Genomic DNA, 72,089 nt, shown 5'->3' on the forward strand with positions numbered 1-72,089 from the left:
CAACGACCACACAGAGCAACGACCACACAGAGCAACGACCACACAGAGCCCCGACCACACAGAGCCGCCGACAGTCTCCCCTCCCCCACGTCCCGACTGGTAACAGCAGCAGGAGGTGAGGTCGTGTTAAGAGCAGGAAGCAGGGCTGGAGGGGGAGATTTTAAAGTCGCACAGGGAGTTTTAGTAATAGCAGCGCAGATCACAGCTGCTATTACAGTCGGACAGAAGTTCTTAGCTGCTGTGCTGCCCCCTTAGAAATGCTGTACCCTGCCGCCTGAGACACTGATCGTTTGGGTGGCCAGCAGGCGCCCCACTGTTCACCGGCCCTGATGATTGACAGTGATTGAAGCGCCGCCAGTGTTGGTAGGTTAGATACGCTCTGCTGCAGAATGTATTTCACCTGGGCCGCTCAGGGCTCTGGTTACGTATCACGTCCAATGTCTAAAGCCTGAACTGGCGGGAAGAGACAGAAGTTGGCTACACTGTGCAGCAGGGTGTATCTAACCAGCAAGCTCGGGTTCTTTACATTTCATAAGGTGAACACTGTGACGCTGTGGAGGAGCGGCCACACGTCAGTCACTGTCCAGTCCTGGAATCAGACATCAGCTTATAGAGGATCGTTTAGACTGGATACATTGTAACAAACCCTCAGATGTGAGATGTACTAGGTCAGGATGGGTTTTCAGCCTCTGGGTTTCAGGTCACTGACAGCAAGCAGAAATCCTGAAATGGTGAAGAAATGAAACATAAAATGATTATAAAGTCGCAGAACATTTCATTCTGCAATGATTAAGATTCAATTACATAAGACTGGACGCCGTCAGACATTGAGGCGCGAGGCGCACGTCACCTCCAGCATAAAGGACGATGACAAATAAAACTTTCCAGGTGTCAATCCGTTAATCTGTCAGTCCGGTCGTCATGGAGACGGATGATGAGCGCCGGATAATCCCACGCTGCATCCTCACCGCTGACACGTGTAACCAGCATGCACTGCAGCACGTAACCAGGAGTGTTAGTAAGTATGATGGGAGTTGTAGTCCGGGCAGCAGATCCTCTTCTTTAGAGTGTAAGCTCTTGTGCTTGTATGACGACCCTTGCAGCTGGATCACAGCGACAGATTCAGAACTTCATATATGGTCAGTACCACTCCAGAGTAATACGAGCGCAATTCTACACATCCCACCAGACCCCAATTATCAGCAGCGTAGCCCCCGATATCACACTCAGAGAGAAAAACTTCATCACTGTATAGAGACAAGTTCAGAAACTTTCTAACAGTGCTTAAATTCCTCACAATCTTCAAGATCTCTGCTTGCTGTCAGTGACCTGGAACATTATTTACTTCCAAAGACTAAAAACTAGAACAGCTGAGGGTTTGTTACAATGTATCAGTGCAGACCATCGTCGGTGAGCTAAACAAAGCAGCAGCACAAATGTCCCTTCTGCCCCGGCCTGCAGACTGATAATTCTTCCCTTCACTGATACACTGTAACACATCCTCAGTTGTGAGAAGGATTACATCAAAATTGTTTTTTTAGCCTATGGATGTAAACAAAAAATACAATAAAAAAATATCCCGTTCACTGACAGCAAGCAGAGATCTAACATATGAGGAATTGAACCACAAAGTCTATTAAAAAAGTTGCAGAAACTTTCCTTGCACAATGACGACACTTTATATACAAAAGTAAAATATATAATACATGTGGGACCCGCCCCAGGATGACGGAACCAGCACCGGGGGAGGGGGGCATGTCGATGTCTAGTACCCCCCCCCTCCCATCTCAGCAATTGCACAAAATGTTAATTTAAAATAAAAACAAAGAAAAAAAAATACAAAATCACCAAATTTTCGGTTTTGAGCGATCACCCCCCCCCCCCCAATCCGGAGCCCGGCACAGCGTCTATCCGAGGCGTCTCCGCGACATTCATCATCCTATAGAAATCTGCAGAAGAGCAAAAAAATCCCAACACGACTCGTCTCCGGGAGAGCTGAGTGACTCTACGGCCGCCATTACAGCTCACCAGACTTTACACTCAGCTTTCCTGGAGTCCTGAATGGTAAACTGGAGAAGCAAAACATAATGGATGAGAGGAGCAGACATGGCGGCCATCGTGGTGGTCACCCAGATCTCCTGACCGCCGGCTCCACATAACATAATCCCAGTGACGGCGGAGGGAGCGGCTGCGATCACACAGAGGAACCAGCTCAATACTTTATTACACAAATCAGTGCATAAGAACTCCCATCATCCACAGCGTCACATCAGAGACATCAGACAACGGCGATTCCAGGAAGGACACGGCACCAGACGATTTACAATGAGGAGGAGACAACAAGTTCTGCTCATGCTGCGACATTAGTGTCTTATGGGGATTTTCTCATGAATTCAGGAGAAGCGGCAACTGCTCTCCAGGGAGCCGCTCATCCTCACCATCTACTAACTGAGCAGCAGCGTAGAGCCCCGGACAGCACCTCTACTATTACAGTAATGCTCCACCACCACTTCTCATCCTGAGTGACACCGTGAATTGTACTCCAGTCACATCCAGAGCTGCATCCACAGTTGTGCTGATTTCCTGTTAGCTCTCAGGCTGCAAGACTTTAGATCTCACAGCTGCCCTCTGCTGGTTCAGTATCTACACAGAGCATAATCTGCTGTGGTGCATTGTGGTAGACATAATATTGCTGCCTGACACTGTAATCCGGGGCATTGCATTGTAGGAGATGTAGTGTTCGGTCATAGTGCAATGCAATATGGAACGTTGTCTGCAACAAAGCTCTGACATCTAAATCAGACATTAAGCAGAGTGTCAGCTAGCTGAACTGTGAATAAAGCTCTGGGGGTGACTGGAGTACAATACATGACAACAGAATTGTGAATGAAGCTCTGGGTGTAATTGGAGTATAAAACATATTATAACAAAATTGTAAATGCAGCTCTGGATGTGACTGGAGTATAATACATGATATAACAGAATTATGAATGCAGCTCTGGATGTAACTGGAGTATAGTACATGACATAACAGAATAATGAATGCAGCTCTGGATGTAACTGGAGTATAGTACATGACATAACAGAATAATGAATGCAGCTCTGGATGTAACTGGAGTTTCTTAAGATCAGTACAAGTATTTACAACTTTCTACTAGATGTAGATTTAACCGGCTAAATGACGTTGAAACGTGGAGCGTTGCGCTGCCCGAATGACAAGACACTAACAAGACTCCACAAATATTTACTGCCGGGGGAGGGGTGAAGGAAGGACGGAGAGGAAAGCAGCGAGGAATGGAGGAAGCGGAGCGAGCCGAGAAAAGCCACGGAGCAATGGCCAGGAGCAACAGCCGCCATGCACACCCAGAGCAGGACCTGCATGCTGACACCCTCCGCCCTGGAAGGCCGACCGGCGCGGGACGTAGATAACAGCGGTAAACCTCAGTGCTCGTCCCGATATCCAGCGATAAAACCTTTCACAAGTCTCAATCCGATAAAAAATCTTTAAACATGAAATAAAAAAGAAACAATCAGGACCCTGTAGCGGAATAAAAGCCGCTCCGATCCGGCGCTTCCTCCCCGGCCCGCGCCATTTATCTCTAAAGCGTCTTCAATTCATTAAATTAAAAAAAGACGGCAAAAGTCGATTTTAAGTTCCGTTCGTATCTTTTTGGTGGTTGGATCTTCGCGTTCAGGCGGATCGGATCCTGTGCAGACGATTCCGGCGCCGTCCGATAAATACGGCAGAGGAATCGGGAGGATTCCGGTAAAAACAGGGGACGTCAGACGGAGAACTCGGTGCCTCCTTTCCGCGCTCTCAGGAAACGTCTCATTTGGAGGCCGGCAAAGGGATTCATCCACAGGAAAGATGGCTGCCCCCCGAAGACGGATCTCATCCCGTCCCAGCGCATCCGCCGCTCCCAGGTCGGCTTCTCGCTCTTTAGTCGTTCAATTTCCTGCCAATAGAAAAAAGACAAAGAACATCGGATGACGTGCGTGGTAATCAGCGGACGCTCGTACACAGAATTAACCGCTTCTCGCTCCCCATCTGTCGCCTTTATTCTGTGCCGCACACGCGATCAGCGTCACACAGCGACAGAAAGCGAATCTCCGCTAAACACCACCCTCCAGTCCTCCATTTTTGCACTATTAGGTCGATTTGCCATTCAGGACTCCATGAAAGTTGGGTCGCAGACACTACTGGGAACTATAATGGGGTCACTACTGGCTGTCACCCAACTTTCCCATGTTCCAGAATGGAAATCATCCCTAGTTATGCAACCAAACATTCTCTGCCCCCGTCAGCATATCTAGCAGGAGTCTGGGAAAGCTGGGTTACAACACCTGTGAGGCCATATCGGCTGTCACCCAGCTTTCCCTCGATCCTAAATGGAGAACTTATTGACAGAGTGGTTATGCAGGAGTCTGGGAAAGCTGAGTGACAATTAATATGGCCGTCACTACAGCGGTTCTCACCCAGCTTCCCAGACACAGGTGACAGTTTTCAGGACCCCAGACCAGTGGGATTCCTGCGGCCCTACATTTCGGACCCTATGACCCCTGACGCACGATGACTCTGCCCTCCGGCCTCCGGCGCAGGAGTTGTGGCCTCAGAATCCCCGAACCTTCAGAACGTGCGGCCAGAGATTTGAGCAGTGCGGATTATGTGGCGGTGGGAGGGAACGGGACTGCGGTTTCGGGGCACGAGGTCATTCCCGGCCCCTGGGATTAACCCCTTCTCCAGGTTTGTAATTAAAGGGATTATCCAGATTGACGTTTATTGCAGGCGGCCTGGTCGGCGCAGACGGTGTAATACAGGCAGCGGATCGGGCCTGGCGACCATCGTCTACATATATTACAGCGGGAGCGGTCACTGCGCCTTTCAATAAACTTTATTAGTTACCTCCCGGGACAGACAGGATGCAGAGAACACCACGTACCGTCTCATCGTTGCAAATCGAGTGAATTTGGGTCCCGAACATGACAGCGGTGAACGTGAGGAAGAGGAGACCCTCCAGGCAGAGGAAGATCATGAGAATGACCGTGACCGGAGGGGAGAAAGAGCTGCAGTCTGCAAGACAAGACACCAGAGTAAGACACAGACGGGGCGCACCAGGGACCGGGGCAGGGACTGATACAAGGCGGCAGCACCGCAGCATACACCGGGGACCGGACTGATACAAGGCGGCAGCACCGCAGCATACACCGGGGCAGGGACTGATACAAGGCGGCAGCACCGCAGCATACACCGGGGACCGGGGCAGGGACTGATACAAGGCGGCAGCACCCCGGCATACACCGGGGACCGGGGCACGGACTGATACAAGGCGGCAGCACCCCGGCATACACCGGGGACCGGGGCACGGACTGATACAAGGCGGCAGCACCCCGGCATACACCGGGGACCGGGGCAGGGACTGATACAAGGCGGCAGCACCCCGGCATACACCGGGGACCGAGGCAGGGACTGATACAAGGCGGCAGCACCCCGGCATACACCGGGGACCGGGGCAGGGACTGATACAAGGCGGCAGCACCCCGGCATACACCGGGGACGGGGCAGCAAGAAAAGTTATCAGAAGTCGGGTTGTTACAATGTAACCACGAGATACAAGCGCTGGATGTTCCCGATCACAAAACTTCTGCCTCTTTCTAATAGACTGTTTCACCATTTTCAATATCTCTGCTTGCAGTCAGTGAATAGGGACATTCTGGTTTATATCCAGAGGCTGAAATACTTGCAGACCTCATACTACTCACAGCCGAGAAGTTGTCATAACTGTATCCAGTCTAGACGATCCTCCTTGAGCTAAACAGCCTGGACTCCAGACAGATACATTTCACCTGCACTGATACATTGTAACAAACTATCAGGACAGCAGAGAGATTTACGTTGCTGTGTTCAGCTCACAGAGGATTATCTAGACTGGATAAAAGTTTAGCAAACCCTCAGCTGTGAGAAGTATTAGGTCAGGACGAGTTTGCAGCCTCTGGATATCAACAAGACTATTCCTATTCACCGACAGCAAGCAGAGATCTTGGAAATGGTGAGGAATTAAAACACAGAGGCCCTCATTTATCAAAACTGTCAGAGCGCAACTTTCACTTTTTGTAACCTTCGCTGTGATTGGTCGCTATCTGCTGCAGGGACGGTTCGAGGGTCAGAACGTCTCATTAGACAAGGAGGAAAGTTCTTTTACTGGACACCGGCCCTTTAATAAAAACGTTTAAAAAAAACCAAACATGCGCTCTAGTGCTCAGCGGTGACCAAATAAGATCAGGAAATGGGTGAGGGGCACCGATGAACCCCAATAATAGCCACAAGCGGCTGGATGAGGAGGATAACGGGGGACGCGCCGCTCACCTGTCCACTGCCCCCGCACACAGGTGAAGAGCTGGAGGCCGCACAGAACCAGAGCTTGGAGGGAGATCAGAGAGATGTACATCTGCGGGGAGAGCAAATCACTGACAGCGCTACCATCCCCCGCACCGTATACCAACCACATGTATACAGTCATTATTATTTACACTACGCAGCCTGCCCCGTCACACACACTATCACTCCCATCATCCCTGCCCCCGTCACACACACTATCACTCCCATCATCCCTGCCCCGTCACACACTGTATCACTCCCATCATCCCTGCCCCGTCACACACTGTATCACTCCCATCATCCCTGCCCCGTCACACACTATCACTCCCATCATCCCTGCCCCGTCACACACTATCACTCCCATCATCCCTGCCCGTCACACACTGTATCACTCCCATCATCCCTGCCCCCGTCACACACACTATCACTCCCATCATCCCTGCCCGTCACACACTGTATCACTCCCATCATCCCTGCCCCGTCACACACTGTATCACTCCCATCATCCCTGCCCCGTCACACACTGTATCACCCCCATCATCCCTGCCCGTCACACACTGTATCACTCCCATCATCCCTGCCCCCGTCACACACTGTATCACTCCCATCATCCCTGCCCGTCACACACTGTATCACCCCCATCATCCCTGCCCCGTCACACACTGTATCACCCCCATCATCCCTGCCCCCGTCACACACTGTATCACTCCCATCATCCCTGCCCGTCACACACTGTATCACCCCCATCATCCCTGCCCCGTCACACACTGTATCACCCCCATCATCCCTGCCCCCGTCACACACTGTATCACCCCCATCATCCCTGCCCCCGTCACACACTATCACTCCCATCATCCCTGCCCCGTCACACACTGTATCACCCCCATCATCCCTGCCCCGTCACACACTGTATCACTCCCATCATCCCTGCCCCCGTCACACACTGTATCACTCCCATCATCCCTGCCCCCGTCACACACTGTATCACTCCCATCATCCCTGCCCGTCACACACTGTATCACTCCCATCATCCCTGCCCCGTCACATCTGTATGACTCCCATCATCCCTGCCCGTCACACACTGTATCACTCCCATCATCCCTGCCCCGTCACACACTATCACTCCCATCATCCCTGCCCCGTAACACTGTATCACTCCCATCATCCCTGCCCCCGTCACACACTGTATCACCCCCATCATCCCTGCCCCCGTCACACACACTATCACTCCCATCATCCCTGCCCCGTCACACACTGTATCACCCCCATCATCCCTGCCCCGTCACACACTGTATCACTCCAATCATCCCTGCCCGTCAAACACTGTATCACTCCCATCATCCCTACCCGTCACACACACTATCACTCCCATCATCCCTGCCCCGTCACACACTATCACTCCCATCATCCCTGCCCCGTCACACACTGTATCACTCCCATCATCCCTGCCCCGTAACACACTATCACTCCCATCATCCCTTCCCCCGTCAAACACTGTATCACTCCCATCATCCCTGCCCCCGTCACACACTGTATCACTCCCATCATTCCTTGCCCGTCACACACTGTATCACCCCCATCATCCCTGCCCCGTCACACACTGTATCACCCCCATCATCCCTGCCCCCGTCACACACTGTATCACTCCCATCATCCCTGCCCCGTCACACACTGTATCACTCCCATCATCCCTGCCCCCGTCACACACTGTTTCACTCCCATCATCCCTGCCCCCGTCACACACACTATCACTCCCATCATCCCTGCCCCCGTCACACTGTTTCACTCCCATCATCCCTGCCCCCGTCACACACACTATCACTCCCATCATCCCTGCCCCCCGTCACATACTGTATCCCTCCCATCATCCCTGCCCCTGTCACACACTGTCACTCCCATCATCCCTGCCCCCGTCACACACTGTCACTCCCATCATCCCTGCCCCTATCACACACTGTATCACCCCCATCATCCCTGCCCCGTCACACACACTATCACTCCCATCATCCCTGCCCCGTCACACACTGTATCACTCCCATCATCCCTGCCCCGTCACACACTGTATCACTCCCATCATCCCTGCCCCGTCACACACTGTATCACCCCCATCATCCCTGCCCGTCACACACTGTATCACCCCCATCATCCCTGCCCCCGTCACACACTGTATCACCCCCATCATCCCTGCCCCCGTCACACACTATCACTCCCATCATCCCTGCCCCGTCACACACTGTATCACCCCCATCATCCCTGCCCCGTCACACACTGTATCACTTCCATCATCCCTGCCCCCGTCACACACTGTATCACTCCCATCATCCCTGCCCCCGTCACACACTGTATCACTCCCATCATCCCTGCCCGTCACACACTGTATCACTCCCATCATCCCTGCCCCGTCACATCTGTATGACTCCCATCATCCCTGCCCGTCACACACTGTATCACTCCCATCATCCCTGCCCCGTCACACACTATCACTCCCATCATCCCTGCCCCGTAACACTGTATCACTCCCATCATCCCTGCCCCCGTCACACACTGTATCACCCCCATCATCCCTGCCCCCGTCACACACACTATCACTCCCATCATCCCTGCCCCGTCACACACTGTATCACCCCCATCATCCCTGCCCCGTCACACACTATCACTCCAATCATCCCTGCCCGTCACACACTGTATCACCCCCATCATCCCTGCCCCCGTCACACACTGTATCACTCCCATCATCCCTGCCCGTCAAACACTATCACTCCCATCATCCCTGCCCGTCACACACACTATCACTCCCATCATCCCTGCCCCGTCACACACTATCACTCCCATCATCCCTTCCCCCGTCAAACACTGTATCACTCCCATCATCCCTGCCCCCGTCACACACTGTATCACTCCCATCATTCCTTGCCCGTCACACACTGTATCACCCCCATCATCCCTGCCCCGTCACACACTGTATCACCCCCATCATCCCTGCCCCCGTCACACACTGTATCACTCCCATCATCCCTGCCCCGTCACACACTGTATCACTCCCATCATCCCTGCCCCCGTCACACACTGTTTCACTCCCATCATCCCTGCCCCCGTCACACACACTATCACTCCCATCATCCCTGCCCCCCGTCACACACTGTTTCACTCCCATCATCCCTGCCCCTATCACACACTGTATCACTCCCATCATCCCTGCCCCCGTCACACACACTATCACTCCCATCATCCCTGCCCCGTCACACACTGTTTCACTCCCATCATCCCTGCCCCTGTCACACACTGTTTCATCCCTGCCCCCGTCACACACTATCACTCCCATCATCCCTGCCCCGTCACACACACTATCACTCCCATCATCCCTGCCCCCCGTCACATACTGTATCCCTCCCATCATCCCTGCCCCTGTCACACACTGTCACTCCCATCATCCCTGCCCCCGTCACACACTGTCACTCCCATCATCCCTGCCCCCGTCACACACTGTCACTCCCATCATCCCTGCCCCTATCACACACTGTATCACTCCCATCATCCCTGCCCCCGTCACACACACTATCACTCCCATCATCCCTGCCCCGTCACACACACTATCACTCCCATCATCCCTGCCCCTGTCACACACTGTCACTCCCATCATCCCTGCCCCCGTCACACACTGTCACTCCCATCATCCCTGCCCCTATCACACACTGTATCACTCCCATCATCCCTGCCCCCGTCACACACACTGTCACTCCCATCATCCCTGCCCCGTCACACACTATCACTCCCATCATCCCTGCCCCCGTCACACACACTATCACTCCCATCATCCCTGCCCCGTCACACACTATCACTCCCATCATCCCTGCCCCCGTCACACACACTATCACTCCCATCATCCCTGCCCCCAGACTCACTGTGAAGAGCACAAAGAATCTCTGGTTCTTCTCTCCCACGCAGTTGTTGACCCACGGGCAGTGGTGATCCATCTTCCGGATACATCTCTTACAAATACTGTCAAAAGAAACAAGAGGTAACAGATACAACGGGGTCCAATCATTCAGCCGCAGGGAACAACTACCCCCAGCAGGACCCACAATCCCCTCCCCAGTCCTGAGCCTCCAGACTGATCACACCGGGTGATTATACCATTCCGGAAGTATGCAAATTACATCATGTATACTCCAGTCACATCCAGAGCTGCGGTCACACTTCTGCTGTTACATCAAGTCTAAAATTCCAGTCACTATCCTGCTGGCTTCCTGTTAGCTCTCAGGATTTTAACAGTTACCTTTGTGTGTTCAGAATCTGAGAACACAAATACAATTGATTGTGGCAGTCGCCCAGAGCACAGGGCCAAAAATTCGAGGCTTCTGCCCGGTGCTAGTGACACCAATGGTACGGACAACTGCCGTCCGCGGTCCGGATTTAGCCCACGGTCCACCAGTTGAGGACCCCTAGTCTATAGAATTACCACGGATAGAGATTCAACCGTGGCTGCGGGATGAATGACCGGCTCTCTTCTATGTCCACGTTTAGGAGCGCGTCCGTCAGCACAGGAGTGTCAGAGTCAGAGCAGTAGTCAAAAGAATTGTGGATGCAGCTTTGGATGTGACTGGAGCATTAGAGGATGCAGCTCTGGTATTTTCTTCGGTTACCTGCAGTGATGCGCACGCTCTGGTTTGATGCTGCAACACTTCGGACACTTGTATATGACCTCTCCGGGCTTCAGCTGCAAACTCTCCATGTATTCCTTTGTAGCATTCCCTTTGGGCACCGCTCCCTGATGTCACCCAAAAAAAACAAACGAGAGAGAAGATGATGATGATGATGATGATGATGATCGTAACGGACTGATCCAACGCTGAACATATGGGACACACATTAAAAGAAATAACCTCAAACAAGGGGGCGGAGCTATGAAGTCGTATTTATATCCTGCGACCGCTATAATAAAAGGTTAAACGACAATTATCAGGATAGCCGGTCCTCGTGTCAGCGGGCGCAGCGTGCACCAGGGGGCAGTCACGAGGACGACGACTTCTGTATCACCTCCTGCCCTATAATTATATCCGGGTGGAATCATTGATTACCGGGACGACGAAAAATCAGGTCGTTCCCTCCAAAAATATAAACTAGAAAAATCGTATCAGAGATAAATCAACATTATTCACCCCCCCCATGATAATTCTATGCGAATAAAGTGTCATAACCGCAGAGCGACCAACCCATTATACCTGCCGTCACCAAATACACAGAACCGCACAGTCCAAGAAAACATTGTAACGAGAGAAACAAATACAGCTCAAAATCAGCAAATAGTTCTATATAGTAATAGTGTAATATATCCAGAGACAAGACACGAAATAATCCGAAAACCACAGGTCACATCCCAGAGCTAATATTTACCTGCAGTGTACAATGCGGACCATGCAAATACCCCATCCATACACCTCCGTATTCTTCTCTATAGGGGGCAGTATTATAGTAGTTATATTCTTGTATATAAGAGCAGTATTATAGTAGTTATATTCTTGTATATAGGAGCAGTATTATAGTAGTTATATTCTTGTATATAGGTGCAGTATTATAGTAGTTATATTCTTGTATATAGGGGGCAGTATTATAGTAGTTATATTCTTGTATATAGGAGCAGTATTATAGTAGTTATATACTTGTATATAGGGGGCAGTATTATAGTAGTTATATTCTTGTATATAGGAGGCAGTATTATAGTAGTTATATTCTTGTATATAGGAGCAGTATTATAGTAGTTATATTCTGTATATAGGAGCAGTATTATAGTAGTTATATTCTTGTATATAGAGGGCAGTATTATAGTAGTTATATTCCTGTATATAGGGGCAGTATTAGTAGTTATATTCTTGTATATAAGAGCAGTATTATAGTAGTTATATTCTTGTATATAGGGGGCAGTATTATAGTAGTTATATTCTTGTATATAAGAGCAGTATTATAGTAGTTATATTCTTGTTCATAGGGGCAGTATTATAGTAGTTATATTCTTGTATATAGGGGGCAGTATTATAGTAGTTATATTCTTGTATATAGGGGCAGTATTATAGTAGTTATATTCTTGTATATAGGGGCAGTATTATAGTAGTTATATTCTTGTATATAGGGGCATTATTATAGTAGTTATATTCTTGTATACAGGGGCAGTATTATAGTAGTTATATTCTTGTATATAAGAGCAGTATTATAGTAGTTATATTCTTGTATATAGGAGCAGTATTATAGTAGTTATATTCTTGTATAGGAGCAGTATTATAGTAGTTATATTCTTGTATATAGGGGCAGTATTATAGTAGTTATATTCTTGTATATAGGGGGCAGTATTATAGTAGATATATTCTTGTATATAGGGGCAGTATTATAGTAGTTATATTCTTGTATATAAGAGCAGTATTATAGTAGTTATATTCTTGTATATAGGAGGCAGTATGATAGTAGTTATATTCTTGTATATAGGGGGCAGTATTATAGTAGTTATATTCTTGTATATAGGAGGCAGTATTATAGTAGTTATATTCTTGTATATAGGAGGCAGTATGATAGTAGTTATATTCTTGTATATAGGAGGCAGTATTATAGTAGTTATATTCTTGTATATAGGGGGCAGTATTATAGTAGTTATATTCTTGTATATAGGGGCAGTATTATAGTAGTTATATTATTGTATATAGGGGGCAGTATTATAGTAGTTATATTCTTGTATATAGGAGGCAGTATTATAGTAGTTATATTCTTGTATATAGGGGGCAGTATGATAGTAGTTATATTCTTGTATATAGGGGGCAGTATTATAGTAGTTATATTCTTGTATATAGGAGCAGTATTATAGTAGTTATAGTCTTGTATATAAGGGGCAGTATTATAGTAGACCCGGATTAGGTGCGGCATTGATGCGGACAGTTGCGGAGGAATTCCGCCATGTGTGGTCATGCCCTTATAGTAGTTATATTCTTGTATATAGGGAGCAGTATTATAGTAGTTATATTCTTGTATATAAGAGCAGTATTATAGTAGTTATATTCTTGTATATAGGAGCAGTATTATAGTAGTTATATTCCTGTATATAGGAGCAGTATTATAGTAGTTATATTCTTGTATATAGGGAGCAGTATTATAGTAGTTATATTCTTGTATATAGGAGCAGTATTATAGTAGTTATATTCTTGTATATAGGGGCAGCATTATAGTAGTGATATTCTTGTATATAGGGGGCAGTATTATAGTAGTTATGTTCTTGTATATAGGGGCAGTATTATAGTAGTTATATTCTTGTATATAGGGGCAGTATTATAGTAGTTATATTCTTGTATATAGGGGGCAGTATTATAGTAGTTATATTCTTGTATATAGGGGCAGTATTATAGTAGTTATATTCTTGTATATAGAGGGCAGTATTATAGTAGTTATATTCTTGTATATAGGTGGCAGTATTATAGTAGTTATATTCTTGTATATAGGGGGCAGTATTATAGTAGTTATATTCTTGTATATAGGGGGCAGTATTATAGTAGTTATATTCTTGTATATAGGGGCAGTATTATAGTAGTTATATTCTTGTATATAGGGGCAGTAGTATAGTAGTTATATTCTTGTATATAGGAGCAGTATTATAGTAGTTATATTCTTGTATATAGGGGGCAGTATTATAGTAGTTATATTCTTGTATATAGGGGCAGTATTATAGTAGTTATATTCTTGTATATAGGAGGCAGTGTTATAGTAGTTATATTCTTGCATATAGAGGGCAGTATTATAGTAGTTATATTCTTGTATATGGGGGCAGTATTATAGTAGTTATATTCTTGTATATAGCGAGTAGTATTATAGTAGTTATATTCTTGTATATAGAGGGCAGTATTATAGTAGTTATATTCTTGTATATAGGGGCAGTATTATAGTAGTTATTTTCTTGTATGTAGGAGCAGTATTATAGTAGTTATATTCTTGTATATAGGAGCAGTATTATAGTAGTTATTTTCTTGTATATAGCGAGTAGTATTATAGTAGTTATATTCTTGTATATAGAGGGCAGTATTATAGTAGTTATATTCTTGTATATAGGGGCAGTATTATAGTAGTTATATTCTTGTATACAGGAGCAGTATTATAGTAGTTATATTCTTGTATATGGGGGCAGTATTATAGTAGTTATATTCTTGTATATAGGAGCAGTATTATAGTAGTTATATTCTTGTATATAGGAGCAGTATTATAGTAGTTATTTTCTTGTATATAGGAGCAGTATTATAGTAGTTATTTTCTTGTATATAGGAGCAGTATTATAGTAGTTATATTCTTGTATATAGGAGCAGTATTATAGTAGTTATATTCTTGTATATAGAGGGCAGTATTATAGTAGTTATATTCTTGTATATAGAGGGCAGTATTATAGTATATTCTTGTATATAGGTGCAGTATTATAGTAGTTATATTCTTGTATATAGGGGGCAGTATTATAGTAGTTATATTCTTGTATATAGGGGGTAGTATTATACTAGTTATATTCTTGTATATAGGAGCAGTATTATAGTAGTTATATTCTTGTATATAGGGGGCAGTATTATAGTAGTTATATTCTTGTATATAGGGGGCAGTATTATAGTAGTTATATTCTTGTATATAGGGGGCAGTATTATAGTAGTTATATTCTTGTATATAGGGGGCAGTATTATAGTAGTAATATTCTTGTATATAGGAGCAGTATTATAGTAGTTATATTCTTGTATATAGGGGGCAGTATTATAGTAGTTATATTCTTGTATATAGGGGCAGTATTATAGTAGTTATATTCTTGTATATAGGGGCAGTATTATAGTAGTTATATTCTTGTATATAGAGGCAGTATTATAGTAGTTATATTCTTGTATATAGGGGCAGTAATATAGTAGTTATATTCTTGTATATAGGGGGCAGTATTATAGTAGTTATATTCTTGTATATAGGGGGCAGTATTATAGTAGTTATATTCTTATATATAGGGGGCAGTATTATAGTAGTTATATTCTTGTATATAGGGGGCAGTATTATAGTAGTTATATTCTTGTATATAGGGGGCAGTATTATAGTAGTTATATTCTTATATATAGGGGGCAGTATTATAGCAGTTATATTCTTGTATATAGGAGGCAGTATTATAGTAGTTATATTCTTGTATATAGGGGCAGTATTATAGTAGTTATATTCTTGTATATAGGAGCAGTATTATAGTAGTTATATTCTTGTATATAGGAGCAGTATTATAGTAGTTATATTCTTGTATATAGGGGCAGTATTATAGTAGTTATATTCTTGTATATAGGGGGCAGTATTATAGTAGTTATATTCTTGTATATAGGGGGCAGTATTATAGTAGTTATATTCTTGTATATAGGGGCAGTATTATAGTAGTTATATTCTTGTATATAGGGGCAGTATTATAGTAGTTATATTCTTGTATATAGGGGGCAGTATTATAGTAGTTATATTCTTGTATATAGGGGCAGTATTATAGTAGTTATATTCTTGTATATAGGAGGCAGTGTTATAGTAGTTATATTCTTGCATATAGAGGGCAGTATTATAGTAGTTATATTCTTGTATATAGGGGGCAGTATTATAGTAGTTATATTCTTGTATATAGGAGGCAGTATTATAGTAGTTATATTCTTGTATATAGGGGGCAGTATTATAGTAGTTATATTCTTGTATATAGGGGGCAGTATTATAGTAGTTATATTCTTGTATATAGGAGGTATTATAGTAGTTATATTCTTGTATATAGGAGCAGTATAATAGTAGTTATATTCTTGTATATAGGGGCAGTATTATAGTAGTTATATTCTTGTATATAGGAGCAGTATTATAGTAGTTATACTCTTGTATATAGGAGCAGTATTATAGTAGTTATATTCTTGTATACAGGGGCAGTATTATAGTAGTTATATTCTTGTATATAGGAGCAGTATTATAGTGGTTATATTCTTGTATATAGGAGCAGTATTATAGTAGTTATTTTCTTGTATATAGCGAGTAGTATTATAGTAGTTATATTCTTGTATATGGGGGCAGTATTATAGTAGTTATATTCTTGTATATAGGAGCAGTATTATAGTAGTTATATTCTTGTATATAGGAGCAGTATTATAGTAGTTATTTTCTTGTATATAGGAGCAGTATTATAGTAGTTATTTTCTTGTATATAGGAGCAGTATTATAGTAGTTATATTCTTGTATATAGGAGCAGTATTATAGTAGTTATATTCTTGTATATAGAGGGCAGTATTATAGTAGTTATATTCTTGTATATAGAGGGCAGTATTATAGTAGTTATATTCTTGTATATAGGTGCAGTATTATAGTAGTTATATTCTTGTATATAGGGGGCAGTATTATAGTAGTTATATTCTTGTATATAGGGGGCAGTATTATACTAGTTATATTCTTGTATATAGGAGCAGTATTATAGTAGTTATATTCTTGTATATAGGGGGCAGTATTATAGTAGTTATATTCTTGTATATAGGGGGCAGTATTATAGTAGTTATATTCTTGTATATAGGGGGCAGTATTATAGTAGTTATATTCTTGTATATAGGGGGCAGTATTATAGTAGTTATATTCTTGTATATAGGAGCAGTATTATAGTAGTTATATTCTTGTATATAGGGGGCAGTATTATAGTAGTTATATTCTTGTATATAGGGGCAGTATTATAGTAGTTATATTCTTGTATATAGGGGCAGTATTATAGTAGTTATATTCTTGTATATAGGAGGCAGTATTATAGTAGTTATATTCTTGTATATAGGAGGCAGTATTATAGTAGTTATATTCTTGTATATAGGAGCAGTATTATAGTAGTTATATTCTTGTATATAGGGGCAGTATTATAGTAGTTATATTCTTGTATATAGGAGCAGTATTATAGTAGTTATATTCTTGTATATAGGAGCAGTATTATAGTAGTTATATTCTTGTATATAGAGGCAGTATTATAGTAGTTATATTCTTGTATATAGGAGGCAGTATTATAGTAGTTATATTCTTGTATATAGGGGCAGTAATATAGTAGTTATATTCTTGTATATAGGGGCAGTATTATAGTAGTTATATTCTTGTATATAGGGGGCAGTATTATAGTAGTTATATTCTTGTATATAGGGGCAGTATTATAGTAGTTATATTCTTGTATATAGGGAGCAGTATTATAGTAGTTATATTCTTGTATATAGGGGGCAGTATTATAGTAGTTATATTCTTGTATATAGGGGCAGTATTATAGTAGTTATATTCTTGTATATAGGAGGCAGTGTTATAGTAGTTATATTCTTGCATATAGAGGGCAGTATTATAGTAGTTATATTCTTGTATATAGGGGGCAGTATTATAGTAGTTATATTCTTGTATATAGGAGGCAGTATTATAGTAGTTATATTCTTGTATATAGGAGGCAGTATTATAGTAGTTATATTCTTGTATATAGGAGGTAGTATTATAGTAGTTATATTCTTGTATATAGGAGCAGTATAATAGTAGTTATATTCTTGTATATAGGGGCAGTATTATAGTAGTTATATTCTTGTATATAGGAGCAGTATTATAGTAGTTATACTCTTGTATATAGGGGCAGCATTATAGTAGTTATATTCTTGTATATAGGGGGCAGTATTATAGTAGTTATATTCGTGTATATAGGGGGCGGTATTATAGTAGTTATATTCTTGTATATAGGAGCAGTATTATATTAGTTATATTCTTGTATATAGGGGCAGTATTATAATAGTTATATTCTTGTATATAGGAGCAGTATTATAGTAGTTATATTCTTGTATATAGGGGCAGTATTATAGTAGTTATATTCTTGTATATAGGAGCAGTATTATAGTAGTTATATTCTTGTATATGGGGGCAGTATTATAGTAGTTATATGCTTGTATATAGGAGCAGTATTATAGTAGTTATATTCTTGTATATAGGGGCAGTATTATAGTAGTTATATTCTTGTATATAAGAGCAGTATTATAGTAGTTATATTCTTGTATATAGGAGCAGTATTATAGTAGTTATATTCTTGTATATAGGGAGCAGTATTATAGTAGTTATATTCTTGTATATAGGGAGCAGTATTATAGTAGTTATATTCTTGTATATAGAGGCAGTATTATAGTAGTTATATTCTTGTATATAGGAGCAGTATTATAGTAGTTATATTCTTGTATATAGAGGCAGTATTATTGTAGTTATATTCTTGTATATAGGAGCAGTATTATAGTAGTTATATTCTTGTATATAGGAGCAGTATTATAGTAGTTATTTTCTTGTATATAGCGAGTAGTATTATAGTAGTTATATTCTTGTATATAGAGGGCAGTATTATAGTAGTTATATTCTTGTATATAGGGGCAGTATTATAGTAGTTATATTCTTGTATACAGGAGCAGTATTATAGTAGTTATATTCTTGTATACAGGGGCAGTATTATAGTAGTTATATTCTTGTATATAGGAGCAGTATTATAGTAGTTATATTCTTGTATATAGGAGCAGTATTATAGTAGTTATTTTCTTGTATATAGCGAGTAGTATTATAGTAGTTATATTCTTGTATACGGGGGCAGTATTATAGTAGTTATATTCTTGTATATAGGAGCAGTATTATAGTAGTTATATTCTTGTATATAGGAGCAGTATTATAGTAGTTATTTTCTTGTATATAGGAGCAGTATTATAGTAGTTATATTCTTGTATATAGGAGCAGTATTATAGTAGTTATATTCTTGTATATAGAGGGCAGTATTATAGTAGTTATATTCTTGTATATAGGGGGCAGTATTATAGTAGTTATATTCTTGTATATAGGGGGCAGTATTATACTAGTTATATTCTTGTATATAGGAGCAGTATTATAGTAGTTATTTTCTTGTATATAGCGAGTAGTATTATAGTAGTTATATTCTTGTATATGGGGGCAGTATTATAGTAGTTATATTCTTGTATATAGGAGCAGTATTATAGTAGTTATATTCTTGTATATAGGAGCAGTATTATAGTAGTTATTTTCTTGTATATAGGAGCAGTATTATAGTAGTTATATTCTTGTATATAGGAGCAGTATTATAGTAGTTATATTCTTGTATATAGAGGGCAGTATTATAGTAGTTATATTCTTGTATATAGGGGGCAGTATTATAGTAGTTATATTCTTGTATATAGGGGGCAGTATTATACTAGTTATATTCTTGTATATAGGAGCAGTATTATAGTAGTTATATTCTTGTATATAGGGGGCAGTATTATAGTAGTTATATTCTTGTATATAGGGGCAGTATTATAGCAGTTATATTCTTGTATATAGGGGCAGTATTATAGTAGTTATATTCTTGTATATAGGTGGCAGTATTATAGTAGTTATATTCTTGTATATAGGGGGCAGTATTATAGTAGTTATATTCTTGTATATAGGGGCAGTATTATAGTAGTTATATTCTTGTATATAGGGGGCAGTATTATAGTAGTTATATTCTTGTATATAGGGGGCAGTATTATAGTAGTTATATTCTTGTATATAGGAGCAGTATTATAGTAGTTATATTCTTGTATATAGGAGCAGTATTATAGTAGTTATATTCTTGTATATAGGGGGCAGTATTATAGTAGTTATATTCCTGTATATAGGAGCAGTATTATAGTAGTTATATTCTTGTATATAGGAGCAGTATTATAGTAGTTATATTCTTGTATATAGGGGCAGTATTATAGTAGTTATATTCTTGTATATAGGGGGCAGTATTATAGTAGTTATATTCTTGTATATAGGCGCAGTATTATAGTAGTTATATTCTTGTATATAGGGGCAGTATTATAGTAGTTATATTCTTGTATATAGGAGCAGTATTATAGTAGTTATATTCTTGTATATAGGAGCAGTATTATAGTAGTTATATTCTTGTATATAGGGGCAGTATTATAGTAGTTATATACTTGTATATAGGAGGCAGTATTATAGTAGTTATATTCTTGTATATAGGGGGCAGTATTATAGTAGTTATATTCTTGTATATAGGGGCAGTATTATAGTAGTTATATACTTGTATATAGGGAGCAGTATTATAGTAGCTATATTCTTGTATATAGGAGCAGTATTATAGTAGTTATATTCTTGTATATAGGAGCGGTATTATAGTAGTTATATTCTTGTATAGAGGGGGCAGTATTATAGTAGTTATATTCTTGTATAGAGGGGGCAGTATTATAGTAGTTATATTCTTGTACATAGGGGGCAGTATTATAGTAGTTATATTCTTGTATATAGGAGGCAGTATTATAGTAGTTATATTCTTGTATATAGGGAGCAGTATTATAGTAGTTATATTCTTGTATATAGGAGGCAGTATTATAGTAGTTATATTCTTGTATATAGGGGCAGTATTATAGTAGTTATATTCCTGTATATAGGGGGCAGTATTATAGTAGTTATATTCTTGTATATAGGGGCAGTATTATAGTAGTTATATTCTTGTATATAGGAGCAGTATTATAGTAGTTATATTCTTGTATATAGGGGGCAGTATTATAGTAGTTATATTCTTGTATATAGGAGGCAGTATTATAGTAGTTATATTCTTGTATATAGGAGCAGTATTATAGTAGTTATATTCTTGTATAGAGGGGGCAGTATTATAGTAGTTATATTCTTGTATATAGGGGCAGTATTATAGTAGTTATATTCTTGTAGACGCCTCAGACATGATGGGAGGAACATTCAGGATAATAATACAGGGATTAGTAAAGCTGTTACGTCTTCACCGTGTGACTCGGGAATGATTCCTGTTAGAGGTTAATATTATAATGTATTAAGTAGATGATTTCCTTCACGAATAATGCGGCGGATCAGTCGGCGGCACTTACCGGGTCGGTCAGCATGGTTCTCAGGTGAGAGGTCAGCGCCAGCACCGCCAAGCAGTTGAACACGGTCCCATTAATAACGGAGTACCAAAAGTCTCTGGAGGGGAGCAGCATAACAAAAGTCACCACAAAGTCTGCATAGAAGACCAGCATCCATGTTATCACGGCGCAGACCATGCCGCAGCCGTCCCGTATAAACCACAATCTGTCTGCTAGCTCCGCCTCCGAGGGGGAGGAGCTGTAGCCATCGCTGTCGTTGAGAAGAGGATGGTGCTCCACGTCACGGAAGCGATGTCCTGACGCCTGCATGTCTGCCAGAATCTGATCCTGAGAAAGAAGACACAACGGGCGTTACATAACATACAGCGGCCTCGCACTGTGCGGTCACATGACGGCGACGCAGAGGGGGGAGGAGAGGGAGGTAAATTTACACCGGCGCAGCCGCACGGAAACAGACGTGATATCATGTAATAAACGCTTGTAAATATTGTCACAACTAGTAACGGCGCCCCCAGCCGGCGCCAGGCCTCGCTGCCATCTATAAATCCTCTATACACTGCGGACAGAGCAGTTGTCACCCAGCTTCCCCAGACTCCTGAATGGCAAATCTGCATAGTTGTGCAGCGATACCTCCCCTGCTACATAAGCCAGATTTATCATTCAGGAGTCTAGGAAAGTTGGATGACAACCTCTGTACGAGCTGTAATGACGGCCATATTGGTTGTCAGCTTGCGAGATCCTAGTTGTCGTGATCGCGCCGGTCGGCACCTGCTGTACGGACATTTTACTGGCTCCACGTTCAGGTCTGTGATGTGGAGGAATCCTAAAGGGGCCAATGACCTTAAATGTGCTGCAGCGCGATAAAAGTAGTGATCGTGGGGGAGGGGAGGTGTCCGCACTACATGTCACTCACCAGAGTAATACAGTGACAGCCTCTCCCCAGCGTCCTGAAATGGCTGATAACAGGGAGCAATAGACAATATTCAGCTGTCCTACATTTCCCCTCTACCCAGATTGAAATGGCTGATAACAGGGAGCAATAGATTCTACACAGGGGAAGGGCCGGGATTTGTTTAAGCCGGTTTGTAATTCTGAATCGATAACTATCTGCATGGAAATAATTTCTCCCACATGCACAGCTCTGTGTGACCAGTCATGCGGGGAGAGGGGGGGGGGGGGTCGTGGCCCTGGGGCCGGTCACCCGTCCTGTGCAGGTTCAAACCAACCAATCTGGGGCTCCGACACTTATTACATGTATACACAATGCCAGGTGACCCCCCACTGTCTGATAGCAACATATTAGGAGATTGTGATGTGCAAAGACCCTCAGGTCATCACCCATCATCTGTGATCCGGACTACTCCCGGCAGTCCTCAATATTTAGGGGTCACATCCAGGAATTGTGAAGCTTCACACTGTATAATGTAAAGTACAGCAGCTTTCTAATAGACTGGGTTTAATTCAAGATCTCCGCTTGCTGTCAGAGCATTTTCATTTATAACCAGAGGCTGAAAACCTGTAATCATTCTCACAGCTGATGGTTTGTTACAGTGTATCCAGTCCTGACAATCTTCTGTGAGATGAACATCCTGGATTCCAAACGGATACATTGTAACAAACAATCAGGGCAGGAGAGATTTGTGCCGCCGATGTATTGAGCTAGAAGGCTAGACTGCATACATTGTAACAAACGTCCAGCTGTGAAAAGAGTCACACACCCAATTGTCTATAGACGGCGACAGATCTCACGACTCACCTCACGATAATCGTTACGCAGACATTGCACGCGGCTTCTGACCCCGCGACCGACGTCTGATCATGTCTGGAAATATCTGCAAAGAGAAAAAGTCACAGAATTGAGGACGTTCCCGGAGGGGGAGGGGCACGCTGGCTTTGTACGGGGTGTCTGCAGCGGAGCGCCAAAACCCTGCGTCCTCAGGCAGTCGGAGAGATTGGACCGCAGCACCGACCTGCACCTTGCTGCTCCGCACATCTAACCCAAGACCAGCCTGTAGGGACGAGTGACGTCACAAGTATAAATACACCGGCAGCCAATGAGAGCAGCCGCCTCCGCGGTGACAGAGCGCACACCAAGGAATCTCGATGACGAGCCGAGGAACTCGGCAATAAAAAAAAAATATCAGAATGAAGTTTATATAACTGAGCGAGGTTTACAGGCCGTAATTAATTATAGGAGTCATTTACGGGCCCTGCGGTCGGACGAGTTCTGGAGAATGTGACTGGGCCGGTTCTCTCAAAGCTTGAACTTGAGGCAGAGAATAAAGCGGGGGACGGGTCTCCGCAGGTTGTCACTTACTGCCGTACTACCGGGACTCCTGGTCTCAGTCAAGGCAACCTGCTCCATCTACAGCACGAGCGCGGGAAACTGGTTGTCAGTGCCCAACCTCCCTGACTACAGAATGGTCCTGCAGACATCGGAAGACCCTGCACCGCCTGTGATTAAGTTGTCAGACTAAATGTAGGTGGTGCTCCGACAACCCAGGTTCCCACGCTCTTGTTGCAGGCGTACATGACAACTAAACAGAGCACCCAGAAAAAAACAAAACTGACCCCAGGCAATTAATACAGCCAAGGACCCCCAAAATGATATGGGCTGACCTGACAGAGTAAGGGTATATAGAGACGGTGCGGTCAAATAGCAGGTAATACGATAATCAACTACGATTTTATTGCGTCTGAATATACCGTACGATCGGGGCGAGGTTTTATTACAGAGTCCAGTGGGGGTTATAGTAGATAAGGACTTGTGATTTTCAGGGCACAGAACCACTGGACCGGAGTCATGAAGCTCCGCCCATCGCCCGCTCCACGTCCACCAGTAACAAGCGATAAATCGCCCTGCGCGCTGTCCGGTCACGAAGCTCTAATTATCCAGCCGCTCGTTACAACTTCATCCCCATGAACCGGCAGGTGACACTTATTAAAGATCATTTGAAAAAATATTAAAAAAACCTGCGGTTGCGTTCACACGTTGCGGTCAATGACATTTTTTGGCAGCAATTTTTACTAAACCACGGCAAAAAAACGCGAATTGACCGCGACATGTGAAACAAGGGACGAAGAATGTGACAAACTGACAGCAGCGCCGCCGCCGCGAGGATCAATCACCGGAAACACGACTTCACCAATAATTGATCTGGATTCTGTTCTTCAGAGAAATCGCACGTATCCAGAAACCGGTCACATGACATCAAACACTCAATACGTAAGGCTGGGTCACACGCGGCGCTACCTCGGTATAGAGATGCGGTTATTGGCTGCGCGGTTTTTACAGGTGAAACATTTTATATGGTGTTTAACCTGGAAAAAAAACACAAGGTCAGTAATCGCACCGCAAAACACGTGCATTTTTTGCCGGGTGCGTGGCGTCTACACATGATCAGCACACTCCTCTCCTGACATACTCTGTGCTGCTGGGGATCCTGCTCCTCCCACTATGTAACACTCAGCCTGTCACCTCCCACATGATCAGCACACTCCTCTCCTGACATACTCTGTGCTGCTGGGGATCCTGCTCCTCCCACTATGTAACTCTCAGCCTATCACCTCCCACATGATCAGCACACTCCTCTCCTGACATACTCTGTGCTGCTGTGAGGACTCTGCTCCTTTTGTAACTTCCTACTTGTCTCCATTCCCTTCCTAATATTTTGACACTTCAACCACATATCCAAAGACACCCTAGTAATACTCTGTGCTGCTGTGAGGAGTCTAATGATGTGACTTGTAACTTCAAAATAGGATACAAGAAAGAGGGTTCATGTGAGAGAAAAATCCAGAATTTTTATTATCAGAAAATCTCCTGGGAAAATTGTGTTTAACCCATAAAACCAGAGGCGGCGCTGCCATCGGACATCTCGTACATCAGCGGAGCATTTTCTGGCGTGGGCCTCGTAGGTGCCCCCATGTATCCCGCTATACATTATATATACCCCAGTGATTGCCCTTGACAAGAGCCCTGACATCTGCGGAGGAGCGGAGCGCAGCGTCTCCTGTGATTGGGTTACATCTTCGTCCTTGTGGAGCGCCGCGCCGCCGACTGCCAACGTCTTATAGGTCTTTCAAAGGCAAAAAAAACGCAGAATCAATAAAAGCATCAGAGGCCGAGCCCAGCGCTAAAAACTTCACTTAAAGGGCAAGTGCCACGAGAAAAAAAAAAAAAAAGAAGATTCCCCAAAATTTCAGTCCTTCAGAGTTGTCGCCCCTCGTCCAGACACCAAAGATTCCATAAAACTGCGTGACAACCAATATGGCCGCCGTTACCGCTCCACTAGACGCTGGCACTCGGCTTTCCTAGACTCCTCAAAGGCGTCAGCTTAAATCGGAGTTGTACCTTCCCCGAGTCTAGAAAGCCGGGTGACTACCATAGTTAACGCTGGAGCTGCCGCCGCCCTCCGGTATTTACATTGGTGTTTGTCGCAATTTATTGCCGTGATTTTCATAAGCGTGACAAAAAACGCAGTTGTATTTATAATAAAATCGTCAAACTTGGCAAAAAAATTACAACTGCTATAAATACACCCGAATAGGTCAACACCTGGTTCAAATAAACGGACGACTCCGGGACGTATATTTTCTGGGGTTCTTGATTTTAGGGCGAGGGGCAGGGACCCCTGGTTGCCGCTTATCACTGCCATAAATGAGGGAGGGGGCAAAGGACGGGTAACATGCATCTATGGTAAACTAACCGGCCGCCTATGGAAGGATCCAACAACCAGGAGAGCCCCCGATATGTATACACTGGGGGGCAACTATCAAATCTGGTCAAAAGAAAAAGCAGTTGTCCATCCAATCAGGTCGCTGCTTTCATTTTTCAAAGGGTTACTGAAAAATGAGAGGTGGAATCTGATTGGATGGGCCGCCCTCTCTTTACATAGCTAGAAGTGTAGAGTGCAGATCCGCAGCCGCCATATCCGATTTATACATGGGAGGTGTCAGCGCACGTTTCCAACATTCAGCCTCATTCACACAGCGATCATCCGGTCAGTATTTCGCATCCGTATTTTGAAGATAAAACCAGAGCTGCATTGAAGATGGAGAAAAAGCAGAAATCTTTACATTACACTAGTTCTCGTATTGGCGTAAAAATACGGATGCAGAATATGGAGTGAAAACGCGTATGCGAATGAAATGGTTGTCAGGACCCCGACATAACACTAAGCAGGATGTAAGAATGGGCGGTATAACGGTCCGCGGTCACATGACTGTTCACCGAGGAGGGAGCGCGTCACGCTTATTACACGACAACCACGACGATGAGACAACACAATGACTGCTCAGTACTGGTCACAACGCCACGAGCACGCGACCCAACGCCAAATAGAGAGAAATAATTATATATATATAGATAGAAGATAAAGAGATAGACAGACAGACAGACATGAGAGAGATAGATAGATAGACATGAGAGAGATAGATAGACAGACATGAGAGAAGATATGAGATAGATATGAGATAGATAGATAGATATGAGATAGATATGAGATAGATATGAGATAGATAGATAGATATGAGATAGATAGATAGATAGATATGAGATAGATAGATAGATAGATATGAGATAGAGAGAGAGAGAGAGAGAGATAGATAGAGATAGATAGATAGATAGATGAGATAGATAGATAGATAGACAGACATGAGAGAGATAGATAGATAGATAGATAGATAGACAGACATGAGAGAGATAGATAGATAGATAGATAGATAGACAGACATGAGAGAGATAGATAGATAGATAGATAGATAGATAGATAGACAGACATGAGAGAGATAGATAGACAGACATGAGAGAGAGATAGATAGATATGAGATAGATAGATAGATAGATAGATATGAGACAGACATGAGAGAGATAGATAGATAGATATGAGATAGATAGATAGACAGACTATGAGAGAGAGAGATAGATATGAGATAGATAGATAGATAGATAGATAGATAGATAGATAGATAGATAGATAGATAGATAGATATGAGATGGATTGATAGATAGATAGATAGATAGATAGATAGATAGATAGATATGAGACAGACATGAGAGAGATAGATAGATATAGATATGAGATAGATAGATAGACAGACATGAGAGAGAGAGAGATAGATAGATAGATATGAGATAGATAGTTAGATATGAGATAGATAGAGAGAGAGAGAGAGAGAGAGAGAGAGAGAGAGAGAGAGAGAGAGAGAGAGAGAGAGAGAGAGAGAGAGAGAGAGAGAGATAGATATGAGAGAGAGAGAGAGAGATAGAGAGATAGATAGATATGAGAGAGAGAGAGAGAGAGAGATAGAGAGATAGAGAGATAGATAGATAGATAGATAGATAGATAGATAGATAGATAGATAGATAGATATGAGATAGATAGATAGATAGATAGATAGATAGATAGATAGGAGATAGATAGATAGATAGATAGATAGATAGATAGATAGATAGATAATTTCCTCATCCGTCAGTCATCTTATACACTGGAGACTGCAGTGACGTAGTAATGAGATATATATATATATGTGTTTTCCTCAGACAGTTGCAGCTGCTGCAGAGCCGCTTGTGGACGCTGCTGTCAGTCACAGGCCGGGGATCAGGGGTGTGTACACAGAAGCAGCACGCAGTGTCACCCCTCCCCCTGTATCTCGGGGGTGACCGGTGCACGGTGTAGGGGCTCACCGAGCTGTCAGCCGTACCCCGGGCAGGTCACATGATCTCAGGTTGTTACATTGTTGCCTGTGCAATAGACACAACGTTCCACGGTGCAGTGACAGGAGGCCCGGGAGCCGAACTGACAGCACCCCCGCCTCCCAGCAGGCCACCTCCGGCCTCCTGTTACCTCAGCCGCCCGCCCTCACCTGCCGCCACTCTCCTCCATTGTCCCCTCGGACGCTGCCGGCCACCACAACCTCTCTCTCCTGGATTTAGCTGCTACTTCCGGGATCGCTGGGATCGGCTTTTTCCGGAGCCGCTGGAAGATTTCGTTAGGTTTCGGAATGTCCGCAGCACGCATGCGTCAAAGCAAGCTCTCGCGTAAATCGTCCGGTGACCATCCAGCTGCGGAGAATGCCGCTATGTGTCCGCCATCTTGGTTGTGGCAAGTGCATTCTCCACTGCATCATACATGTTTATTATTATTAGGGTATAGAAAGGGTTACAAGTGTTTCAGTAATGTGTATACGCACCAGTTATTGGGAAGGGACATCAGGAAGATTATGCCTTATTCTCTGCCCATCTATATGTGACAAACCCCAAACCTACAGCCTTTTAATCACAAATAGCGCATGCATATAATATAACCCCTCCATCTCACTCCAAAAAGAAGAAAGACCCCAGACGCCTAAATAAATACAAGCCATAAACCCCTCAATACAGACGGTTAACCGTCATATACAAGATGCTCATAAAGGGTTAACCTTGGAGGGACTTACATTATACAGGAGAGCAGGGGCGTAACTAGGAAAGACTGGGCCCCATAGCAAACTTTTGACTGGCCCCCCCCCCTCCCCCGGGTGTCACACAACCCCCCTTGTAGATAGTGCCTTTTTTACAGCCCCCCCTGTAGATAGCGCCATACAGCCCCCCCGTAGATAATGCCATACAGTCCCCCTGTAGATAACGCCATACAGTCCCCTGTTGATAATGCCATACAGTCCCCCCTGTAGATAACGCCATACAGTCCCCCCTGTAGATAACGCCATACAGTCCCCCCTGTAGATAACGCCATACAGCCCCCCTGTAGATAACGCCATACAGACCCCCCCTGTAGATAACGCCATACAGCCCCCCTGTAGATAACGCCATACAGCGCCCCCCTGCAGGGAACGACATACAGCACCCCCCCTGCAGGGAACGCCATACAGCGCCCCGTCCCCCCCCCAAAAAAAAAAGCGACCTACAGTGTTGTTGTGTCCTACAAATAATATGCATCCCCTATCCACAGGACATGTATCCCCCTCTCCACAGGATCTCCACAGGACATGTATCCCCCTCTCCACAGGATCTCCACAGGACATGTATCCCCCTCTCCACAGGACATGTATCCCCTCTCCACAGGATCTGCACAGGACATGTATCCCCCTCTCCACAGGATCTCCACAGGACATGTATCCCCCTCTCCACAGGACATGTATCCCCCTCTCCACAGGACATGTATCCCCCTCTCCACAGGATCTCCACAGGACATGTATCCCCCTCTCCACAGGACATGTATCCCCCTCTCCACAGGATCTCCACAGGACATGTATCCCCCTCTCCACAGGACATGTATCCCCTCTCCACAGGATCTGCACAGGACATGTATCCCCCTCTCCACAGGATCTCCACAGGACATGTATCCCCCTCTCCACAGGACATGTATCCCCCTCTCCACAGGACATGTATCCCCTCTCCACAGGATCTCCACAGGACATGTATCCCCCTCTCCACAGGACATGTATCCCCTCTCCACAGGATCTGCACAGGACATGTATCCCCCTCTCCACAGGACATGTATCCCCCTCTCCACAGGACATGTATCCCCCTCTCCACAGGATCTCCACAGGACATGTATCCCCTCTCCACAGGACATGTATCCCCCTCTCCACGGGATCTCCACAGGACATGTATCCCCCTCTCCACAGGATCTCCACAGGACAGGGGATACATGAGTGATCGCTGGCAGCGATAGGGAGAACGGGGGACCGAAAGTCCCCTGAAGTTCTCCATGACAAACCTCGGACTCATGTATCCCCTGTCCTCTGGAGATCCTGTGGAGAGGTGGATACATGTCCTGTGCAGATCCTGTGGAGAGGGGATACATGTCCTGTGGAGATCCTGTGGAGAGGGGGATACATGTCCTGTGGAGAGGGGATACATGTCCTGTGGAGAGGGGATACATGTCCTGTGGAGAGGGAGATACATGTCCTGTGGAGAGGGGGATACATGTCCTGTGGAGAGGGGATACATGTCCTGTGGAGATCCTGTGGAGAGGGGGATACATGTCCTGTGGCGATCCTGTGGAGAGGGGGATACATGTCCTGTGGAGATCCTGTGGACAGGGGGATACATGTCCTGTGGAGATCCTGTGGAGAGGGGGATACATGTCCTGTGGAGATCCTGTGGAGAGGGGGATACATGTCCTGTGGAGATCCTGTGGAGAGGGGATACATGTCCTGTGGAGATCCTGTGGAGAGGGGATACATGTCCTGTGGAGAGGGGATACATGTCCTGTGGAGAGGGGATACATGTCCTGTGCAGATCCTGTGGAGAGGGGGATACATGTCCTGTGTATATCCTGTGGAGAGGGGGATACATGTCCTGTGGAGATCCTGTGGAGAGGGGGATACATGTCCTGTGGGGATCCTGTGGAGAGGGGGATACATGTCCTGTGGGGATCCTGTGGAGAGGGGGATACATGTCCTGTGGAGATCCTGTGGAGAGGGGATACATGTCCTGTGCAGATCCTGTGGAGAGGGGGATACATGTCCTGTGTATATCCTGTGGAGAGGGGATACATGTCTTGTGTTTAATGGCAGAGCGGAGAGATACCTCCCTGCTCTGCCGTAGTGATCAGTGGCGTCCCGCTGTAGCAGCTATAGCGGCTGCTAGCGGAGCCTGCGGCCATGGTGGGGGCCCGTGCCGGCGGGCGACACGGGCCCACTCATGCGGGCCCCGTAGCAGCCGCTACTGCTGCTACGGCGGTTGTTACGCCACTGCAGGAGAGGGGACCCCGCTGACCATAAGAGCTTACACTCTACAGGAGAGAGGACACTGCTGATCATAAGAGCTTACACTCTACAGGAGAGAGGACCCTGCTGATCATAAGAGCTTACACTCTACAGGAGAGAGGACCCTGCTGACCATAAGAGCTTACACTCTACAGGAGAGAGGACCCTGCTGACCATAAGAGCTTACACTCTACAGGAGAGAGGACACTGCTGACCATAAGAGCTTACACTCTACAGGAGATAAGACCGTGCTGACCATAAGAGCTTACACTCTACAGGAGAGAGGACACTGCTGACCATAAGAGCTTACACTCTACAGGAGAGAGGACACTGCTGACCATAAGAGCATACACTCTACAGGAGAGGGGACCCCGCTGACCATAAGAGCTTACACTCTACAGGAGAGAGGACGGACACATCTGACCATAAGAGCTTACACTCTACAGGAGAGACACTGCTGACCATAAGAGCTTACACTCTACAGGAGAGAGGACACTGCTGACCATAAGAGCTTACACTCTACAAGAGAGAGGACCCCTCTGACCATAAGAGCTTACACTCTACAGGAGAGACACTGCTGACCATAAGAGCTTACGCTCTACAGGAGAGAGGACCCTGCTGATCATAAGAGCTTACACTCTACAAGAGAGAGGACCCTGCTGACCATAAGAGCTTACACTCTACAGGAGAGAGGACACTGCTGACCATAAGAGCTTACACTCTACAGGAGATAAGACCCTACTGACCATAAGAGCTTACACTCTACAGGAGAGAGGACCCTGCTGACCATAAGAGCTTACACTCTACAGGAGATAAGACCCTGCTGACCATAAGAGCTTACACTCTACAGGAGAGAGGACACATCTGACCATAAGAGCTTACACTCTACAGGAGAGACACTGCTGATCATAAGAGCTTACAATCTACAGGAGAGAGGACACTGCTGACCATAAGAGCTTACACTCTACAGGAGATACGACCCTACTGACCATAAGAGCTTACACTCTACAGGAGAGAGGACCCTGCTGACCATAAGAGCTTAGACTCTACAGGAGATAAGACCCTGCTGACCATAAGAGCTTACACTCTACAGGAGAGAGGACACATCTGACCATAAGAGCTTACACTCTACAGGAGAGAGGACCCTGCTGATCATAAGAGCTTACACTCTACAGGAGAGAGGACACTGCTGATCATAAGAGCTTACACTCTACAGGAGAGAGGACCCTGCTGATCATAAGAGCTTACACTCTACAGGAGAGAGGACCCTGCTGATCATAAGAGCTTACACTCTACAGGAGAGAGGACCCTGCTGACCATAAGAGCTTACACTCTACAGGAGAGAGGACCCTGCTGACCATAAGAGCTTACACTCTACAGGAGAGAGGACCCCGCTGATCATAAGAGCTTACACTCTACAGGAGAGAGGACCCCACTGACCATAAGAGCTTACACTCTACAGGAGAGAGAACCCTGCTGACCATAAGAGCTTACACTCTACAGGAGAGGACCCCGCTGATCATAAGAGCTTACACTCTACAGGAGAGAGAGACACTGCTGACCATAAGAGCTTACACTCTACAGGAGAGACACTGCTGACCATAAGAGCTTACACTCTACAGGAGAGAGGACACTGCTGACCATAAGAGCTTACACTCTACAAGAGAGAGGACCCCTCTGACCATAAGAGCTTACACTCTACAGGAGAGAGGACACTGCTGATCATAAGAGCTTACACTCTACAGGAGAGACACTGCTGACCATAAGAGCTTACGCTCTACAGGAGAGAGGACCCTGCTGATCATAAGAGCTTACAATCTACAGGAGAGAGGACCCCGCTGACCATAAGAGCTTACACTCTACAGGAGAGAGGACTGCTCTGACCATAAGAGCTTACACTCTACAGGAGATAAGACCGTGCTGACCATAAGAGCTTACACTCTACAGGAGAGAGGACACTGCTGACCATAAGAGCTTACACTCTACAGGAGAGAGGACACTGCTGACCATAAGAGCTTACACTCTACAGGAGAGTGGACCCCGCTGACCATAAGAGCTTACACTCTACAGGAGAGAGTACCCTGCTGATCATAAGAGCTTACACTCTACAGGAGAGGACACTGCTGACCATAAGAGCTTACACTCTACAAGAGAGAGGACCCTGCTGACCATAAGAGCTTACACTTTACAGGAGAGAGGACCCCGCTGATCATAAGAGCTTACACTCTACAGGAGAGAGGACACCGCTGACCATAAGAGCTTACACTCTACAGGAGAGAGGACCCTGCTGATCATAAGAGCTTACACTCTACAGGAGAGAGGACCCCGCTGACCATAAGAGCTTACACTCTACAGGAGAGAGGACCCTGCTGATCATAAGAGCTTACACTCTACAGAAGTGAGGACACTGCTGACCATAAGAGCTTACACTCTACAAGAGAGAGGACCCTGCTGACCATAAGAGCTTACACTCTACAGGAGAGAGGACACTGCTGACCATAAGAGCTTACACTCTACAGGAGATAAGACCCTACTGACCATAAGAGCTTACACTCTACAGGAGAGAGGACCCTGCTGACCATAAGAGCTTACACTCTACAGGAGATAAGACCCTGCTGACCATAAGAGCTTACACTCTACAGGAGAGAGGACACATCTGACCATAAGAGCTTACACTCTACAGGAGAGAGGACCCTGCTGATCATAAGAGCTTACACTCTACAGGAGAGAGGACCCTGCTGACTATAAGAGCTTACACTCTACAGGAGAGAGGACCCCGCTGACCATAAGAGCTTACACTCTACAGGAGAGAGGACACATCTGACCATAAGAGCTTACACTCTACAGGAGAGAGGACCCCGCTGATCATAAGAGCTTACACTCTACAGGAGAGAGGACCCTGCTGACTATAAGAGCTTACACTCTACAGGAGAGAGGACGGACACATCTGACCATAAGAGCTTACACTCTACAGGAGAGACACTGCTGACCATAAGAGCTTACACTCTACAGGAGAGAGGACACTGCTGACCATAAGAGCTTACACTCTACAAGAGAGAGGACCCCTCTGACCATAAGAGCTTACACTCTACAGGAGAGACACTGCTGACCATAACAGCTTACGCTCTACAGGAGAGAGGACCCTGCTGATCATAAGAGCTTACACTCTACAGGAGAGAGGACCCCGCTGATCATAAGAGCTTACACTCTACAGGAGAGACACTGCTGACCATAAGAGCTTACACTCTACAGGAGAGAGGACCCTGCTGACCATAAGAGCTTACACTCTACAGGAGAGAGGACCCTGCTGATCATAAGAGCTTACACTCTACAGGAGAGAGGACACTGCTGACCATAAGAGCTTACACTCTACAGGAGATAAGACCCTACTGACCATAAGAGCTTACACTCTACAGGAGAGAGGACCCTGCTGACCATAAGAGCTTACACTCTACAGGAGAGAGGACACATCTGACCATAAGAGCTTACACTCTACAGGAGAGAGGACCCTGCTGACCATAAGAGCTTACACTCTACAGGAGAAAGGACACTGCTGATCATAAGAGCTTACACTCTACAGGAGAGAGGACACTGCTGACCATAAGAGCTTACACTCTACAGGAGATACGACCCTACTGACCATAAGAGCTTACACTCTACAGGAGAGAGGACCCTGCTGACCATAAGAGCTTAGACTCTACAGGAGATAAGACCCTGCTGACCATAAGAGCTTACACTCTACAGGAGAGAGGACACATCTGATCATAAGAGCTTACACTCTACAGGAGAAAGGACCCCGCTGATCATAAGAGCTTACACTCTACAGGAGAGAGGACCCCGCTGACCATAAGAGCTTACACTCTACAGGAGAGAGGACCCCGCTGATCATAAGAGCTTACACTCTACAGGAGAGAGGACCCCGCTGACCATAAGAGCTTACACTCTACAGGAGAGAGGACCCTGCTGACCATAAGAGCTTACACTCTACAGGAGAGACACTGCTGACAATAAGAGCTTACACTGTACAGGAGAGAGGACACTGCTGATCATAAGAGCTTACACTCTACAGGAGAGAGGACCCTGCTGATCATAAGAGCTTACACTCTACAGGAGAGAGGACCCTGCTGACCATAAGAGCTTACACTCTACAGGAGAGAGGACACATCTGACCATAAGAGCTTACACTCTACAGGAGAGACACTGCTGATCATAAGAGCTTACACTCTACAGGAGAGAGGACACTGCTGATCATAAGAGCTTACACTCTACAGGAGAGAGGACCCTGCTGACCATAAGAGCTTACACTCTACAGGAGAAAGGACCCCGCTGATCATAAGAGCTTACACTCTACAGGAGAGAGGACCCCGCTGACCATAAGAGCTTACACTCTACAGGAGAAAGGACCCCGCTGACCATAAGAGCTTACACTCTACAGGAGAAAGGACCCCGCTGATCATAAGAGCTTACACTCTACAGGAGAGAGGACCCCGCTGATCATAAGAGCTTACACTCTACAGGAGAAAGGACCCCGCTGATCATAAGAGCTTACACTCTACAGGAGAGAGGACCCCGCTGACCATAAGAGCTTACACTCTACAGGAGAGAGGACCCCGCTGATCATAAGAGCTTACACTCTACAGGAGAGAGGACCCCGCTGACCATAAGAGCTTACACTCTACAGGAGAGAGGACCCTGCTGACCATAAGAGCTTACACTCTACAGGAGAGACACTGCTGACAATAAGAGCTTACACTGTACAGGAGAGAGGACCCTGCTGATCATAAGAGCTTACACTCTACAGGAGAGAGGACACTGCTGACCATAAGAGCTTACACTCTACAGGAGAGAGGACCCCACTGACCATAAGAGCTTACACTCTACAGGAGAGAGGACACTGCTGATCATAAGAGCTTACACTCTACAGGAGAGAGGACCCCGCTGACCATAAGAGCTTACACTCTACAGGAGAGACACTGCTGATCATAAGAGCTTACACTCTACAGGAGAGAGGACCCCGCTGACCATAAGAGCTTACATTCTACAGGAGAGACACTGCTGACCATAAGAGCTTACACTCTACAGGAGAGAGGACCCTGCTGACCATAAGAGCTTACACTCTACAAGAGAGAGGACCCTGCTGACCATAAGAGCTTACACTCTACAGGAGAGAGGACCCCGCTGACCATAAGAGCTTACACTCTACAGGAGAGAGGACACTGCTGACCATAAGAGCTTACACTCTACAAGAGAGAGGACCCTGCTGACCATAAGAGCTTACACTCTACAGGAGAGAGGACCCCGCTGACCATAAGAGCTTACACTCTACAGGAGAGAGGACACTGCTGACCATAAGAGCTTACACTCTACAGGAGAGAGGACCCCGCTGACCATAAGAGCTTACACTCTACAGGAGAGAGGACACTGCTGACCATAAGAGCTTACACTCTACAGGAGAGAGGACCCTGCTGACCATAAGAGCTTACACTCTACAGGAGAGAGGACACTGCTGACCATAAGAGCTTACACTCTACAGGAGAGAGGACGCCGCTGACATCACATTTGTCATACTACATGGGGCAGTGTGTGATGGTCCGTGCTCTGTGTGTTGGTTTGGTGACGTCCGGCTCTGATTTCATGTGTAGATTGTGTCCGCACTTTCACTTTACTTTTCCTGGATTCCTTGAAATCATCTGATCTGCTGTATTGATATTTCATTGTGACATCAGATTCCTGCGTGGTCGATCACTCAGTTTATACAAGTTTTTCTGAGGGGGGAGGTGCTCTGTGACGGGAGTTAAGCAGAGTTCAGCGCAGGCACAGCAGTATCTCTGTGGCGTCTCGGACAACTGGTGAAGGACATGGCTGTGTTACTTCTTCTCTTTGTGGCATTTCTTTTCCTCTTTGTGACTAAATATTGTATAGACAGGGGGCCAGCAGCGCCCTCAGGGAAGTACCCGGCGCCAGGTCCTTGGTTCTGCGTCAAGAGATTCCTCTACCTGCTGCTGATACGTTATTCGCCTAAAAAAATGACAACGTACGGCGCTCTGCGGGAACAAGAAGCGCGTGGGACGAATAAACTGGCCAATCAAAACCATTCTCAGCGACTGTCCACACACGACCTCGAGGCTCCACAAAAACTGGTTGACAATCCACATGTGAGTATCTGTCATTGTGATATCTAATTGTATAGAGCGGGTGAAGGGGGCGCTACACTGGACTGACAGCCCGGCGCTATACTGGACTGACTGCCGGGCGCTACACTGGACTGACTGCCCGGCGCTACACTGGACTGACTGCCCGGCGCTACACTGGACTGACAGCCCGGCGCTACACTGGACTGACTGCCCGGCGCTACACTGGACTGACTGCCCGGCGCTACACTGGACTGACTGCCCGGCGCTACACTGGACTGACTGCCCGGCGCTACACTGGACTGACAGCCCGGCGCTACACTGGACTGACAGCCCGGCGCTACACTGTACTGACAGCCCGGCGCTACACTGGACTGACTTCCGGGCGCTACACTGGACTGTCTGCCGGGCGCTACACTGGACTGTCTGCCGGGCGCTACACTGGACTGACTGCCGGGCGCTACACTGTACTGTCTGCCGGGCAATCAAAACCATTCTCAGCGACTGTCCACACACGACCTCGAGGCTCCACAAAAACTGGTTGACAATCCACATGTGAGTATCTGTCATTGTGATATAAAATTGTATAGAGCGGGTGAAGGGGGCGCTACACTGGACTGACAGCCGGGCGCTACACTGGACTGACAGCCGGGCGCTACACTGGACTGACAGCCGGACGCTACACTGGACTGACTGCCGGGCGCTACACTGGACTGACTGCCGGGCGCTACACTGGACTGACTGCCGGGCGCTACACTGGACTGACTGCCGGGCGCTACACTGGACTGACAGCCGGGCGCTACACTGGACTGACTGCCGGGCGCTACACTGGACTGACTGCCGGGCGCTACACTGGACTGACTGCCGGGCGCTACACTGGACTGACTGCCGGGCGCTACACTGGACTGACAGCCGGGCGCTACACTGGACTGACTGCCGGGCGCTACACTGGACTGACTGCCGGGCGCTACACTGGACTGACTGCCGGGCGCTACACTGGACTGACTGCCGGGCGCTACACTGGACTGACTGCCGGGCGCTACACTGGACTGACTGCCGGGCGCTACACTGGACTGACTGCCGGGCGCTACACTGGACTGACTGCCGGGCGCTACACTGGACTGACTGCCGGGCGCTACACTGGACTGACTGCCGGGCGCTACACTGGACTGACTGCCGGGCGCTACACTGGACTGACTGCCGGGCGCTACACTGGACTGACTGCTGGGCGCTACAATGGACTGACTGCCGGGCGCTACACTGGACTGACAGCCCGATGCTACACTGTACTGTCTGCCGGGCGCTACACTGGACTGACTGCCGGGCGCTACACTGGACTGACTGCCGGGCGCTACACTGGACTGACTGCCGGGCGCTACACTGGACTGACAGCCGGACGCTACACTGTACTGACAGCCGGACGCTACACTGTACTGACAGCCGGGCGCTACACTGGACTGACTGCCGGGCGCTACACTGGACTGACTGCCGGGCGCTACAATGGACTGACAGCCGGGCGCCACACTGGACTGACTGCCGGGCGCTACACTGGACTGACTGCCGGGCGCTACACTGGACTGACTGCCGGGCGCTACACTGGACTGACTGCCGGGCGCTACACTGGACTGACTGCTGGGCGCTACAATGGACTGACTGCCGGGCGCTACACTGGACTGACAGCCCGACGCTACACTGTACTGTCTGCCGGGCGCTACACTGGACTGACTGCCGGGCGCTACACTGGACTGACAGCCGGGCGCTACACTGGACTGACTGCCGGGCGCTACACTGGACTGACTGCCGGGCGCTACACTGGACTGACAGACGGGCGCTACACTGGACTGACAGCCGGGCGCTACACTGGACTGACAGACGGGCGCTACACTGGGCAGGGTGTGCTGGGACCTGAGGTATTGATGATAGGGGGGATAGGTAGAAGAGGCAGTCAGTCACCTTGGGACATTACGGGAGGGGGGCTCTATCTATATCATATATATCTATTATATCTACACCGCGTTCCAAATTATTATGCAAATGTTATTTTTCGCTGATTTTCCTAAATAGTCGCTGCAATGACAGTCAGTATAATCTTCACCATCAACCGTTGGAGGATAATGCACATTTTATTGATAAATCTCCTAATGAGAACAGATATTTTTTGTTTCACATTATTATGCACAACAGAGATCAGAACATTTACAGGTTGTAAAGAGACTAAAATGGTCATTTGTTGAATTTGCAGCATCAGGAGGTCATATTTACAGACATCAAAAAACACTTACCAGGCCAAGTTACATGTTACACAGGACCCTCCTCTGATATCACCTGCACAGGACAAGTTACATGTTACACAGGACCCTTCTCTGATATCACCTGCACAGCACAAGTTACATGTTACACAGGACCCTCCTCTGATATCACCTGCACAGCACAAGTTACATGTTACACAGGACCCTTCTCTGATATCACCGGCACAGCACAAGTTACATGTTACACAGGATCCTCCTCTGATATCACCTGCACAGCACAAGTTACATGTTACACAGGACCCTTCTCTGATATCACCTGCACAGCACAAGTTACATGTAACACAGGACCCTCCTCTGATATCACCTGCACAGCACAAGTTACATGTTACACAGGACCCTTCTCTGATATCACCTGCACAGGACAAGTTACATAGGACCCTTCTCTGATATCACCTGCACAGCACAAGTTACATGTTACACAGGACCCTTCTCTGATATCACCTGCACAGCACAAGTTACATGTTACACAGGACCCTCCTCTGATATCACCTGCACAGCACAAGTTACATGTTACACAGGACTCGTCTCTGATATCACCTGCACAGCACAAGTTACATGTTACACCGGACCCTTCTCTGATATCACCTGCACAGCACAAGTTACATGTTACACAGGACCCTTCTCTGATATCACCGGCACAGGACAAGTTACATGTTACACAGGACCCCTTCTCTGATATCACCGGCACAGGACAAGTTACATGTTACACAGGACCCTCCTCTGATATCACCTGCACAGGACAAGTTACATGTTACACAGGACCCTCCTCTGATATCACCGGCACAGGACAAGTTACATGTTACACAGGACCCTTCTCTGATATCACCGGCACAGGACAAGTTACATGTTACACAGGACCCTCCTCTGATATCACCTGCACAGCACAAGTTACATGTTACACAGGACCCTCCTCTGATATCACCGGCACAGGACAAGTTACATGTCACACAGGACCCTTCTCTGATATCACCTGCACAGCACAAGTTACATGTTACACAGGACCCTTCTCTGATATCACCCGCACAGCACAAGTTACATGTTACACAGGACCCTTCTCTGATATCACCGGCACTATTCTTGCATCCGTTGAATTTGTGAGTATTTGGACAGTTTCTGCTTGAATATCTTTGCAGGATGTCAGAATCGCCTCCCAGAGCTTCTGTTTTGATGTGAACTGCCTCCCACCCTCATAGATATTCTGCTTTAGAATGCTCCAAAGGTTCTCAATAGGGTTGATGTCAGGGGAACATGGGGGGGCCACACCATGAGTTTCTGTCCTTTTATGCCCATAGCAGCCAATGACACAGAGGTATTCTTTGCAGCATGAGATGGTGCATTGTCATGCATGAAGATAATTTTGCTACAGTTCTTCATTTTGTACCATGGAAGAAAGAGGTCAGTCATAAACTCCACGTACTTTGCAGAGGTCATTTTCACACCGTCAGGGACCCTAAAGGGGCCTACCAGCTCTCTCCCCATGATTCCAGCCCAAAACATGACTCCGCCACCACCTTGCTGACGTTGCAGCCTTGTTGGGACATGGTGGCCATTCACCAAACATCCACTACTCCATCCATCCGAACCATCCAGGGTTGCACGGCACTCATCAGTAAACAACATGGTTTGAAAATGAGTCTTCATGTATTTCTGAGCCCACTGCAACCGTTTCTGCTTGTGGGCATTGTTTAGGGGTGGCCGCATAATCGCTTTATGCACACTTGCAAACCTCTGGAGGATCCTACACCTTAAGGTTCGCGGGACTCCAGAGGCACCAGCGGCTTCAAATACCTGTTTGCTGCTTTGCAATGGCATTTTAGCAGCTGCTCTCCTAATCCTATTAATTTGTCTGGCAGAAACCTTCCTCATTATGCCTTTATCTGTACTCTGAATCAGCCACAAATCTTTTCACAGTACGATGATCACGTTTAAGTTTTCTTGAAATATCCAATGTTTTCATACCTTGTCCAAGGTATTGCTCTATTTCGGCAGCAGGGAGATCCTTTTTCTTCCCCATATTGCTTGAAACCTGTGGCTGCTTAATAATGTGGAACGTCCTTCTTAAGTAGTTTTCCTTTGATTGGGCACACCTGGCAAACTAATTATCACAGGTGTCTGAGATTGATTACAATGATCCAAAGAGCCCCAAGACACAAGACCATCCATGAGTTTCATTGAAAAACTAATAATTAAATGTTTATGACACTTAAATCCAATGTGCAGAATAATTTGGAACACGGTGTATATACAGACACACAAGTCGCGCAGCGCTCCAATAATCATTTATTATAATCCGGGAGAAATCGCTGAACACGAGAGAAGAAAACACAAATTTAACTGGAACTATGAGGAGCTGCAATCCCGTCATCTGTCTATTGTATGTGACCAAGTATCTAAGTCAAGTCCATAGGCAACGCTCCCTAGTATCTATCTATCTATCTCATATCTATCTATCTGTAATGGCAGGGGGTAGGGAGACGGACAAGTGAGCCCTAATCTACCCGCCACTCTGTCCCTGCCTACTTGCAACGACCCGCCGTAGGCGACGGGGTACAACTGGGCGGCGGTCCCTGCGCTCAGAAAGTGCACGACAAACACGACAAACATACAAAAGGAACACAAGCAAGGAAAAGGGGCCGTTGCCCACGCAACACCGTGAGCAACCAGAGTGGTGAACGAGCCGAGTCAAGCCAGGAGTGTGCGAGGTACAAAACGAAAAGCAGAAGAGTAGTCGGTAAGCCAGGGTCTGTATGGAGCAGGATCAAAAATAGCAGGAGCTGTAGCTGGGCCAGGAAACCACAAGGAAAGAATCACAAGCACCGAGGGACAGGAAGTGCAGGCTTAAATAGACCGAGGGCGGGAGCTAGCTGAGTCTGGCCAGGTTACGATAGGCTCTCCCACTCCTAAGCCTGCCAGCCTGAATGGTGGAAGCAGGAGTCAGTCTCAGGGATGTATTCTCAGGTGCTGACTGATTAGTTCTGGGAGTTAACCCCGAAGCTGTGCCTGGCAGATCCTTTACAGTACCCCCCCTTTTATGAGGGGCCACCGGACCCTTTCTAAGTGGACCTGGCTTACTGGGGAAAAGCAGTTGGAACCTCCTGACCAATACCCCAGCGTGAACATCCCGGGTGGGAACCCAAGTCCTCTCCTCGGGCCCGTATCCTCTCCAATGGACCAGGTATTGGAGTGAGCCTTGGACCATCTTGCTGTCCACAATCCTGGCCACCTCGAATTCCACCCCCTCCGGGGTGAGGATGGGAACAGGAGATCTCCTCGAGGGAGCCAAGGACGGGGAGCAGCGTTTGAGGAGGGAGGCATGAAACACATCGTGTATCCGAAAAGACGGGGGTAACTCCAGCCGGAAGGAGACAGGATTGAGGACCTCAATGACCTTATACGGCCCAATAAACCGGGGAGCAAACTTCTTGGAGGGAACCTTGAGACGCAAGTTCCTAGACGACAACCACACCAGATCCCCGACCATAAACAGGGGGTTAGCAGAACATTTTTTATCAGCCTGAGTTTTTTGTACGCTCTGGGACACCTCTAGGTTTTTCTGAACCTGGGCCCAGACAGTGCACAGTTCCCATTGAACGACCTCTACCTCGGGATTGTTGGAACTACCAGGTGAAACGGAGGAGAACCGTGGATTAAACCCAAAATTACAAAAAAAAGGAGAGACCCCTGATGAGTTACTGACCCGGTTATTAAGGGAAAATTCAGCGAGGGGAATGAAAGAGACCCAATCATATTGACAGTCAGAGACAAAACACCTTAAGTATTGTTCTAGAGATTGATTAGTCCTCTCCGTTTGGCCATTGGTTTCAGGATGGAAGGCAGAGGAGAAGGACAGATCAATCCCCAACTTCATACAGAAGGCTCTCCAAAACAATGAAACAAATTGTACCCCTCTGTCTGAAACAATATTGACAGGGACCCCATGGAGACGCAGGATGTGTTTGACAAACAAGGTAGCCAACGTTTTGGCGTTGGGTAGTTTCTTGAGGGGCACAAAGTGGCACATCTTACTGAAGCGGTCCACCACCACCCACACCACCGACTTGCCTTGGGATGGAGGCAAATCGGTGATAAAATCCATGGAGATATGTGTCCAAGGTCTCTGGGGAATGAGCAACGAACGCAGTAAGCCCGCTGGTCGGGACCTGGGAGTCTTGGACCTAGCACAAACCTCACAAGCGGCGACGTAGGCCTTAACGTCTTTAGGCAACCCAAGCCACCAATAATTTCTGGTAATGAGGTGTTTGGTACCCAGGATGCCTGGATGGCCAGATAGTGCGGAGTCATGATTTTCCCTAAGTACCCTTAGCCGGAATTGCAGGGGAACAAACAGCTTGTTCTCAGGAAGGTTCCCGGGAGCTGCACCTTGATCAGCAGCAATATCAGAGACTAAATCAGAATCGATCGAGGAAATGATTATACCTGGAGGCAAAATACAAGCAAGATCTTCCTCCGAAGGAGGGCTGGCCATGAAGCTATGCGACAGTGCATCGGCCTTAATATTTTTAGACCCAGCCCTATAGGTAACCAAAAAATTGAATCTGGTAAAAAATAACGCCCATCGAGCTTGTCTCGGGTTTAGCCTCCGGGCAGATTCTAGGAAAACCAGATTCTTGTGATCGGTAAGGACCGTTACCTGGTGCCTAGCCCCCTCCAGGAAGTGGCGCCACTCTTCAAATGCCCATTTAATGGCTAAGAGTTCGCGGTTGCCAATATCATAGTTACTTTCAGTTGGCGAAAACTTCCTGGAGAAGTAGGCACAGGGGCGGAGATGGGTGAGGGACCTGGTACCCTGGGACAAGACAGCACCCACTCCCACCTCAGATGCGTCAACTTCCACGATAAATGGCTCCATTTGGTTGGGCTGAACCAGCACCGGGGCCGAGACAAAGCACTTCTTAAGGACCTCAAAAGCCTGGACAGCCTCAGGAGGCCAGTGGAGGAGATCAGCACCTTTGCGAGTGAGGTCCGTAAGGGGCTTAGCGATGACCGAGAAGTTAGCAATAAATCTCCTGTAATAATTAGCGAACCCCAAAAAACACTGTAACGCCTTCAGGGAGGCAGGTTGGACCCATTCCGCCACAGCCTGAACCTTGGCGGGGTCCATGCGGAATTCATGAGTAGTGAGGATTTGACCCAAAAATGGAATCTCCTGCACCCCAAACACACATTTTTCGGTCTTAGCAAACAGTTTGTTTTCCCGAAGGACCTGGAGCACCTTCCTGACATGCTCAATGTGGGAGGACCAGTCCTTGGAAAACACCAGTATGTCATCAAGGTACACTACCAGAAAAATCCCCAGGTAATTTCTCAAAATCTCATTTATGAAATTCTGGAAGACCGCAGGGGCATTACACAACCCAAAGGGCATGACGAGGTATTCGAAATGGCCTTCGGGCGTGTTAAACGCAGTCTTCCACTCATCCCCCTCTTTGATGCGAATAAGGTTATACGCCCCCCCGTAGATCCAATTTAGAAAACCATTGGGCCCCCTGAACCTGATTAAAGAGATCAGGAATCAAAGGAAGGGGATACTGGTTCCTTACCGTGACCTTATTCAGGCTACGGTAGTCAATGCATGGCCTAAGACCACCATCCTTCTTCCCCACGAAGAAGAAGCCAGCACCTACCGGAGAAGAAGAGGGACGAATGTAACCCTTGGCCAGGGATTCCTGGATATACACCCTCATAGCTTCACGTTCGGGACAAGAAAGATTAAATATCCTACCCTTAGGAAGCTTAGCTCCTGGTACCAAATCGATAGCGCAATCGTATTCTCTATGAGGAGGTAACACTTCGGAGGCCTCCCTAGAGAAACCATCAGCGAAGTCCTGAACAAACTCGGGTAGCGTGTTCACCTCCTCAGGGGGAGAAATAGAATTAAGAGAAAAACATGACGTACAACATTCATTACCCCATTTGGTTAGCTCCCCAGTATTCCAGTCAAACGTGGGATTATGCAACTGCAACCAGGGAAGACCTAGAACCAAATCGTACGATAATCCCTGCATCAACAGTACAGAGCATTGCTCCAAATGCATGGAGCCAACAAGGAGTTCAAAAACAGGGGTATGCTGTGTAAAATAACCATTAGCAAGAGGAGTGGAGTCGATACCCACTACCGGGACAGGTTTAGGCAAATCAATGAGAGGCATAGCAAGGGACATAGCAAATTCCACAGACATGATATTAGTAGAGGACCCTGAATCCACGAAGGCACTGCCGGTAGCAGACCTACCACCAAAAGAGACCTGAAAGGGAAGCAAGATCTTAGTACGTTTCATATTTACGGGAAATACCTGTGCGCCCAAGTGACCTCCCCGATGATCACTTAGACGCGGAAGTTCTCTGGCTGCAATCTTACGCTTAGGACAGTTGTTCACTTGATGCTTGTCGTCCCCACAGTAGAAGCAGAGACCATTCTTCCTGCGGAATTCTCTACGTTGTTGGGGGGACACGGAGGCCCCGAGTTGCATAGGTATCTCTGAATCTTTCGGGGAGGAACGAAGCAACGGAGCTTCGGGAGGCATCATGGGGGAGTCGGAGGAGAAAACACATAAACGTTCACGTTGTCGTTCCCTGAGACGTCGATCAAGTCGTACCGCTAAAGCCATAACCTGGTCTAGGGAGTCAGAAGAGGGATAGCTAACTAGCAGGTCTTTCAGGGCATTCGACAGACCCAACCTAAACTGGCACCTTAAGGCAGGGTCATTCTACCGAGAAGCTACGCACCACTTCCGAAAGTCAGAGCAATACTCCTCAACAGGTCTCTTACCCTGACTTAAGGTCACCAGCTGACTCTCGGCAAAGGCAGTCCTGTCAGTCTCGTCATAAATAAGTCCGAGAGCAGAAAAGAAACAATCAACGGAGGAAAGTTCAGGGGCGTCAGGAGCCAAGGAGAAGGCCCACTCTTGGGGCCCTTCCTGGAGCCGGGACATAATTATACCCACCCGCTGACTCTCAGAACCTGAGGAATGAGGCTTTAAACGAAAGTAAAGCCTACAACTCTCCCGAAAGGAGAGAAAAGCCCTCCGGTCCCCTGAGAACTGGTCGGGCAACTTGAGGTGGGGTTCAAGAGGTGCGGTGAGGGGAACTACCAGGGTAGCATCAGGCTGGTTGACCCTCTGAGCCAGGGCCTGGACCTGTAGGGAGAGACCCTGCATTTGCTGAGCCAGGGTCTCACGGGGATCCATAGTGGTGTCAGGGACCAGGGGTAGACTAGCTATGGGCTTGTGATTATGTAATGGCAGGGGGTAGGGAGACGGACAAGTGAGCCCTAATCTACCCGCCACTCTGTCCCTGCCTACTTGCAATGACCCGCCCTAGGCGACTGGGTACAACTGGGCGGCGGTCCCTGCGCTCAGTAAGTGCACGACAAACACGACAAACATACAAAGGAACACAAGCAAGGAAAAGGGGCCGTTGCCCACGCAACACCGTGAGCAACCAGAGTGGTGAACGAGCCGAGTCAAGCCAGGAGTGTGCGAGGTACAAAACTAAAAGCAGAAGAGTAGTCGGTAAGCCAGGGTCGGTATGGAGCAGGATCAAAAATAGCAGGAGCTGTAGCTGGGCCAGGAAACCACAAGGAAAGAATCACAAGCACCGAGGGACAGGAAGTGCAGGCTTAAATAGACCGAGGGCGGGAGCTAGCTGAGTCTGGCCAGGTTACGATAGGCTCTCCCACTCCTAAGCCTGCCAGCCTGAATGGTGGAAGCAGGAGTCAGTCTCAGGGATGTATTCTCAGGTGCTGACTGATTAGTTCTGGGAGTTAACCCCGAAGTTGTGCCTGGCAGATCCTTTACACTATCTATCTATCTATCTATCTCATTTCTATCGGTGGATATCAGTCCAGCTGCAGGCGGAGAGAATTTGTGACTCTTTGTCCGTGGGGAGGGAAGCAGGGGATTTGGAGCTGTGTATCAGAAAAATGGAGCTCACACCCCTATGAAGATATGTCATGATATTAATCAGCAGAGAATGATGGACCTGAAGATGTGCCTAAGAACCAAGAACCGTCATATAACATCCCGAGCAGATATGATAAGATGTCCGGGTTCTTACATGACATCTCTCCTCCTCACACAGAGAGAGGATGAAGGTGCGGCTCCCGGGGGATTCTCAAAATCTGATAGTTTAGTCCTAATATACAAATATTCTGATGAACTAAATACGTACAACCTCCGTGCCTCCGCCATCGTTCAGTACAGACGTCATTTTCCAGTTTTAACTGGCGTAGAATTATATTCATCACTGCTCGATGTTTCGCTAGATCTCACTTTTCATATTTAGTGGAAGAGATTGATGAAAATGGGAGGTATTTACTAATGTAACTATGCCGGGTGACGGAGAAGGTGGACAATGCCAAGTAGCCCTGGAAGCCTGTGCACCAATTTCACTAAATATGCCCTATGTGTTTAAATTGAATCTTTTAAATCCTGAACTTCCACACCCTCTGATGAGGATATCCTGCCCCGAGGAAATAATGCTGAGTCCCATCATCCCCTACACAGGATCCACCCTCAGCGTCACAGAACACAACACAACAGTCTTTACTCTCCAAACTTCCTCTTTCCTTGGAAGAGAAAAATTAAGTGTTTGCAGAGTTAATGAAAAAACAGAACTAAAGTGATTCAAAATAGTGACTCGATGAAGCAAGAAAGGGAAAAAATATGTATCAGTAGCCAAGTGGAGCTGCTCCCTATGTACAAGAATAGAACTACTATAATACTGCCCCCTATATACAAGAATATAACTACTATAATACTGCCCCCTATATACAAGAATATAACTACTATAATACTGCTCCTATATACAAGAATATAACTACTATAATACTGCTCCCTATATACAAGAATATAACTACTATAATACTGCCCCTATATACAAGAATATAACTACTATAATACTGCTCCTATATACAAGAATATAACTACTATAATACTGCCTCCTATATACAAGAATATAACTACTATAATACTGCTCCTATATACAAGAATATAACTACTATAATACTGCTCCTATATACAAGCATATAACTACTATAATACAGCCCCCTATATACAAGAATATAACTACTATAATACTGCTCCTATGTACAAGAATATAACTACTATAATACTGCCCCTGTATACAAGAATATAACTACTATAATACTGCCCCTATATACAAGAATATAACTACTATAATACTGCCTCAATATACAAGAATATAACTACTATAATACTGCCCCCTATATACAAGAATATAACTACTATAATGCTGCCCCCTATATACAAGAATATAACTACTATAATACTGCTCCTATATACAAGAATATAACTTCTATAATACTGCCCCCTATATACAAGAATATAACTACTATAATACTGCCCCCTATATACAAGACTATAACTACTATAATACTGCCTCTATATACAAGAATATAACTACTATAATACTGCCCCATATATACAAGAATATAACTACTATAATACTTCTCCTATATACAAGAATATAACTACTATTATACTGCCCCATATATACAAGAATATAACTACTATAATACTTCTCCTATATACAAGAATATAACTACTATTATACTGCCCCATATATACAAGAATATAACTACTATAATACTGCCTCTATATACAAGAATATAACTACTATAATACTGCTCCTATATACAAGAATATAACTACTATAATACTGCTCCTTATATAAAAGACTATAACTACTATAATTCTGCCCCTATATACAAGAATATAACTACTATAATACCGTCCCCTATATACAAGAATATAACTACTATAATACTGCCCCTATATACAAGAATATAACTACTATAATACTGCCCCCTATATACAAGAATATATCTACTATAATACTGCCCCTTATATACAAGACTATAACTACTATAATACTGCTCCTATATACAAGAATATAACTACTATAATACTGCTCCTATATACAAGAATATAACTACTATAATACTGCTCCTATATACAAGAATATAACTACTATAATACTGCCCCTTATATACAAGACTATAACTACTATAATACTGCTCCTATATACAAGAATATAACTACTATAATACTGCCCCCTATATACAAGAATATAACTACTATAATACTGCCCCCTATATACAAGAAAATAACTACTATAATACTGCTCCTATATACAAGAATATAACTACTATAATACTGCCCCTTATATACAAGACTATAACTACTATAATACTGCTCCTATATACAAGAATATAACTACTATAATACTGCCCCCTATATACAAGAATATAACTACTATAATACTGCTCCTATATACAGGAATATAACTACTATAATACTGCCCCTATATACAAGAATAGAACTACTATAATAATGTCCCTATATACAAGAATATAACTACTATAATACTGCTCCCTATATACAAGAATATAACTACTATAATACTGCTCCTATATACAAGAATATAACTACTATAATACTTCTCCTATATACAAGAATATAACTACTATAATACTGCCCCTATATACAAGAATATAACTACTATAATACTGCCCCTATATACAAGAATATAACTACTATAATACTGCTCCTATATACAAGAATATAACTACTATAATACTGCCCCCTATATATAAGAATATAACTACTATAATACTGCCCCTATATACAAGAATATAACTACTATAATACTGCCCCCTATATACAAGAATATATCTACTATAATACTGCCCCTTATATACAAGACTATAACTACTATAATACTGCTCCTATATACAAGAATATAACTACTATAATACTGCTCCTATATACAAGAATATAACTACTATAATACTGCTCCTATATACAAGAATATAACTACTATAATACTGCCCCTTATATACAAGACTATAACTACTATAATACTGCTCCTATATACAAGAATATAACTACTATAATACTGCTCCTATATACAGGAATATAACTACTATATACTGCCCCCTATATACAAGAATATAACTACTATAATACTGCCCCTATATACAAGAATATAACTACTATAATACTGCTCCTATATACAAGAATATAACTACTATAATACTTCTCCTATATACAAGAATATAACTACTATAATACTGCCCCTATATACAAGAATATAACTACTATAATACTGCTCCTATATACAAGAATATAACTACTATAATACTGCTCCTATATACAAGAATATAACTACTATAATACTGCCCCCTATATATAAGAATATAACTACTATAATACTGCCCCTATATACAAGAATATAACTACTATAATACTGCCCCCTATATATAAGAATATATCTACTATAATACTGCCCCTTATATACAAGACTATAACTACTATAATACTGCTCCTATATACAAGAATATAACTACTATAATACTGCTCCTATATACAAGAATATAACTACTATAATACTGCTCCTATATACAAGAATATAACTACTATAATACTGCCCCTTATATACAAGACTATAACTACTATAATACTGCTCCTATATACAAGAATATAACTACTATAATACTGCTCCTATATACAGGAATATAACTACTATATACTGCCCCCTATATACAAGAATATAACTACTATAATACTGCCCCTATATACAAGAATATAACTACTATAATACTGCTCTGTATATACAAGAATATAACTACAATAATACTGCCCCTATATACAAGAATATAACTACTATATTACTGCCCCTATATACAAGAATATAACTACTATAATACTGCTCCCTATATACAAGAATATAACTACTATAATACTGCCCCTATATACAAGAATATAACTACTATAATACTGCCCCTATATACAAGAATATAACTACTATATTACTGCCCCTATATACAAGAATATAACTACTATAATACTGCCCCCTATATACAAGAATATAACTACTATAATACTGCCTCCTATATACAAGAATATAACTATTATAATACTGCTCCTATATACAAGAATATAACTACTATATACTGCCCCCTATATACAAGAATATAACTACTATAATACTGCTCCTATATACAAGAGTATAACTACTATATACTGCCCCCTATATACAAGAATATAACTACTATAATACTGCCGCTATATACAAGAATATAACTACTATAATACAGCCCCCTATATACAAGTATATAACTACTATAATACTGCCCCTATATACAGGAATATAACTACTATAATACTGCCCCTATATACAAGAATATAACTACTATAATACTGCCCCTATATACAAGTATATAACTACTATAATACTGCCCCTATATACAAGAATATAACTACTATAATACTGCCCCTATATACAAGAATATAACTACTATAATATTGCCCCCTATGTACAAGAATATAACTACTATAATACTGCCCCCTATATACAAGAATATACCTACTATAATACTGCTCCTATATACAAGAATATAACTACTATAATACTGCTCCTATATACAAGACTATAACTACTATAATACTGCCCCCTATATACAAGAATATAACTACTATAATCCTGCCGCTATATACAAGAATATAACTACTATAATACAGCCCCCTATATACAAGTATATAACTACTATAATACTGCCCCTATATACAAGAATATAACTACTATAATACTGCCCCTATATACAAGTATATAACTACTATAATACTGCCCCTATATACAAGAATATATCTACTATAATACTGCCCCTTATATACAAGACTATAACTACTATAATACTGCTCCTATATACAAGAATATAACTACTATAATACTGCTCCTATATACAAGAATATAACTACTATAATACTGCTCCTATATACAAGAATATAACTACTATAATACTGCCCCTTATATACAAGACTATAACTACTATAATACTGCTCCTATATACAAGAATATAACTACTATAATACTGCTCCTATATACAGGAATATAACTACTATATACTGCCCCCTATATACAAGAATATAACTACTATAATACTGCCCCTATATACAAGAATATAACTACTATAATACTGCTCCTATATACAAGAATATAACTACTATAATACTTCTCCTATATACAAGAATATAACTACTATAATACTGCCCCTATATACAAGAATATAACTACTATAATACTGCTCCTATATACAAGAATATAACTACTATAATACTGCTCCTATATACAAGAATATAACTACTATAATACTGCCCCCTATATATAAGAATATAACTACTATAATACTGCCCCTATATACAAGAATATAACTACTATAATACTGCCCCCTATATATAAGAATATATCTACTATAATACTGCCCCTTATATACAAGACTATAACTACTATAATACTGCTCCTATATACAAGAATATAACTACTATAATACTGCTCCTATATACAAGAATATAACTACTATAATACTGCTCCTATATACAAGAATATAACTACTATAATACTGCCCCTTATATACAAGACTATAACTACTATAATACTGCTCCTATATACAAGAATATAACTACTATAATACTGCTCCTATATACAGGAATATAACTACTATATACTGCCCCCTATATACAAGAATATAACTACTATAATACTGCCCCTATATACAAGAATATAACTACTATAATACTGCTCTGTATATACAAGAATATAACTACTATAATACTGCCCCTATATACAAGAATATAACTACTATATTACTGCCCCTATATACAAGAATATAACTACTATAATACTGCTCCCTATATACAAGAATATAACTACTATAATACTGCCCCTATATACAAGAATATAACTACTATAATACTGCCCCTATATACAAGAATATAACTACTATATTACTGCCCCTATATACAAGAATATAACTACTATAATACTGCCCCCTATATACAAGAATATAACTACTATAATACTGCCTCCTATATACAAGAATATAACTATTATAATACTGCTCCTATATACAAGAATATAACTACTATAATACTGCCCCCTATATACAAGAATATAACTACTATAATACTGCTCCTATATACAAGAGTATAACTACTATATACTGCCCCCTATATACAAGAATATAACTACTATAATACTGCCGCTATATACAAGAATATAACTACTATAATACAGCCCCCTATATACAAGTATATAACTACTATAATACTGCCCCTATATACAGGAATATAACTACTATAATACTGCCCCTATATACAAGAATATAACTACTATAATACTGCCCCTATATACAAGTATATAACTACTATAATACTGCCCCTATATACAAGAATATAACTACTATAATACTGCCCCTATATACAAGAATATAACTACTATAATATTGCCCCCTATGTACAAGAATATAACTACTATAATACTGCCCCCTATATACAAGAATATACCTACTATAATACTGCTCCTATATACAAGAATATAACTACTATAATACTGCTCCTATATACAAGACTATAACTACTATAATACTGCCCCCTATATACAAGAATATAACTACTATAATCCTGCCGCTATATACAAGAATATAACTACTATAATACAGCCCCCTATATACAAGTATATAACTACTATAATACTGCCCCTATATACAAGAATATAACTACTATAATACTGCCCCTATATACAAGTATATAACTACTATAATACTGCCCCTATATACAAGAATATAACTACTATAATACTGCCCCTATATACAAGAATATAACTACTATAATACTGCCCCTATATACAAGTATATAACTACTATAATACTGCCCCTATATACAAGAATATAACTACTATAATACTGCCCCTATATACAAGAATATAACTACTATAATATTGCCCCCTATGTACAAGAATATAACTACTATAATACTGCCCCCTATATACAAGAATATACCTACTATAATACTGCTCCTATATACAAGAATATAACTACTATAATACTGCTCCTATATACAAGACTATAACTACTATAATACTGCCCCCTATATACAAGAATATAACTACTATAATACTGCTCCTATATACAAGACTATAACTACTATAATACTGCCCCCTATATACAAGAATATAACTACTATAATACTGCTCCTATATACAAGACTATAACTACTATAATACCGCCCCCTATATACAAGAATATAACTACTATAATACTGCCCCCTATATACAAGAATATAACTACTATAATACTGCCCCCTATATACAAGAGTATAACTACTATAATACTGCTCTGTATATACAAGAATATAACTACTATAATACTGCTCCTATATACAAGAATATAACTACTATAATACTGCTCCTATATACAAGAATATAACTACTATAATACTGCTCCTATATACAAGAATATAACTACTATAATACTGCCTCCTATATACAAGAATATAACTACTATAATATAGCCCCCTATATACAAGAATATAACTACTATAATACTGCCCCCTATATACAAGAATATACCTACTATAATACTGCTCCTATATACAAGAATATAACTACTATAATACTGCTCCTATATACAAGAATATAACTACTATAATACTGCCCCCTATATACAAGAATATAACTACTATAATACTGCTCCTATATACAAGAATATAACTACTATAATACTGCCCCCTATAGACACAACAATATAACTACTATAATACTGCTCCTATATACAAGACTATAACTACTATAATCCTGCCGCTATATACAAGAATATAACTACTATAATACAGCCCCCTATATACAAGTATATAACTACTATAATACTGCCCCTATATACAAGAATATAACTACTATAATACTGCCCCTATATACAAGAATATAACTACTATAATACTGCCCCTATATACAAGTATATAACTACTATAATACTGCCCCTATATACAAGAATATAACTACTATAATACTGCCCCTATATACAAGAATATAACTACTATAATATTGCCCCCTATGTACAAGAATATAACTACTATAATACTGCCCCCTATATACAAGAATATAACTACTATAATACTGCTCCTATATACAAGACTATAACTACTATAATACTGCTCCTATATACAAGAGTATAACTACTATATACTGCCCCCTATATACAAGAATATAACTACTATAATACTGCCGCTATATACAAGAATATAACTACTATAATACAGCCCCCTATATACAAGTATATAACTACTATAATACTGCCCCTATATACAGGAATATAACTACTATAATACTGCCCCTATATACAAGAATATAACTACTATAATACTGCCCCTATATACAAGTATATAACTACTATAATACTGCCCCTATATACAAGAATATAACTACTATAATACTGCCCCTATATACAAGAATATAACTACTATAATATTGCCCCCTATGTACAAGAATATAACTACTATAATACTGCCCCCTATATACAAGAATATACCTACTATAATACTGCTCCTATATACAAGAATATAACTACTATAATACTGCTCCTATATACAAGACTATAACTACTATAATACTGCCCCCTATATACAAGAATATAACTACTATAATCCTGCCGCTATATACAAGAATATAACTACTATAATACAGCCCCCTATATACAAGTATATAACTACTATAATACTGCCCCTATATACAAGAATATAACTACTATAATACTGCCCCTATATACAAGTATATAACTACTATAATACTGCCCCTATATACAAGAATATAACTACTATAATACTGCCCCTATATACAAGAATATAACTACTATAATACTGCCCCTATATACAAGTATATAACTACTATAATACTGCCCCTATATACAAGAATATAACTACTATGATACTGCCCCTATATACAAGAATATAACTACTATAATATTGCCCCCTATGTACAAGAATATAACTACTATAATACTGCCCCCTATATACAAGAATATACCTACTATAATACTGCTCCTATATACAAGACTATAACTACTATAATACTGCTCCTATATACAAGACTATAACTACTATAATACTGCCCCCTATATACAAGAATATAACTACTATAATACTGCTCCTATATACAAGACTATAACTACTATAATACTTCCCCCTATATACAAGAATATAACTACTATAATACTGCCTCCTATATACAAGAATATAACTACTATAATACTGCCCCCTATATACAAGAATATAACTACTATAATACTGCTCCTATATACAAGAATATAACTACTATAATACTGCCCCCTATAGACACAACAATATAACTACTATAATACTGCTCCTATATACAAGACTATAACTACTATAATCCTGCCGCTATATACAAGAATATAACTACTATAATACAGCCCCCTATATACAAGTATATAACTACTATAATACTGCCCCTATATACAAGAATATAACTACTATAATACTGCCCCTATATACAAGAATATAACTACTATAATACTGCCCCTATATACAAGTATATAACTACTATAATACTGCCCCTATATACAAGAATATAACTACTATAATACTGCCCCTATATACAAGAATATAACTACTATAATATTGCCCCCTATGTACAAGAATATAACTACTATAATACTGCCCCCTATATACAAGAATATAACTACTATAATACTGCTCCTATATACAAGACTATAACTACTATAATACTGCTCCTATATACAAGAGTATAACTACTATATACTGCCCCCTATATACAAGAATATAACTACTATAATACTGCCGCTATATACAAGAATATAACTACTATAATACAGCCCCCTATATACAAGTATATAACTACTATAATACTGCCCCTATATACAGGAATATAACTACTATAATACTGCCCCTATATACAAGAATATAACTACTATAATACTGCCCCTATATACAAGTATATAACTACTATAATACTGCCCCTATATACAAGAATATAACTACTATAATACTGCCCCTATATACAAGAATATAACTACTATAATATTGCCCCCTATGTACAAGAATATAACTACTATAATACTGCCCCCTATATACAAGAATATACCTACTATAATACTGCTCCTATATACAAGAATATAACTACTATAATACTGCTCCTATATACAAGACTATAACTACTATAATACTGCCCCCTATATACAAGAATATAACTACTATAATCCTGCCGCTATATACAAGAATATAACTACTATAATACAGCCCCCTATATACAAGTATATAACTACTATAATACTGCCCCTATATACAAGAATATAACTACTATAATACTGCCCCTATATACAAGTATATAACTACTATAATACTGCCCCTATATACAAGAATATAACTACTATAATACTGCCCCTATATACAAGAATATAACTACTATAATACTGCCCCTATATACAAGTATATAACTACTATAATACTGCCCCTATATACAAGAATATAACTACTATAATACTGCCCCTATATACAAGAATATAACTACTATAATATTGCCCCCTATGTACAAGAATATAACTACTATAATACTGCCCCCTATATACAAGAATATACCTACTATAATACTGCTCCTATATACAAGACTATAACTACTATAATACTGCTCCTATATACAAGACTATAACTACTATAATACTGCTCCTATATACAAGACTATAACTACTATAATACTGCCCCCTATATACAAGAATATAACTACTATAATACTGCTCCTATATACAAGACTATAACTACTATAATACTTCCCCCTATATACAAGAATATAACTACTATAATACTGCCTCCTATATACAAGAATATAACTACTATAATACTGCCCCCTATATACAAGAATATAACTACTATAATACTGCATCCTATATACAAGAATATAACTACTATAATACTGCTCCCTATATACAAGAATATAACTACTATCATACTGCCCCCTATATACAAGAATATAACTATTATAATTATCTTTTTTATTTGAAAACTTGCAACAAATTATTACAATACCTTTGCAATACACTCATAACAGATAAAGAAAATAAACATTTGTCTCTTAATAACATCACAATCATTAAACAAACCATAATATATGAATATTGCTCCAGTATAGATTGTTTCAACTATTTTTCATGATATTATTCTAGACAGTATTACAGGAGAGTTCTTCTTTATTGGTGACCGGGCAGCATCGCGCACACCACAGATGGTACACGGTCACCACATTTATGACATATACTGAACCTCTGATATAAACGGAGTTCGGGGTAGAAGTCTCCATACAGCAGCTGAGAGTTTCACTGTCCCAATAGATGTGGTGACTGCAGGGACACAGCAGGGACATTACTCTGTAGATTAGTCTCTTGTATAAAGATGACATTGGTTTTGTCGTCAGACAAACGCTGGAATATCGCCTGCCGCCTGCTCCTATTCTTCACACTGTTCACATTGATGGAGGTGATTTTCAGCCTCATCCTGGTTACATGTCTTTCCTACTTTTTTTCCTTCTTCCACTGCTATGTCCTGTAACACCCCATCTTTTGGTGGACATTGGGGGGTCAGCGTCTTCATCCTGAGGTTCGTCATCTGGGTTGTGTGAGGAGACTTGCTCCATCTCTGCTTCTTCTTCCTGGTCATCTTCCCCCAGCGCACAGTAACGTCCCCCAGTTATCGCCAGCACTGGAGACTCCGGTGATTTCTTTGCAGCAGTGATTTTTTTCCTAGAAGAATCATCTGTTTTACTTCTCCTTTTAACCGTCTGAAATCCCTCCTCATCGATACTGGTCGCTGCGGCTGGATCAGCTGGTTTTTTACTGGTCGCTGCGGCTGGCCCAGCTGTTTTTTTACTGGTCGCTGTGGCTGGATCAGCTGGTTCCTTACTGGTGTCGGGCAGATGTTTGGTGACAGAGTGACTGGATATTTTACTTTTAGCATGACCTCTATTTTCAGTGGCTGGTGACACTTGTGCAGCATCCACAGATGGGACATTCGTCTCTGGAGCAGGGTCTCTGGTACTTTGGCTCACATCCTCGCTGGGACTTCCAGGTTCTGGGGTTGTATCTACACATATGGAGACATCCTCCTGCTCTTCCTCCATGGCTTCTTTAAAGGTCTCCTCTTTATTATGTTCTGCATGTGGACACTCCTGGAATGTATGTCCAGGTCCTAAGCACAGGTTACAGACGACAGGTCCTGTACAATCGTCCTTCACATGCCCAAACTGACCACATAGTGAGCACTTAATACGGGAACAGTTGAATGCCAGGTGTCTGCCCCCACATCTATGGCACAGTCGCGGTTGACCAGGGTAGTAACATACGCCTCTCTCCGAGCCCAGGTAGAAGGAGTGCGGCAGATGTCTGGTCACTCCATTCTCCTGAACCAGCTGGATCTTGACAGAATATCCTCCATTCCAGATCTCCTCCTCATCATAGATCTTTGTTGGCAGTCTCTTCACCTCACAATATCTGCTCAACCAGTGCTGCAAATCTGCCAGAGCCACCACCTCAGACTGGAACAGGATGGTGGCAGTGACTACCTGGGGTTTAGTCAGCTGGATGACATGTAGATGCTCCCACATCGCGTGCTCCTTTGTATCATTATAAATACTCCAGAATAAATCTAGACTATATTGCAGCTTGAAACTAATGTCATAATTCCTGCTGGAGGGAACGTGGATCAGAGCGAACACCTCAGAAGCTTTAAACTTCATAAACTCCTTCAAAAAAACTTTCCCAATGTAGAGTCTGGAGGGGAGGTTTTCCTCTGGTCCTGAGTACCTGATTCTGACCGCGTTCCTCCTCTGAGGTGAGGGGTTAGTCGGTCTTGTGACGCTGGAGAACAGTCTCCTGTACTGAGGTCTGTCAGCAGGTGGGTCAGGACTGGACCTCTCCTCAGCTGATTGTACTGCAGATCCTCCTGTGTCTGCTCGTGATCGCTGTGTAACCTGCACTCCATTCACTGACACTGTGGACGGCTGAACCTCCAGAACAGGGTCTGCAATGTCCGCCTCAGCCTGTGCCGCTGGTTCATCAGATATCAGACTGTCAATCACCGCGCTGAGCGAGGTCTCACTTACAATGTCAGTATATGCGGCACTTTCTTGCTCACTCCCAGGAGTGCCACTCGCATTCACTTCATCAGTACTGCACATAGAGTCTACTGCAGTTAACCCCTCGTCAGCTGGCACACATTTCTCTGCAGCTTTAGCAGCATTTGTGTTGGCTGATTGCACAGACCCCACACATGATGAGAGATGTGATCCTCCAGCCACTGCACACTCATATCTTCCAGGGTTTCCCTGCTCCACAATATTATACACAGTCTTATAGTCAGTGTCTTTTTTTGCAATGATATTTTTTCTCTTCACAGTTTGGGCTCGGGTCTCCCTTTTGTTCTCAATTGCCCAGTTCTTTATTTTGTGTACTGTGCATGATTCTTTCTGCAATCTCTCCTTCAATATCACCAGCTCACGTGTGCAAACATCCAGACACTCACATTTCATCAGCTTTGCCTTTGGATCAGTCTCTTGGTTAATTTCAGTTCTCAATTTGCGAACTTGCATTTCCATTTTAAAGATATTTTTCTTTGTCATTTTTGTGCACAATTCACCAACATCATGAGATTCAGTTGACTCACCAGCCACCATTTCCAGATCATCACCTCCACCATCTCCATGCTGCAGGCCAAACTCCAGACTCTGGGCTTTCCTAGGATCATCAGCCCAGGACCCCTCCCCTCCACCTGGGTCAGAAGCCATGCATAGTCCTAACAGGGAGCTCACAAGCACACGTCTATCCTCTCCTATGGACAAGAATATAACTACTATAATACTGCCCCCTATATACAAGAATATAACTACTATAATACTGCCCCCTATATACAAGAATATAACTACTATAATACTGCCCCCTATATACAAGAATATAACTACTATAATACTGCTCCTATATACAAGAATATAACTACTATAATACTGCCCCCTATATACAAGACTATAACTACTATAATACTGCCTCTATATACAAGAATATAACTACTATAATACTGCTCCTATATACAAGAATATAACTACTATAATACTGCCCCTATATACAAGAATATAACTACTATAATACTGCCCCTATATACAAGAATATAACTACTATAATACTGCCCCCTATGTACAGGAATATAACTACTATAATACTGCCTCTATATACAAGAATATAACTACTATAATACTGCTCCTATATACAAGAATATAACTACTATAATACTGCCCCTATATACAAGAATATAACTACTATAATACTGCCCCTATATACAAGAATATAACTACTATAATACTGCTCCCTATATATAAGAATATAACTACTATAATACTGCCTCTATATACAAGAATATAACTACTATAATACTGCTCCCTATATACAAGAATATAGCTACTATAATACTGCTCCTATATACAAGAATATAACTACTATAATACTGCCTCTATATACAAGAATATAACTACTATAATACTGCCCCTATATACAAGAATATAACTACTATAATACTGCCCCCTATATACAAGAATATAACTACTATAATACTGCCTCTATATACAAGAATATAACTACTATAATACTGCCCCTATATACAAGAATATAACTACTATAATACTGCCCCTATATACAAGAATATAACTACTATAATACTGCCCCCTATATACAAGAATATAACTACTATAATACTGCCTCTATATACAAGAATATAACTACTATAATACTGCTCCTATATACAAGAATATAACTACTATAATACTGCCCCTATATACAAGAATATAACTACTATAATACTGCTCCTATATACAAGAATATGACTACTATAATACTGCTCCTTTATACAAGAATATAACTACTATAATACTGCCTCCTATATACAAGAATATAACTAATATAATACTGCTCCTATATACAAGAATATGACTACTATAATACTGCTCCTTTATACAAGAATATAACTACTATAATACTGCCTCCTATATACAAGAATATAACTACTATAATACTGCTCCTATGTACAAGAATATAACTACTATATTACTGCCCCTATAGACAAGAATATAACTACTATAACACTGCTCCTATATACGAGAATATAACTACTATAATACTGCTCCTATATACAAGAATATAACTACTATAATACTGCCCCTATATACAAGAATATAACTACTATAATACTGCCCCCTATGTACAGGAATATAACTACTATATTACTGCTCCTATATACAAGAATATAACTACTATAATACTGCTCCTATATACAAGAATATAATTACTATAATACTGCTCCTATATACAAGAATATAACTACTATAATACTGCCCCCTATATACAAGAATATAACTACTATAATACTGCCCCATATATACAAGAATATAACTACTATAATACTGCCCATATATACAAGAATATAACTACTATAATACTGCTCCCTATATACAAGAATATAACTACTATTAGGCTATGTTCACACAGGGTATTTTGCCGAGTTTTTTGACGCGGAAACCGCATCGCAAAACTCGGCAGAAACGGCCCGAGAACGCCTAAAAACTGCCTCGCGGGAAAAAGAAGCGACATGCCCTATCTTCGGGCGCTTCCGCCTCTGACCTCCCATTGACTTCAATGGGAGGCAGGAGAAAGTGTATTTCTCGCTGTTTTATGCCCGCGGCGCTCAATGGCCGCGGGCGAAAAACGGCGCGATAATTGCCGCGAAAATCGGCGTGCAGGGAGAGGAATATCTGCCTCAAAGTTCCAAACGGAATTTTGAGGCAGATATTCCTCCCCCAAAATACTCCGTGTGAACATAGCCTAATACTGCTCCTATATACAAGAATATAACTACTATAATACTGCTCCTATATACAAGAATATAACTACTATAATACTGCCCCTATATACAAGAATATAACTACTATAATACTGCCCCCTATATACAAGAATATAACTACTATAATACTGCTCCTATATACAAGAATATAACTACTATAATACTGTCCCCTATATACAAGAATATAACTACTATAATACTGCTCCTATATACAAGAATATAACTACTATAATACTGCTCCTATATACAAGAATATAACTACTATAATACTGCCCCTATATACAAGAATATAACTACTATAATACTGCCCCCTATATACAAGAATAGAACTACTATAATACTGCCCCCTATATACAAGAATATAACCACTATAATACTGCTCCCTATATACAAGAATATAACTACTATAATACTGCTCCTATATACAAGAATATAACTACTATAATACTGCCCCCTATATACAAGAATATAACTACTATAATACTGCTCCTATATACAAGAATATAACTACTATAATACTGCCCCCTATATACAAGAATATAACTACTATAATACTGCTCCTATATACATGAATATAACTACTATAATACTGCTCCTATATACAAGAATATAACTACTATAATACTGCCCCCTATATACAAGAATATAACTACTATAATACTGCCCCTATATACAAGAATATAACTACTATAATACTGCCCCCTATATACAAGAATATAACTACTATAATACTGCTCCTATATACAAGAATATAACTACTATAATACTGCCCCCTATATACAAGAATATAACTACTATAATACTGCTCCTATATACAAGAATATAGCTACTATAATACTGCCCCTATATACAAGAATATAACCACTATAATACTGCCCCTATATACAAGAATATAACTACTATAATACTGCTCCTATATACAAGAATATAACTACTATAATACTGCTCCTATATACAAGAATATAACTACTATAATACTGCCCCTATATACAAGAATATAACTACTATAATACTGCCCCTATATACAAGAATATAACTACTATAATACTGCTCCCTATATACAAGAATATAACTACTATAATACTGCCCCCTATATACAAGAATATAACTACTATAATACTGCCCCTATATACAAGAATATAACTACTATAATACTGCTCCCTATATACAGGAATATAACTACTATAATACTGCTCCCTATATACAGGAATATAACTACTATAATACTGCCTCTATATACAAGAATATAACTACTTTAAGGCTATGTTCACACAGAGTTTTTTGCAGGCAGAATTTCCGCCTCAAAATTCCGTTTAGAAGTTTGAGGCAGATTTACCTCTCCCTGCACGCCGGCGTTTTTCACCCGTGGCCATTGAGCGCCGCGGGCATAAAACGCAGCGGAATATGCTTTCTCTGCCTCCCATTGATGTCAATGGGAGTTCAGATGCGTAAACGCCCGAAGATAGGGCATGTCCCTTCTTTCTCCCGCGAGACGGTTTTACCGCTCACGGGAAAAAGACGCCTCCACCTCCCATTGAAACGGGCCGTTTTTGACGAGTTTTGCGGCGCGGTTTCAGCGTCAAAAAACTCGTAAAAAAACCTCTGTGTGAACATAGCCTTATACTGCCCTATATACAAAAACAGACGATTCTCCTTTCCTACAGGCTATAGATTCTGTGTACTTCACTGCCTTCGTGGAGGACGGTAAAAGTTTCATCATCACTCGTGTCGCTAGGAGGCCGGGGAACCTCTGTGAAGTTTGGGTCTTTATGAGGGTGGATGGAGTCGGGGATTTTGAGGTAAGTCTATGATGGGTTGTGATTAGGAGAATTGTGACTATATCTGAGCCTTTAGGACAAGTTGTGTGGGTATTGTCTCTGGCAGTTCCCTGATGTTCTCAAGCCATTGTGCAACCACAACTCCCAGCATAGTTATGGGAGCGTGTTCAGGAAGTTGCAAATCGAAATTGACGATAAACAACAAATAATTATTGGAGTCTCCGTCATTGAATGGCCTATGCACAGAAGTAATATCTGAGTATGGAGGACGGGGATCAGGGCCAATTTAAGGAGGTGGCAAAAAGATGCTACTACAAAAGGTACCTGAGGGTAAAAACAGTGTGGCAGTAAAAATCCCTGTCCTCTCTGATCTGCATGATCTCTAGAATCTGTATGATCTTTAGGATCTCTATAATCTCTAGGATCTATATAATCTCTAGGATCTGTATGATCTCTAGGATTTTATGATCTCTAGAATCTCTATAATCTGTATGATCTCTAGGATCTGTATAATCTCTAGGATCCGTATGATCTCTAGGACCTCTATAATCTCTACGATCCGTATGATCTGTATAATCTCTAGGATCTGTATGATCTCTATGATCTGTATGATCTCTCGAATCTCTATAATCTGTATGATCTCTAGGATCCGTATGATCTGTATAATCTCTAGGATCCGTATGATCTGAATAATCTCTAGGATCTGTATAATCTCTAGGATCTGTATGATCTCTAGAATCTCTAGGATCCGTATGATCTTAATGTATGGCTGTGTTGTGTGAAGCATTTTCTAGAAAACTGGCCCTGCGTGGATTGAGTATGAAGGAGTTATCCAACGAGGGGCAGATGAGGTTGATTTATTTTATGTAACTTTTCTCTGTAGCATCCTGAACACCCCACCACCATCATGGAGACTGAGGCACACAACAGCTGGAGCGCTGGGGGTCTCAATATTACGTGCATGCTGCCGTACCAAACATGGAGGATTTCTTTTGATGGTCTCTTAAGGTAGATGACACTTTCCGGCGGCCCGTGTGATGCTCAGAACCGATTGTAAAAATGAATGCACAATCCACAACGCCTGGTGTGGTAAATGGTAGGATGCCTAATACAGTAATGAGAAGACTGCAGACCCCATGCTCTAATAACAATGAGATGACTCTGCAGACTCCACCCTCTAATAATAATGAGATTACTTTGCCAACCCCACCCTCTAATAACAATGAGATGACTCTGCAGACCCTAGACTCTAATAATAATAATGAGATGACTCTGCAAACTCTACCCTCTAATAATAATGAGATGACTCTGCAGACTTCACGCTCTAATAACAATGAGATGACTTTGCAGACCCCACCCTCTAATAATAATAATAATGAGATGACTCTGCAGACCCCACCCTCTAATAATAATAATAATGAGATGACTCTGCAGACCCCACCCTCTAATAATAATGCGAGGACTCTGCAGACTGCATGCTCTAATAACAATGAGATGACTCTGCAGACCCTGCCCTCTAATAATAATAATGAGATGACTCTGCAGACCCCACCCTCTAATAATAATAATAATAATAATAATGAGATGACTCTGCAGACCCCACCCTCTAATCATAATAATAACAATGAGATGACTTTGCAGACCCCACCCTCTAATAATAATAATAATAATAATGAGATGACTCTGCAGACCCCACCCTCTAATAATAATGCAAGGACTCTGCAGACTGCATGCTCTAATAACAATGAGATGACTCTGCAGACTGCATGCTCTAATAACAATGAGATGACTCTGCAGACCCTGCCCTCTAATAATAATGAGATGACTCTGCAAACTCTGCCCTCTAATAATAATGAGATGACTCTGCAGACCCCACCCTCTAATAATAATGCAAGGACTCTGCAGACTGCATGCTCTAATAACAATGAGATGACTCTGCAGACTGCATGCTCTAATAACAATGAGATGACTCTGCAGACCCTGCCCTCTAATAATAATAATAATGAGATGACTCTGCAAACTCTGCCCTCTAATAATAATGAGATGACTCTGCAGACCCCACCCTCTAATAATAATGCAAGGACTCTGCAGACTGCATGCTCTAATAACAATGAGATGACTCTGCAGACTGCATGCTCTAATAACAATGAGATGACTCTGCAGACCCTGCCCTCTAATAATAATAATGAGATGACTCTGCAAACTCTGCCCTCTAATAATAATGAGATGACTCTGTAGACCCTTTAATGATTAAGGAGATAATTTTGCCAACCCTGCCCAGCCCTAATGATAATGAGATGACTGCTTACTCCTCCCTGTAATGATAATAAGATGACTCTGCCCCTCAATGACAATAATTTTGCTGACCCCACCCTCTAATATTAATGAGATGACTCCGCTCCCGTCCTCATGATAATGAGATGACTGCTGGTCACGCCCTTTGATATTAATTTGATACATTTTGCGGACTGCCCTTTATTGATAATGAGATGACTCTGCAGACTCCACCCTCTAATGATAATGAGATGACTCTGCAGACTCCACCCTCTAATAATAATGAGATGATCTGCAGAAAACAGGAAATGTCAGCCTACTGTGTGCTTCAGTGGCTGATTTTTAGATAAATCATTTTCTGATGATACTTTCCCTTTTAAGTATATGTTCTTTTTATCATCCGGTTTTCAGGAAGGGAAGTTTCCGACATGGTGACAATGAAGGTGACGGCGAGATCGTGCACGTAAAGTTCACAATGCTGTACGAGAAATATTTGTCTAAACAGTTGGAAACTCTCTGGGGAACTACAGGTCACAGCATATATCAGATTTATGGTAAATGTTACATGTGTTACTTTATGTCTCCTCCGCAGCTGGACGGCCGTCACCGACGTGTTTGACTTTGATTATGACTTTCATCCTGGCGCGGCCGCAGATGCGATGGCCTTGGAGACGTTGACCAAGAATTTTTTGTTTACTGTGAAAAAGTAAGAATAACTTGTAGCTTAAAACGTGTTTAATCAGGAAAACGCGTGAACGCATGGAAGAGCGAGGAGGAGGAGAAGCAAAAATGGGCGTGGCCGAGTAAGAATATCGCATGTAGGCGGAGCCATCAGTGTGCTTAATATTGTCCATAGGAAGTGATTAGGTCGGATGAACTAGAAATCCAGACACAAAAATGTTGCCTCAGTCGGAAGAATCTCACAGGATTGTTATAGGGAGTTCTGTGAAAAGATGGCGGCCGCGCAGAGACAAGTCTGAGACGTTTCCAGAGATCAGGAGAGAAGACGCAGGTGGAGACTGTTCTGCTGCGCAGATTTACCACATATGACTAAGGAGAAAAGTGCTTTATTATTAGATCTATTATAAAAGATATCACAGTCACTACTATTACTACTACTACTATTAGTACTACTATTACAACCACCACTATCACTACTACAACAATCAATATTATTACTACTATCACTACTACTATCACTACTACTGATACTACTACCACTACTACTACTACCACCACCACCACCACTACTACTACTACTACCACCACCACCACCACCACTACCACTACTACTGCTACCACCACCACCACCACTACCACTACTACTACTACCACCACCACTACTACCACCACCACCACCACTACCACTACTACTACTGCTACTACTACTACCACTACTACTACTACTGATACTACTACCACTACTACCACTGTCACGGAGCGGGTTAGTGGACCCACTAGGCCCTACCGCCGCAGCGGGGAGGCAGCTGGCCAAACAACAGGACACCCCAGAAATACAATGTCCCGCACAAGGGTACCTGAATAGTCCAGATGGTGGCCGCAGCTCTGGCACAGATGAGATGGGTGCAGCAGATGGTGCCAAACATGGCGGATGACACAGGAGCCGCAAGTTGCGCCAGACGTGGCGGATTCCTCCGGATGTGGCAGATAACACAGGACGTGGTGGATTCCTCCGGACGTGGTGGATTCCTCCGGATGTGGCAGATGACACAGGATGTGGCGGATTCCTCCGCATGTGGCAGATGACACAGGACGTGGCGGATTCCTAGTGACGTGGCAGATGACACAGGACGTGGCAGATGACACAGAAAGTAGCGGATTCCTCCGGACGTGGCAGATGACACAGGACTTGGCAGATGACACAGGACGTGGCGGATTCCTCCGGACGTGGCAGATGACACAGGACGTGGCAGATGACACAGAAAGTAGCGGATTCCTCCGGACGTGGCAGATGACACAGGACATGGCAGATTCCTCTGGACGTGGCAGATGACACAGGACGTGGCACGACTAGATACTAGAGCAAAGCACGGGAAACAGGAACGGGGAACAAGGTACGAGTAACAACAGGAACGGGAAACACTAAGGGACCATTTGCAAGACAGACTTGGAAAACTAACAACGCTCAGGCATCGAACTAGGGGGCTGGACCCCTCTTATAGCCCAGGGTACTCACGGGTCAAAGGTCGTTCAAGATGTCCGGTGCGCGCGCTGCCCCTTTAAGAGCGGGGACGAGCGTGCGCGCGCACCCTGCGGGCTCCGGCGGAGGTGAGTGGATGCAAGCGCTGGCGTCTCCTGAGGAGGAGGCTGGGGCCAGCGCTTGCCGACTCGTGGCTGCGGCTGTCAGCGGGAGGCTGGAGCTGACAGCACGCAGCCACGGACATTACAACCACCACCACCACCACTACTACTACTGATACTACCACTACTACTACTGATACTACTACCACTACTACTACTACTACTGATACTACTAACACTACTACTACTACTATTACTGATACTACTACTACCACCACTACTGATACTACTACCACTACTACTACTGATACTACTACTACCACTACTACTACTACCACTACCACTACTACTACTACTACTACTGATACTACTACTAATGATACTACTACTACTACTACTATTAGTACTATCACTATTACTAGGACTGCAATAACCACTATTCGTACTACTATTATTTTTACTTAAAACAATTACTACTACAACAACCAAAATTAGTAATTCTATCACTACTACAACTGCTATTAGTACTACCACCACTACAACAACCAATACAATTAGTACTACCACCACTACAACAACCACCAATATTAGTATTACTATCACTGCAACCACAATTAGGGTATGTGCACACGATATCGACAATTACGGCTGAAATTACGGAGCCGTTTTCAGGAAAAAACAGCTCCTGAATTTCAGACGTAATTGCTCGTACTCGCGTTTTGCGGGGCGTCCATTTGGAGCTGTTCTTCATTGAGGTCAATGAAAAACGTCTCAAATTACGTCCCATGAAGTGACAGGCACTTCTTTGCCGAGGCTGTAATTTTACGCGCCGTCTTTTGACAGCGACGCGTAAAATTACAGGTCGTCGGCACAGAACAATGTAAGACCCATTGAAATGAATGGGCAGATGTTTGCCGATGTATTGGAGCCGTGTTTTCAAGCGTAATTCGAGGCGTAAAACGCCCGAATTATGTCCGTAAATAGGGCGTGTGAACCCAGCCTTAGTGTTACTATCACTACTACAACAACCACTATTAGTGTTAGGCTGGATTCACACGAGCATGTTCGATCCGTAAAGGACGGAACGTATTTCGGCCGCAAGTACCGGACCGAACACACTGCAGGGAACCGGACTCCTATCATCATAGTTATGTACGATGCTAGGAGTCCCTGCCTCGCTGCCGGACAACTGTCCCGTACTGAAAACATGATTACAGCGAGGCAGGGACTCCTAGCATCGTACATAACTATGATGATAGGAGTCCGGCTCCCTGCACTGTGTTCGGTCCGGGACTTGCAGCCGAAATACGCCCGTACATTACGGACGTAACGTGGTCGTGTGAACCCAGCCTCAGGGTATGTTCACACACAGTGACTAAAAACGTCTGAAAATACGGAGCTCAAGCGAAAACAGCTCCTGATTTTCAGACGTTTTTGTAGCTACGTAAAACGCCCGAATTACGTCTGAAGCCACTGCGTGTGAACATACCCTCACTCTCACTACTACAACATCCATTATTTGTACTACAACCACTATTATTGCAGCCTCTAGATCTTTTATTGTTATCTTCGCTGTGATCGTTTCTTCGTTCCCTCTACAGATCTCGGGACGAGCACTGCCGCTATGAGCAGTGGGGAAGCCTCCAGGCCGAGGTGTCGATCACCGGTGAAGCGGAGCGCCGGGTGTCCTTGAGCGGCATCCGCAGCCATTCCTATGGTACGTTCCCCACCCCCTGCGCGCTTGTATACGGCTCAGGTCATGCGATGACACGGCTCCCTCTCTCCTGCAGGCGTCAGGAACTGGGCGGATTTCCACAGATACGTCATGTTTTTAATGCATTTCGAGGTGAGTGCGATAATGAATTCGGGGTGCGGGGAGCTCCTATACTTGAACGATCACAGGTTTAAGACTGAAGTCAATGGAAATCAAACCTGCAATGGAGGGAACCGGCTGCGCAATTTATCCATCCCTTCACCACAATGCAACAGCTGCGCTAAATCATCGCATAATATGAGAACACGCCACAAAGGTATAATGTCAAATAGTCAAAACTTCCAATAGTCCAAAAGATCCAATAATCCAGCGGCCGATCCGTGGGAGCAGGAAGGATTACACAGATGAGCAGAATGATGAATTCTATTTTTCCTCTTCTCTAGAATGGGACGTCCGTGCACCTGAACATCGTGAGCCTCCCCCAAACCACCAGACAGTAAGTAACGATGACAGATCACTAATCACAGCGGAAACGCATGACACTGCAACGAATCATCTCCTCTGCTACATACGCTTTACAGGGGATGTCCAGTTTTATGTAAATAAAGTTCTGCAGCTTTCTAATAGTTTGGGGGGATTTACTAAGGCTGATGTTTCGGATGCCAGTGTTAAATTTTACTCCGCTGGGGTAAGAAGTGCCAAATTTATTAACCGACCTCGTGCCTCTAAATAGATATAGCGCAAATTTGGGCGCCCTTAGGTCAGAATTTGAAGTCTTTGCCAACTATGAGCAGACATTGATTTGTAGAACATTTTATTGCTATTTCTGGTGTAAATTATGGTCA

General features: G+C 43.1%; 2 protein-coding genes across 2 annotated transcripts in view; one reads left to right on the forward strand and one right to left on the reverse strand.

Moving 5' to 3' along the window:
- Nucleotides 1-2,205: 2,205 nt before the first annotated feature.
- Nucleotides 2,206-28,277, reverse strand: ZDHHC7 (zDHHC palmitoyltransferase 7). Its single transcript, XM_075848362.1, has 8 exons — nt 28,147-28,277; nt 23,036-23,111; nt 21,283-21,606; nt 11,020-11,144; nt 10,279-10,375; nt 6,365-6,446; nt 4,941-5,071; nt 2,206-3,956 (listed from the first exon to the last, which is right to left on the reverse strand). Exons 3-8 carry the CDS (start codon nt 21,586-21,588, stop codon nt 3,783-3,785), a joined length of 915 nt encoding a protein of 304 aa, XP_075704477.1. The 5' UTR covers nt 21,589-21,606; nt 23,036-23,111; nt 28,147-28,277; the 3' UTR covers nt 2,206-3,782.
- A 9,335-nt stretch (nt 28,278-37,612) lies between these two features.
- The window catches only part of LOC142708441 (uncharacterized), a gene marked incomplete at its 3' end in the record, with an annotated part of 36,013 nt that continues 1,536 nt past the window's right edge, over nt 37,613-72,089 (forward strand). The window contains exons 1-8 of the mRNA XM_075848361.1: nt 37,613-37,682; nt 64,881-65,015; nt 65,878-66,002; nt 67,680-67,748; nt 67,861-67,974; nt 71,132-71,247; nt 71,321-71,376; nt 71,688-71,740. Of these exons, the coding sequence (XP_075704476.1) occupies nt 64,986-65,015; nt 65,878-66,002; nt 67,680-67,748; nt 67,861-67,974; nt 71,132-71,247; nt 71,321-71,376; nt 71,688-71,740 (563 nt within the window). The remainder of the gene's footprint in view (nt 37,683-64,880; nt 65,016-65,877; nt 66,003-67,679; nt 67,749-67,860; nt 67,975-71,131; nt 71,248-71,320; nt 71,377-71,687; nt 71,741-72,089) is intronic.

Source organism: Rhinoderma darwinii, unplaced genomic scaffold (genome assembly GCF_050947455.1).
Source record: "Rhinoderma darwinii isolate aRhiDar2 unplaced genomic scaffold, aRhiDar2.hap1 Scaffold_3903, whole genome shotgun sequence".
NCBI classification, from domain to species: domain Eukaryota; kingdom Metazoa; phylum Chordata; class Amphibia; order Anura; family Rhinodermatidae; genus Rhinoderma; species Rhinoderma darwinii.

What these genes read in the sequence shown, in the direction of transcription:
- ZDHHC7 (XM_075848362.1), bottom strand. Translation starts at nt 21,588, where the DNA reads ATGCAGGCGTCAGGACATCGCTTCCGTGACGTGGAGCACCATCCTCTT. An exon ending in GATTCTTTGTGCTCTTCACA is followed by an intron (nt 6,447 to 10,278) that starts GTGAGTCTGGGG and finishes CTCTCCCCGCAG; the next exon opens with ATGTACATCTCTCTGATCTC. An exon ending in TGTGCGGGGGCAGTGGACAG is followed by an intron (nt 5,072 to 6,364) that starts GTGAGCGGCGCG and finishes CTTGTCTTGCAG; the next exon opens with ACTGCAGCTCTTTCTCCCCT.